Source organism: Bos indicus x Bos taurus, chromosome 19 (assembly GCF_003369695.1).
Source record: "Bos indicus x Bos taurus breed Angus x Brahman F1 hybrid chromosome 19, Bos_hybrid_MaternalHap_v2.0, whole genome shotgun sequence".
Classification (NCBI taxonomy): Eukaryota; Metazoa; Chordata; class Mammalia; order Artiodactyla; family Bovidae; genus Bos; species Bos indicus x Bos taurus.
This window is the reverse complement of record NC_040094.1, coordinates 5335681-5407769: the sequence shown is the minus strand read 5'-3', so window position 1 is coordinate 5407769 and position 72089 is coordinate 5335681.

Sequence of the window (72089 nt, the reverse complement as noted above, 5' to 3'; positions counted from 1 at the left end):
AAAAATAATTAAATTTAAATTTTTAAGAAAGGAAAAAATAAACAGAACTTAATATTTCTTTTCTTTTTTCTGATCATAATATACACAGTAAATGTGCATATCTGAAGTGCACAGATTGATGATTTTTTTTTTTTTTTGGATCCATTCATGAAACCATTTCTCAGGTCAAGATGTGCTGCATCTTCAGCACAGCAGGAGGTTTCCTCATGCCAGGCCCCCTCATTACCAATCAACCTCTACTGGCAGTGATCATTGTTCTGACAGCCATCACCTGAGGTTAATTTTGCTTCTTATTAAACTTCACATGATTGAATCAGACAAGCACTTTCACTTGCATGTCTGGCTTATTTCACTCAACATCAGGTTCTTGAGATCTACTTTTTCCATAGATCAGTAGATCTGTGAAAGTATTGTGTGTGGTAATACATCATTGCACAAAGAAGCCAAGATGTATTTGTCCATTTTCCTATTAATAGATAATTTGAGTTTTCAGTTTTGCCTGTGATTAACAAAGCTGGTATGTATAATCTTGTGCATATCTTTTGTTGGAAATATGCACTTATCTCTTTTCTGTTAGATGCATACCTAGCAGCAGAGCTATATGTCTTGAGATTGCTGTGTTTAGGTTTAGCTGTAGATATCACTGAACAATTTTCTGCAGTAGCTTCACCAATTCACCCTCTCATCAACAATGTATAAGAATGCCAATTTTCACACGTCTCTGCAAAACTTGTTATTGTCATTCTTTAAAACGTAACCATTCTTCTGGCTTTGTTCAGTTCAGTTCAGTTCAGTCACTCAGTCGTGTCCAACTCTTTGCGACCCCATGAATCGCAGCACACCAGGCCTTCCTGTTCATCACCAACTCCTGGAGTTCACCCAAACTTATGTCCATCGAGTCAGTGATGCCATCCAGCCATCTCATCCTCTGTCGTCCCCTTCTCCTCCTGCTCCCAATCCCTCCCAGCATCAGAGTCTTTTCCAATGAGTCAACTTTTCGCATGAGGTGGCCAAAGTACTGGAGTTTCAGCTTTAGCATCATTCCTTCCAAAGAAATCCCAGGGCTGATCTCCTTTATTATTATTATTTTTTAAATTTTATTTTAATTTTAAACTTTACATAATTGTATTAGTTTTGCTAAATACGAAAATGAATCTGCCACAGGTATACATGTGTTCCCCATCCTGAACCCTCCTCCCTCCTCCCTCCCCATACCATCCCTCTGGGTCGTCCCAGTGCACCAGCCCCAAGCATCCAGTATCGTGTATCGAACCTGGACTGGCAACTCTTTTCTTACATGATATTTTACATGTTTCAATATCATTCTCTCAAATCTTCCCACCCTCTCCCTCTCCCACAGAGTCCATAAGACTGTTCTATACATCAGTGTCTCTTTTGCTGTCTCGTACACCGGGTTATTGTTACCATCTTTCTAAATTCCATATATATGCGTTAGTATACTGTATTTATGTTTTTCCTTCTGGCTTACTTCACTCTGTATAATAGGCTCCAGTTTCATCCACCTCATTAGAACTGATTCAAATGTATTCTTTTTAATGGCTGAGTAATACTCCATTGTGTATATGTACCACAGCTTGCTTATCCATACATCTGCTGATGGACATCTAGGTTGCTTCCATGTCCTGGCTATTATAAACAGTGCTGCGATGAACATTGGGGTACAAGTGTCTCTTTCCCTTCTGGTTTCCTCAGTGTGTATGCCCAGCAGTGGGATTGCTGGGTCATAAGGCAGTTCTATTTCCAGTTTTTTAAGGAATCTCCACACTGTTCTCCATAGTGGTTGTACTAGTTTGCATTCCCACCAACAGTGTAAGAGGGTTCCCTTTTCTCCACACCCTCTCCAGCATTTATTATTTGTAGACTTTTGGATTGCAGCCATTCTGACTGGTGTGAAACGGTACCTCATAGTGGTTTTGATTTGCATTTCTCTGATAATGAGTGATGTTGAGCATCTTTTCATGTGTTTGTTAGCCATCTGTATGTCTTCTTTGGAGAAATGTCTATTTAGTTCTTTGGCCCATTTTTTGATTGGGTCGTTTATTTTTCTGGAATTGAGCTGTAGGAGTTGCTTGTATATTTTTGAGATTAGTTGTTTGTCAGTTGCTTCATTCGCTATTATTTTCTCCCATTCTGAAGGCTGTCTTTTCACCTTGCTAATAGTTTCCTTTGATGTGCAGAAGCTTTTAAGGTTAATTAGGTCCCATTTGTTTATTTTTGCTTTTATTTCCAATATTCTGGGAGGTGGGTCATAGAGGATCCTGCTGTGATGTATGTCAGAGAGTGTTTTGCCTATGTTCTCCTCTAGGAGTTTTATAGTTTCTGGTCTTACGTTTAGATCTTTAATCCATTTTGAGTTTATTTTTGTGTATGGTGTTAGAAACTGGTCTAGTTTCATTCTTTTACAAGTGGTTGACCAGATTTCCCAGCACCACTTGTTAAAGAGATTGTCTTTAATCCATTGTATATTCTTGCCTCCTTTGTCAAAGATAAGGTGTCCATATGTGTGTGGATTTATCTCTGGGCTTTCTATTTTATTCCATTGATCTATGTTTCTGTCTTTGTGCCAGTACCATACTGTCTTGATAACTGTGGCTTTGTAGTAGAGCCTGAAGTCAGGTAGGTTGATTCCTCCAGTTCCATTCTTCTTTCTCAAGATCGCTTTGGCTATTCGAGGTTTTTTGTATTTCCATACAAATTGTGAAATTATTTGTTCTAGCTCTGTGAAGAATACTGTTGGTAGCTTGATAGGGATTGCGTTGAATCTATAAATTGCTTTGGGTAGTATACTCATTTTCACTATATTGATTCTTCCAATCCATGAACATGGTATATTTCTCCATCTATTAGTGTCCTTTTTGATTTCTTTCACCAGTGTTTTATAGTTTTCTATATATAGGTCTTTAGTTTCTTTAGGTAGATATATTCCTAAGTATTTTATTCTTTCCGTTGCAATGGTGAATGGAATTGTTTCCTTAATTTCTCTTTCTGTTTTCTCATTATTAGTGTATAGGAATGCAAGGGATTTCTGTGTGTTGATTTTATATCCTGCAACTTTACTATAGTCATTGATTATTTCTAGTAATTTTCTGGTGGAATCTCTAGGGTTTTCTATGTAGAGGATCATGTCATCTGCAAATAGTGAGAGTTTTACTTCTTCTTTTCCAATTTGGATTCCTTTTATTTCTTTTTCTGCTCTGATTGCTGTGGCCAAAACTATGTTGAATAGTAATGGTGAAAGTGGGCACCCTTGTCTTGTTCCTGACTTTAGAGGAAATGCTTTCAATTTTTCACCATTGAGGATAATGTTTGCTGTGGGTTTATCATATATAGCTTTTATTATGTTGAGGTATGTTCCTTCTATTCCTGCTTTCTGGAGAGTTTTTATCATAAATGGATGTTGAATTTTGTCAAAGGCTTTCTCTGCATCTATTGAGATAATCATATGGTTTTTATTTTTCAATTTGTTAATGTGGTGTATTACATTGATTGATTTGTGGATATTGAAGAATCCTTGCATCCCTGGGATAAAGCCCACTTGATCATGGTGTATGATCTTTTTAATGTGTTGTTGGATTCTGATTGCTAGAATTTTGTTAAGGATTTTTGCATCTATGTTCATCAGTGATATTGGCCTGTAGTTTTCTTTTTTTGTGGCATCTTTGTCAGGTTTTGGTATTAGGGTGATGGTGGCCTCATAGAATGAGTTTGGAAGTTTACCTTCCTCTGCAATTTTTTGGAAGAGTTTGAGCAGGATAGGTGTCAGCTCTTCTTTAAATTTTTGGTAGAATTCAGCTGTGAAGCCGTCTGGACCAGGGCTTTTGTTTGCTGGAAGATTTTTGATTACAGTTTCAATTTCCATGCTTGTGATGGGTCTGTTAAGATTTTCCATTTCTTCCTGGTCGAGTTTTGGAAAGTTGTACTTTTCTAAGAATTTGTCCATTTCTTCCACGTTGTCCATTTTATTGGCATATAATTGTTGATAGTAGTCTCTTATGATCCTTTGTATTTCTGTGTTGTCTGTTGTGATCTCTCCATTTTCGTTTCTAATTTTGTTGATTTGATTTTTCTCCCTTTGTTTCTTGATGAGTCTGGCTAATGGTTTGTCAATTTTATTTATCCTTTCAAAGAACCAGCTTTTGGTTTTGTTGATTTTTGCTATGGTCTCTTTTGTTTCTTTTGCATTTATTTCTGCTCTAATTTTTAAGATTTCTTTCCTTCTACTAACCCTGGGGTTCTTCATTTCTTCCTTGTCTAGTTGCTTTAGGTGTAGAGTTAGGTTATTTATTTGACTTTTTTCTTGTTTCTTGATGTGTGCCTGTATTGCTATGAACTTTCCCCTTAGGACTGCTTTTACCGTGTCCCACAGGTTTTGGGTTGTTGTGTTTTCATTTTCATTCGTTTCTATGCAAATTTTGATTTCTTTTTTGATTTCTTCTGTGATTTGTTGGTTATTCAGCAGCGTGTTGTTCAGCCTCCATATGTTGGAATTTTTAATAGTTTTTCTCCTGTAATTGAGATCTAATCTTACTGCATTGTGGTCAGAAAAAAATGCTTGGAATGATTTCTATTTTTTTGAATTTACCAAGGCTAGCTTTATGGCCCAGGATGTGATCTATCCTGGAGAAGGTTCCATGTGCGCTTGAGAAAAAGGTGAAATTCATTGTTTTGGGATGAAATGTCCTATAGATATCAATTAGGTCTAACTGGTCTATTGTATCGTTTAAAGTTTGTGTTTCCTTGTTAATTTTCTGTTTAGTTGATCTATCCATAGGTGTAAGTGGGGTATTAAAGTCTCCCACTATTATTGTGTTATTGTTAATTTCTCCTTTCATACTTGTTAGCATTTGTCTTACGTACTGTGGTGCTCCCGTGTTGGGTGCATATATATTTATAATTGTTATATCTTCTTCTTGGATTGATCCTTTGATCATTATGTAGTGACCTTCTTTGTCTCTTTTCACAGCCTTTGTTTTAAAGTCTATTTTATCTGATATGAGTATTGCTACTCCATGGGGAAGGAAATAATCACCCAAGTCCAAGAAACCCAGAGAGTCCCAAACAGGATAAACCCAAAGAGAAACACCCCAAGACACATATTAATCAAATTAACAAAGATCAAACACAAAGAACAAATATTAAAAGCAGCAAGGGAAAAACAACAAATAACACACAAGGGAATTCCCATAAGGATAACAGCTGATCTTTCAATAGAAACTCTTCAAGCCAGGAGGGAATGGCAAGACATACTTAAAATGATGAAAGAAAATAACCTACAGCCCAGATTATTGTACCCAGCAAGGATCTCATTCAAGTATGAAGGAGAAATCAAAAGCTTTTCAGACAAGCAAAAGCTGAGAGAATTCTGCACCACCAAACCAGCTCTCCAACAAATACTAAAGGATATTCTCTAGACAGGAAACACAAAAACAGTGTATAAACTCGAACCCAAAACAATAAAGTAAATGGCAACGGGATCATACTTATCAGTAATTACCTTAAACGTAAATGGGTTGAATGCCCCAACCAAAAGACAAAGACTGGCTGAATGGATACAAAAACAAGACCCCTACATATGTTGTCTACAAGAGACCCACCTCAAAACAGGGGACACATACAGACTGAAAGTGAAGGGCTGGAAAAAGATTTTCCATGCAAATAGGGACCAAAAGAAAGCAGGAGTAGCAATACTCATATCAGATAAAATAGACTTTAAAACAAAGGCTGATCTCCTTTAGAATAGACTGGTTGGACCTTGCAGTCCAAGGGATTCTCAAGAGTCTTCTTCAACACCACAGTTCAAAAGCATCAATTCTTTGGTGCTCAGCCTTCTTCACAGTCCAACTCTCACATCCATACATGATCACTGGAAAAACCATAGCCTTGATTAGACAGACCTTTGTTGGCAAAGTAATGGCTCTGCTTTTCTGGCTTTGTAGAGGCATCAAATTATTTAAAATGCATTTTCATGTGACTAATGATGCTGCACAACTGTGCTTAAGGATTATTTAAGTGTATTAAGACAAAATTTGTCAAACTAGATTTTAAATAGATTCATTTATATTCTGTTTACAAGAAACAGACTTGAAATAAAAATATAGATAGGTTAAAGATAAAAGGACAGAAAAGATATACCAGGAAATAAAAAGTAAAAGAATGCTGGTGTGGCTACAAGACTATCAGACAAACTAAATGGACATTTCATAATAAATATAAGCAAATAAATAAACATGTGTTTTATTCAAGGAAATATATAACAACCTTAAATTTGTATATAAATAATTGCATAGCTTCAAATACATTAAAAAAAAAAATATATATATATATATATATGACAGGACCAAAGGAAGATACAGACAAATCCATGTTGTTTGAAGTTCTAATAGTCCCCTCTCAGTAACTTTTAGAGCAAGCAGCTCTATCAGCATAAAGAAGCTTTGAACAATATCATGAAATAAACTGAACTTACTGTCATCTGTAGAACAACAGAATCAAAACTGAAGAAACAAATAATTGTAAGTACTGATGGTACATCTACCAAATGTTATTATATGCTGATGGTTTTAAAAATGTTTCATAAAATTAAGGAACTTAATTTGACCAACCTCTGGGAGATAGTGAAGGACAGGGAAACCACATATGCTGCTGTCTGTAGGGTTGCGAAGAGTCAGACATGACTTAGTGTATGAACAGCAACAACAGCTAAAAGAATTCTGAAACTCTAATAGTTGAAAGGTGGTTACATATTTTTCCAAATTATTTTCTTTACACATACAAATAAAATGTGCATGAATATATTTGCATATTAATTTATATACAACACATGTATACTCAGAATGTGTCTAGAGGACTTCTTTGGTGGTCCAGGGGCTAAAGCTCCATGCTCCCAATGCAGGGGACCCAGGTTTTATCCCTCTTTGGGGATCTAGGTCCAACATGCAGCAGCTAAGAGTTCTCATGTCACAACTAAAGATCCACACTTGCCTCAACTAAGACCTAACACAGCCAAATATTTTTTTAAATGTACTTTGTTATGATATATATATACACACACATATATATATTTTCTGTAGTATTGTGAATATTCTTTTATATTACTAAATACAGATATTTGTAAAATGCCTTTCCACAGCCCTTGTCTGTGTTTCAATAACATAATGTTCTTTCTCTATATCAACAATTTTGTCACAATGTGCTGTGTGTATTTTATATTTCTTCATAGTGCCTTTTCTATACAGAGTTTCTAATTTTTATGTAATGAAATTCGTTCTCTTCTTTAAGAGTTTCTGATTTTTTCTGCTTTCCTTAAGGACTCCATTCACCAAGATTATACAAAGGGCTTTTTAATTTGCTTCTCACATTTTATCTGTCTCAGGCAAGATGAATAAGGTGATAATGTAGTGAAGAACAACTTGTAGATCTCAATAGGGCAATACAACAACTTGTTTTGCTCATGTTACATGTCAGAGTAGGTCAGGAAGGGATCTCTGCCTATCATAAGATGATGAAGGTTTCAATTTCCCAATACTATCTACCTCATTTCTATTTTGATATGGCTTGTGCATGTGTGCACTCTCAGTTGCTTCAGTAGTGTCCAACTCTTTGTGTCCCTATGGATTGTAACCCACCAGGCTCCTCTGTCCACGGGATTCTTCAGGCAAGAATACTGAAATGCCTTGCTATGCCCTCCTCCGGGGATCTTTCTGACTCAGGGATCAAACTTTCAGCTCCTGCAGCTCCTGCATTATAGGTGAATTCTTTTCTGCTTAGCCACTGGACACACACACAAGATTAGAATTTAAAACTTTGACCATGTAGAGAATTTAAGAATGAAAAGCAACACTGTCTTTCATATACTTCTTGTAGGAGTATAAATTGGTTCAAGTACTTTGGCATGCTCTAGGAGAGTGGAATATATGAACAAATTACTCCTAGGTGTACAACAAAGGGGAATGTTCTACAAATGTGCATCAAGCATTATTAAAAAAATATTCATAGCAGAACTGTTCATAAAACAAATTCAAACGATGGAGGCAATCCATATGTTTTTCAACAGCATGTGGCTAAAAAATAGTGACAAATGTATAAAGTGGATTACTATCTAGCAAGGAAAAGGAATGGCTTACAACTACACACAGACATCAACAAGTTTGAATAATAACTACATTGTTGAGTCAAAAATGAAAGTCACAGAAGAATCATATACACCATCCATTTATACTGAGCTCTAGAAGAGACAAAAGAAAATAATGTATTGTTATAGTCGTCATCATAGATAGTAAACTATTTTCTAAAAGGTAAGGAAATAAATGATGATCATCAAATTAATTTGGTGGTTTCTTTCAGTGGGGAAGAAAATGAAAATTATCAGGAGAGAAATTCTAAGGTACTGGCAATGTTTTGTTCTTAACTGGGGTGCTGAATACATGAGTATTCACTTGTAATTATTCTTAAATTGTTCATGTGTATTTTATACATTCTTTTTCTATAAAATAAATTTATTTTCATTGCCTTCCCAGCACTTTGTTCTTATTACTCCATTTTTCTCTTAACACCTCTTATTGCCAGATGCTCTGGGAGCCAAATTCAGAGTTGCAGTTTTGTAGTCCTTTAATTAAATACTTGCTGAATCCTCCCTTCTGGCTCTTACTATTTTCTGCTGCTTTTTATCTATTGTTATCCCATGATTTTATGGGTGAAAATGTACTTTTTCATTGGCCAAATCCCAGACATGCACAGATCTCAATTTCTTTATCACATCTTTTAATATTCTGGAATTTTTTTTTATATTTTTGGCATGTGAACAGGAGTCCTCAGAGTCTTTAATCCCCATTATTTCTTTTGGAGTTTGAGAAAGGATGTAATGATTATTCTCAGATATCTCAATGCAGAAGCCTTTTATTATCTTTGAGGAAAATTTTAAAACACTTTAAAATATCTTTATTTTCATTCTAAGATAATCTTTAAAAAGCAATGATTCTTAATTTTAGCTTTACATTTTTCAACTATCTCAAATAAGCCACTGAGGATTCTTATTACTAGTTAATGATATTTTAATGTGCTATGAAAATTTTACTCTGATTACACATTGTAATTACCTAGGAAAGTTTAAAAAAAATGTTAGAGTCCAAGCCAGGCCAATTAAGTCACAATTTCTGTAGGTAGAGTCCTAGATATTTATTTTTTTTTAATGAAACAAAAGTATGCAGTTTATTTAATGTACACTGGATTAGAAACCACTAATCTAGTGGATGAGATGAATGAAAATTCATACAAAAAGATAATTATAAGATAAAATGCCATTTGATGATCATTTAGGGTCTTAACAACCTAAACCAGTAGAATTGGATATTAATACTTATGCCACAGACAGTCAGGCCAACAGTTTTGTAATGAATCAGTGACTCATGTTCCCATCCTATAATTCCAGGGGAGAAAAAGTCTCTTTTATTTCCATTCATTTGGATACCTAAAATTTCTCTGTTCTTCTAAAGCACTGTGTATTTGAAGGGAATCTCTGGTATATACATTAACAACTGGATGAGATCTTTTTCTCATATATTTACCCCAAGATTCATTTTCTGGAAATTAGGTCTTACTCTTATTTGAACAAAGTTTTTATAATTATCTTGGATCGGGCTTACACACTTAAATTTTTCCATTCTAGACTTTCCAATTTATTCTTCTAATCTAAGTGGAGTGGGTCTTCTCTTCAAATTCTAACTCAGGATAAAGACAGCCTGAAAAGATTACTAATGGTCATTTCAGCTTTGCACCAACTCCTTCTATTTTTCTTTTTTTCCCATCCCCTTTGGCTTCCAGCTTCTAATACAAGCCCTATGGGCTTCTGGAGGAGCAGCTGTGATTTTCCTGTAGTCAGCCTTTAGACTCAGTTCATAATGCTTTGGGCTTGGATTCCTAGACCCATATCGAGTGACACTCCTGCCCTTTGACCTCTCATTCACCTTGGTTTTTCTGGTTTGATTCTCCACACAGAGGAGTAATTATTTGTCAGTCTCATTCCTCAAAATTTCTCTATACATTTTAGTATCTCTATACACAACTTTGGCCCTCCAAGATCCAGTCTGGGATAATGGCTAGGACTAACTAATTCCCTAACAAGACCTTCAAGATCTCCACTTATTTCAAGAAGAGTGGTCTTCTTGCTGCATTAAAGTCCCAGGAATTTCCTGTTACTCTCCATTCTTAAAGAATGGATACCTTTCATACATTTCTCCTTACCTCTGTTTCAAAAGCATCTCAGGGCTCCCAGGTGGGTACTAACAGTAAGGAACCTGCCTTCCAAAACAGGAGATGTGAGGGATGCAGGTTAAATCCCTGGGTCAAGTAGATGCCCTGGAGGGGGGTATGACAACTCACTCCAGTATTCTTGCTTGGAGAATCTCACGGACAGAGGAGCCTGGTAGGTTACAGTCTATTGGGTCACAAAGAGTCAAACACGACTGAAATGAATGAATGCTCAGCTGAAATGCTTAGCAACAGCATAAGGATCTCACATGTTAAATGTTTAGTAAGCATTTGTCAATCACACGACTGGATGAATGAATAATTTGGGGTAAGTATCAACTCATGTTGCTTCATATATCCTACTCTTCTCCAGAGGTCAACTCTCAGGCCAAAGTGATATATTTTCTCTGAAAAGCCTCTTCTAACACTCAGAATGGACAGTACTTTGTTTACATGTATTTTCCATTAGACTTTGTTGTTGTTCAGTTGCCAAATAGTGTCCAACTCTTTTGCGACTCCATGGAATAATGGAGATAAAGCCCTTATTCACTGTTATCCAGACAGTTGAAATGGAGAGGGGGGTGCAGCCCCAAGATGGAGGAATAGGACGAGGAGACCACTTTCTCCCCCACGAGTTCATCAAAAGATCATTTGAATGCTGAGTAACTTCCACAAAACAACTTTTGAATGATGGCAGAGGACACCAGGCACCCATTACCTTTCTAATTACCATTACCTACCTAAAGGCAGTCCATTACCTTCAAAAGGAAGTAGGACAAAATATAAAAGACAAAAAGAGAGACAAAAGACTTAGGGACAGAGACCTGTCCTGGGAAGGGAGTCATGAAGGAAGAAAGTTTCCAAACAGTAGGAAAGCCTCTCACAGGCAGGTCTGTGGAGAGTTTTGGAATCTCAGAGGGCAACACAACCAGGAGAAGAAAAGAAGAAAACAACAACAACAACACAGAATATGTGCCTAATGGCTGCCAGCAGAGAAGTAGCACAGATGCTCGGGTCGGCCACCAGCAAGCAGGTGCTGGACAGGGAGGCATGGGCTGCATAATCGGTGCTTAGGGTAAGGACCAGGCCTGAATGCCCTGAAGACAATCTGAGGGAGCTAATGTGAGATAGCAATCCAAACTGTGGGATCGCCAGAGAGAGAAAAAAAAGAGAACTTTCCCATGAAAGGCTTTAAGGCTCAGCCTGGTCCGCTCACAGAACAAAGGACTGAGTGAACACCAAAGGAGAGCTGACTGGCTGCATACAGGCCCCTCCCCTTCACCGGAGGCAGAGAGCCAGGTGGGCAGCAGCCAGAGCTGGAAGGCAAAGGGCTGCTACAATCTGGGCCCCAGAGACTGGCATCCTCCACCAAACTGAGCAGGATCCCAGCTGCTAGCCACGTCTTCCTGGGATCCTGGATGGTTGACATCTGCCAGGAGGGTCGCAGCCTGAGATCAGCTCCCCAGAGGAGACATACAGCACCCCTGAGGAGGTGCTCTTGCAGTGCACTCGGGAAACGAAGTGGCCAAGATGGGGGAGGCAATTAAGACACACGATCCACCTCGGACAATGTACTTGCCAAACACCTGCTTGCCTGAGCTGCTCAGACCTGGGAAGGGCACAAACGCACACCCAACCGGGTCTGTGCCCTTGCAGAGTACCCAAGAACATGAGTGGCTTAGACCTGGGAAGTGCACGAAATACAGGGCCTGCTTTGGACAGTTCCCCTACAGAGCACCCTGGAGTCTGAGCAGTGTAGACCCAGGAAGCACACGTCACCTTGATCTGGGGCAAACCTATACACAGAGCACTCCCAACACACGCCCGTGATATTTGTTTGCAGTGTTCCTCCCTCCCCACAATGCAACTGAACAAGTGAGCCTAAGTAAGTGACCACCTTTGCCTCCTAGTGTCAAGGCAGAAATTAGACAGTGAAGAGACTTGCAAACAGAGGAAGCCAAAATAAACAAAGAAGAGGGAAATTCTCTGGAAGTAACAGGGGCAACAGATTAAAACCCTTGGTTAACAATGACTAAGTATTCAGTTCAGTTCAGTTTAGTCACTCAGTCATGTCTGACTCTTTGCGACCCCATGAATCGCAGCACGCCAGGCCTCCCTATCCATCACCAACTCCCAGAGTTCACTCAGACTCACGTCTATCGAGTCAGTGATGCCATCCAGCCATCTCATCCTCTGTCGTCCCCTTCTCCTCCTGCCCCCAATCCATCCCAGAATCAGAGTCTTTTCCAATGAGTCAACTCTCCACATGAGGTGGCCAAAGTACTGGAGTTTCAGCTTCAGCATCATTCCTTCCAAAGAAATCCCAGGGCTGATCTCCTTCACAATGGACTGGTTGGATCTCCTTCCAGTCCAAGGGACTCTCAAGAGTCTTCTCCAACACCACAGTTCAAAAGCATCAATTCTTTGGCACTCAGCTTTCTTCACAGTCCAACTCTCACATCCATACATGACCACAGGAAAAACCATAGCCTTGACTAGACAGACCTTTGTTGGCAAAGTAGTGTCTCTGCTTTTGAATATGCTATCTACGTTGATCATAACTTTCTTTCCAAGGAGTAAGCGTCTTTTAATTTCATGGCTGCAGTCACCATCTGCAGTGATTTTGGAGCCCCCAAAAGTAAAGTCTGACACTGTTTCCACTGTTTCCCCATCTATTTCCCATGAAGTGATGGGACCGGATGCCATGATCTTCATTTTCTGAATGTTGAGCTTTAAGCCAACTTTTTCACTCTCCACTTTCACTTTCATCAAGAGGCTTTTGAGTTCCTCTTCACTTTCTGCCGTAAGGGTGGTGTCATCTGCATATCTGAGGTTACTAATATTTCTCCCATAAATCTTGATTCCAGCTTGTGTTTCTTCCAGTCCAGCATTTCTCATGATGTACTCTGCATAGAAGTGAAATAAGCAGGGTGACAATATACAGCCTTGACGTACTCCTTTTCCTATGTGGAACCAGTCTGTTGTTCCATGTCCAGTTCTAACTGTTGCTTCCTGACCTTCATACAGATTTCTCAAGAGGCAGATCAGGTGGTCTGGTATTCCCATCTCATTCAGAACTTCCCACAGTTGATTGTGATCCACACAGTCAAAGGCTTTGGCATAGTCAATAAAGCAGAAATAGATGCTTTTCTGGAACTCTCTTGCTTTTCCCATGATCCAGCGGATGTTGGCAATTTGATCTCTGGTTCCTCTGCCTTTTCTAAAACCAGCTTGGACGTCTGGAAGTTCACGGTTCACATATTGCTAAAGCCTGGCTTGGAGAATTTCGAGCATTACTTTACTAGCATGTGACATGAGTGCAATTGTGAGGTAGTTTGAGCATTCTTTGGCATTGCCTTTTTTTGGGATTGGAATGAAAATTGACCTTTTCCAGTCCTGTGGCCACTGCTGAGTTTTCCAAATTTGCTGGCATATTGAGTGCAGCACTTTCACAGCACCATCTTTCAGGATTTGAAATAGCTCAACTGGAATTCCCTCACCCCCACTAGCTTTGTTCGTAGTGATGCTTTCTAAGGCCCACTTGACTTCACACTCCAGGATGTCTGGCTCTAGGTCAGTGATCACACCATCGTGATTATCTGGGACGTGAAGATCTTTTTTGTACAGTTATTCTGTGTATTCTTGCCACCTCTTCTTGATGTCTTCTGCTTCTGTTAGGTCCATAGCATTTCTGTCCTTTATTGAGCCCATCTTTGCATGAAATGTTCCCTTGGTATCTCTAATTTTCTTGAAGAGATCTCTAGTCTTTCCCATTCTGTTGTTTTCCTCTATTTCTTTGCATTGATCACTGAGGAAGGCTTTCTTATCTCTTCTTGCTATTCTTTGGAACTCTGCAATATGCTACGGAGATCAGTGGAGAAATAACTCCAGAAAGAATGAAGGGATGGAGCCAAAGCAAAAAAAAAAAAAAAAAAAATACCCTGCTGTGGATGTGACTGGTGATAGAAGCAAGGTCCGATGCTGTAAAGAGCAATATTGCATAGGAACCTGGAATGTCAGGTCCATGAATCAAGGCAAATTGGAAGTGGTCAAACAAGTGATTCCAAGAGTGAATGTCGACATTCTAGCAATCAGTGAACTAAAATGGACTGGAATGGATGAATTTAACTCAGATGACCATTATATCTACTACTGCGGGCAGGAATCCCTCAGAAGAAATGGAGTGGCCATCATGGTCAACAAAAGAGTCTGAAATGCAGTACTTGGATGCAATCTCAAAAATGACAGAATGATCTCTGTTCATTTCCAAGGCAAACCATTCAATATCACAGTAATCCAAGTCTATGCCCCAATCAGTAATGCTGAAGAAGCTGAAGTTGAATGGTCCTAGAAGACCTACAAGACCTTTTAGAACTAACACCCAAAAATATGTCCTTTTCATTGTAGGGGACTGGAATGCAAAAGTAGGAAGTCAAGAAACACCTGGAGAAACAGGAAAATTTGGACTTGGAATACGGAATGAAGCAGGGCAAAGTCTAACAGAGTTTTGCCAAGAAAATGCAATAGTCATAGCAAACACCCTCTTCCAACAATACAAGAGAAGATTCTACACATGGACATCACCAGATGGTCAACACCAAAATCAGATTGATTATATTTTTTGCAGCCAAAGATGGAGAAGCTCTATACAGTCAGCAAAAACAAGACAGGAGCTGACTGTGGCTCAGATCATGAACTCCTTATTGCCAAATTTAGACTTAAATTGAAGAAAGTATAGAAAACCCCTAGACCACTGAGGTATGATCTAAATAAAATCCCTTGGTTATACAGTGGAAGTGAGGAATAGATTTAAAGGACTAGATCTGATAGATAGAGTGCCTGATGAACTATGGAATGAGGTTCGTGACATTGTACAGGAGACATAGATCAAGAAGAAAAGTGAAAAGCAAAGGAGAAAAGGAAAGATATAAGCATCTGAATGACTAAGTATTGGAAGGGGCCTATAGACCTTGAGAACAAGAACAAGCTGGAACAAGGAACTATCTGAAACTGAACTGACCCACAACAGCTCCAGAGACATTCTTAGATATATTTTTACTATTATCATTTTTTAATTTTTAAAAGTTCTTTATTGCTCTTTTAATTTTCATTTTTATAGCCTACTATTACCTTACTGAGCACCGAAGAATTGATGCTTTTGAGCTGTGGTGTTGGAGAAGACTCTTGAGAGTCCCTTGGACTGCAAGGAGATCCAACCAGTCCATTCTAAAGGAGATCAGCCCTGGGTGTTCTTTGAAGGGAATGATGCTAAAGCTGAAACTCCAGTACTTTGGCCAGATGCAAGAAATGTTTAACAAGGACTGAGAAGAAATTAAAAAGAGTCAATCAATAATGAATAATCCAATAACTGAGATCAAAAGCACTCTAGAGGGAACCAGTAGTAGAATAACTGAGGCAGAAGAGAGGATAAGTGAGGTGGAAGATAGAATGGTGGAAATAAATGAAGCAGAGAGGAAAAAAAGAAAAAGGAATTAAAAGAAATGAGGACAACCTCAGATGTCTGGGACAATGTTAAATGCCCCAAATTTCAAATCATAGGAGTCCCAGAAGAAGAAGACAAAAATAAAGAGCATGAGAAAATACTTGAGATAATAGTTGAAAACTTCCATAAAATGTAGAAGGAAATAGCCACTCAGTTCCAAAAAACCCAGAGAGTCCCAAACAGGATAAACCCAAGTCAAAACACCCCAAGACACATATTAATCAAATTAACAAAGATCAAACACAAAGAGTCAATATTAAAAGCAGCAAGGGAAAATCAACAAATAACACACAAGGGGATCCCCATAAGCATAACAGCTGATCTTTCGATAGAAACTCTTCAGGCCAGAAGGGAATGGCAGGACATACTTAAAGTGATTAAACAGAAAGACCTACAAACCAGATTACTATACTCAGCAAGGATCTCATTCATATATGAAGGAAAAATCAAAAGCTTTACAGACAAGCAAAAGCTGAGAGAATTCAGCACCGCCAAACCAGCTCTTCAACAAATGCTAAAGGATCTTCTCTAGACAGGAAATACAGAAAAGGATTATAAACTCAAACCCAAAACAACAAAGTAAATGGCAATGGGATCATACTTATCAAGAATTACCTTAAATGTAAATGGACTAAATGCTTCAACCAAAAGACAAAAATTGGCTGAATGGATACAAAAACAAGACCCCTATATATACTGTCTAAAAGAAACCCACCTCAAAACAAGGAACACATACAGACTGAAAGTGAAGGGCTGGAAAAAGATATTTCATGCAAATGGAGACCAAAAGAAAGTAGGAGTAGCAATACTCAGATCAGGTAAAATAGACTTTGAAATAAAGACTGATAAGAGACAAAGAAGGGCACTACATAATGATCAAAAAATCAATCCAAGAAGAAGATATAACAATTATAAATATGTATGCGCTCAACATAGGAGAACCTCAGCACATAAGGCAAATGCTAACAATTATGAAAGGGGAAATTAACAGTAACACAATAATAGTGGGAGACTTTAATACCCCACTCACACCTATGGCTAGATCAACCAAACAGAAAATTAGCAAGGAAACACAAACTTTAAATGATACAATGGACCAGTTAGAACTAATTGATAGCTGTAGAACATTTCACTCCAAACAATGAATTTCATCTTTTTCTCAAGTGCACATGGAACCTTCTCCAAGATAGGTCACATCCTGGGCTGTAAATCTAGCCTTGGTGAATTTTTTAAAAATTGAAATCATTAAAAAAAAAAAAAAATTGAAATCATTTTAAGCATCTTTTCTGATCACAATGCAATAAGATTAGATGTCAACTACAGAAAAAAAAACTATTAAAAATACAAACATATGGAGGCTAAACAACACATTGTATAACCAACAAGTGATGGAAGAAATAAAAAAGGAAATCAAAATATGCATAGAAATGAATGAAAATGAAAACAAGACAACCCAAACCTATGGGACACTGTAAAAGCAGTGCTAAGGGGAAGGTTCAAAGCAATACAGCCTTACCTCAAGAAACACGAGAAAAATCAGATAAATAACCTTATTTTACACCTAAAGCAACTAGAAAAAGAAGAAATTAGAGCAGAAATAAAAATTAGAGCAGAAATAATGAAAAAGAAACAAGGGAGACTGTAGCAAAACATCAACAAAACTAAAATCCAGTTATTTAAGAAAATAAATAAAATAGACAAACCATTAGCTAGACTCATCAAGAAAAAAAGGGAGAAGAATCAAATCAACAAAATTAGAAATAAAAAATGGAGAAATCACAACAGACAACACAAAAATACAAAGGATCATAAGAGACTACTATTAGCAACTATATGTTAATGGCATGGACAACTTGGAAGAAATATATAAATTCTTAGAAAAGTATAACTTTTCCAAAGCTGAACCAGGAAGTAATAGAAAATCTTAATAGACCCATTACAAGCATGGAAATCAAAACTATAATAAAAAATCTTCCAAGAAATAAAAGCCCAGGACCAGATGGCTTCATAGATGAATTCTACCAAAAATTTACAGAAGAGCTAACACCTATCCTACTCAACCTCTTCCAGAAAATTGCAGAGGAAAGTAAACTCCCAAACTCATTCTATGAGGCTACCATCACCCTAATACCAAAACAAGACAAAGATGCCACACAAAAAAGAAAACTACAGGTCAATATCACTGATGAACATAGATGCAAAAATCCACAACAAAATTCTAGCAAACAGAATGCAACAACATATGAAAAAGATCATGCATCATGACCAAGTGAGCTTTATCCCAGGGATGCAAGTATTCTTCAATATTCACTAATCAATCAATGTGATACACCACATTAACAAATTGAAAGATAAAAACCATGTGATTATCTCAATAGATTCAGAGAGAGTCTTTGACAAAATTCAGCACCCATTTACAATAAAAACCCTCCAGAAAGCAGGCATAGAAGAAACATACCTCGACACAATAAAAGCCATATAAGATAAACCCACAGCAAACATTATCTTCAATGGCAAAAAATTGAAAGCATTTCCCCTAAAGTCAGGAACAAGACAAAGGTGCCCACTCTCATCACTAGTATTCAACATAGTTTTGGAAGTTTTAGCCCCAGCAATCAGAGAAGAAAAGGAAATAAAAGGAACCCAGATTGGAAAAGAAGTAAAACTCTGACTGTTTGCAGATGACATGATCACTACATAGAAAACCCTAAAGACACCACTAGAAAATTGCTAGAGCTAATCAATAAATATAGTAAAGTTGCAGGATATAAAATCAATACACAGAAATCCCTTGCATTAACAGTGAGAAAATATAAAGAGAAATTAAGGAAACAATCTCATTCACCATTGTGATGAAAAGAATAAAATTAGGAATATATTTACCTAAAGAGTAAAAGACCTATAAATAGAAAACTATAAAACACTGATGAAAGAAATCAAAGAGGACACAAATAGATAGAGAAATATATCATGCTCATCAATCAGAAGAATCAACATAGTGAAAATGAGTATACTACCCAAAGCAATCTATAGATTCAATGCAATCCCTATCAAGCTACCAATGGTATTTTTCAGAGAACTAGAACAAATAATTTCACAATTTGTATGGAAATACAAAAAACCTCGAATAGCCAAATAAATCTTGACAAAGAAGAATAGAAATGGAGGAATCAACCTGCCTGACTTCAGCCTATACTACAAATATTGTCATCAAGACAGTATTTTATTGGCACAAAGACAGAAATATAGATCAATGGAACAAAATAGAAAGCCCAGAGATAAACCCACACACCTATGGACACCTTATCTTTGACAAAAGAGGCAAAAATATACAATGGAGAAAAGACAATCTCTTTAACAAATGGTGCTGGGAAAACTGGTCAACCACCTGTAAAAGAATGAAACTAAAACACTTTCTAACACCGTATACAAAAATAAACTCAAAATGAATTAAAAAATATAAATATAAGACCAGAACCTATAAAACTCCTAGAAAAAAGCATAGGCAAAACACTCTCTGACATAAATCACAGAAAGCTCCTCCATGACCCACCACCCAGAATAATGGAAATAAAAGCAAAAATAAACAAATGGGACCTAATTAAACTTAACAGCTTTTGCATAATAAAGGAAACTATAAGCAAGGTGAAAGGACAGCCTTCAGAATGGGAGAAAATAATAACAAATGAAACGACTGACAAAGAATTAATCTCAAAAATATACAAGCAGCTCATGCAGCTCAATACCAAAAAAATAAATGACCCAATCAAAAAATGGGCCAAAGAACTAAACAGACATTTATCTAAAGAAGACATCCAGATGGCTAACAAACACATGAAAATATGCTCAACATCACTCATTATCAGAGAAATGCAAATCAAAACCACAATGAGGTACAATCTCACTCCGGTCAGAATGGCTGCTGTAAAAAAATCTGCTGCTACTGCTGCTGCTGCTGCTAAGTTGCTTCAATTGTGTCCGACTCTGTGCGACCCTATAGACGGCAGCCCGCCAGGCTCCCCCGTCCCTGGGATTCTCCAGGCAAGAACACTGGAGTGGGTTGCCATTTCCTTCGCCAGTGCATGAAAGTGAAAAGTGAAAGTGAAGTCGTTTAGTCGTGTCCAACTCCTAGCGCCCCATGGACTGCAGCCTACCAGGCTCTCCATCCAAGGGATTTTCCAGGCAAGAGTACTGGAGTGGAGTGCCATTGCCTTCTCCAACCAAAAAGTCTACACACAATAATGCTGGAGAGGGTGTGGAGAAAACAGAACCCTCTTACACTGGGAATACAAACTAGCATAGTCACTATGGGGAATGGTGTGGAGATTCCTTATAAAACTGGAAATAGAATTGCCATATGACCCTGCAATCCCACTGCTAGGCATGCACACTGAGGAAACCAGAATTGGAAGAGACACGTGTACCCCAGTGTTCATCGCAGCACTCTTTATAATAGCACCCCAGGACATGGAAACAACCTAGATGACCATCAGCAGATGAATGGATAAGAAAGCTGTGGTACACATACACAATGGAATATTACTCAGCTATTAAAAAGAATGCATTTGAATCAGTTCTAATGAGGTGGATGAAACTGGAGCCTATTGTACAGAGTGAAGTAAGTCAGAAAAACACCAATACAGTATATTAATGCATATATATAGAATTTTAAAAGGTGGTAACGATGGCCCTATACATGAGACAGAAAAAGAGGCACAAATATAAAGAACTCTGTGGGAGAAGGTGAGGGTGGGATGATTTAAGAGAAGAGCACTGAAACATATATATTGCCATATGTGAAATAGATCACCAGTCCAAGTTCAATGCATGAAACAAGGCACTCAAAGCTGGTGCACTGAGACAACCCAGAGGGATGGGATGGGGAGGGAGGTGGGAGGAGGGTCAGGACAGGGGAACACGTGTACACCCATGGCTGATTCATTTCAATGTATGGCAAAAACCACCACAATATTGTAAAGTAACTAGTCTCCAATTAAAACAAATTAATTTTTTAAAAAAAATACTCAAAATAAGCGTATGCATTGCAATTGAGCAAAAGCTGTTTTTTTCTTTCAAAAAAAGAAAAAAATTCTTTCTTTTTCAATAAAGAATCTGTTTTTCTAAGTGATTTGTTGAAAACTGTAGTACTTTCTGAAGAGCTCTCATGACCAATGAGAGCATGTTTTGGCCTGAAGTTATTCATACTCTAGCTATTTTTTAATGAATTATTATATGACAGTGTATTCAGTGTAGGTAGAAAAGAAACCAAAATGAAGATGTGAAGAAAATGAGCTAAGTGATTTTCTCAGATGATTGTCATACTCTTGTGTAAATGGTCCCTGATATTCAGTCAGTCCTCTACATAAGAACCTTCAAGTTGCGACCTTTCAAAGATGTGAATGTGCATTCGTGTGTCCAGTCACATAAGTTAGTCCATGTGTCTGTAAGATTAAAAATGTTTTCTTTAAAAGAAAATAATGAAAGGGAGACCATCACTCTCTTTTGGTACCTACAGGGGATACAGCCACTTACATTAGTTAGTTATAAAGAAAAAAATGGGACAAGGGACATAAAAGTGAGGTGTGGACAAGGCCAAAATTAATGAATAGCTTTCAGAAGTCGATGACCTAAGAGTGAAAATATCTGAGGAAATACAGTCTGTGGGATCTATCTCAACAAAGGAAAATGAGATTAAGTAAGTCCAGAGAAATCTACTCTAAGGTTTTAGGTCCAGTGCTCATGTGCATACAGATACACATAGGCACATAACACAATGCACTTTAAGCTTGGGGCTTGCAACTCTTGGTATAGAATTGCAGAAAAGGTCTTAACCCCTTACACAGACTAATTCTGTGTTCTCATGAAGTTGCATTCTAGCGATGACTAACAGTGGAAATCTCAATACCTAGCAAGGACAGCAATATTGTGAGTCTGAGACTGTGATCCTGAAAATTTCTAAATGCTGTCATTTGTTGCACTTCTGAAAGTCTCTAATATCCTGGTCACTTCAATATGTAAAGGAAGCAACAACACTATAAGAGATACTTTTAAAAGGGCAAATGGAATTCAGACAAGAGAAACTAAATCTGCCTGGGGAGGTCAAGAAAGAATATAGAGGAATTGTAACAGTTGACTTTGATCTTAAAAGATTGAGGAGACATTTTCTGGGCAAGGAAGGGGAGAAAGGCTATTTAGGAAGAGAAAAATGACAGTATTAGATCTTTGTCTTAGAAACACAATGTGAGGAATGATTTAGAAGAGGAAGTGACAGGATATGTGAAGATAAATGATACAGCTACCAGCCCAGTCCAAGAACAAAGAGATGGGAGGCTTGAAGGAAAGCGTTAGCAATGGAGATAGAAGCAAACAGATTTGATTGACATTTCTGAGATAGATTTGACAGGTTTTAGTTTAAGAGGGTATTTGAAAAGAGAAAAGAAGCAAAGGTGGATCTGAGATGAATGTGGGAATAAAAACTAAGAAGAGAAGCATATTTGGATGTGTCAGAGGAAAGCAGTTCTGTTTACAATGCCAAGGTACTGGTGGAATCCCCAAGAAAGAGATTCAGTGTGCTATACAGCTGGGATCATGGAAGTTTAAAATTAAAGATGTGGGAGTCACTGACGTAGAGGTAGTTGATACCACATCAGAAGATGTTGCATAAAGATTACTTATTGACTGAAAGGATAAAATGAGTAAGTTGCAACTAACAATGAAAATTGAAGAGCATAAATAACAAAAAAGCAATGACAGTACAAAAGAGGTCCTTTGAACCAAGATTTGTCACATAGCTTTTCATCTCTGTGGGTTATTTTATAGAACAGAATTTGAAGATTGCATCAAAATGCACTGGTTTCTTTTGAATTTTGCAGGAGATTGGGTGAAGCCCTCTGTATTTCTAATATAGAATATATCTGTGCTTGTCAATTAGCAACATCCCATCACCATACTTGGAGCTTAATAGCCCTGCATTGATATTATTCATCTGCCTGATGATGCCGTCTTGTTTTTAAGAGGTAGCTTTAATATATACATGATTAACAGTTAACAACAGACCTAAATGTCACACCAGTGTTTATCACATTTTATAGAAAAAAAAAGAAATCTTCAAAAAATGTGGAAAGATGTAGTGGGGTCTATTAATATGAAATGAATTAAAGTGTGTTATTGAATTTATGACAGTCAGCACATCCTCATTAATGGCAAATCACCAGTTCCTATCAGAGAAGATCACACATGCTATTCAATTAATACAAAACTAAAAGAAAACTGTAGGAAATGAAGCTATGCATTAATAGAAATTTATTCACCAGCACATCTTTATGAATGCCTATAGTACTCTCTTTTTTTAACAGTTTTCCTTACTCAATATTTAAATATTTCTAGAGATGTAACATGGTGTAATAAAAATAGCAAATGAATAAATAAGCTATAGTTTTTGACAAAGAAGAAATGGAAACAAATGCAAAATTAAGCACAATGATGTTGGTAACTTCTTTCTAATCAGTGTCACAAATGCTTCACAGGTGTGCTACCACATTTTGAGCCATATTACAATTAATTCTCAGTGATCTACACATGGTGACATTTTGATCTATCAAATGAAATGTTGAGCTGAGTGGGTTTGTGATGCTTATGTAGACAGTCTGACCTCTAAGAGATAAGATGTATAAGAGAATATCCAGCCAAAACTGGAAACGACTGTGAATGATCTCACTGTAGCCAGACTGTGACTTAGGTTTTTATTCCACCTGTTTCTCATGTTTAGAATTCCCCTTTTTGTGGTGTGATGGATGAATACTGAACATGAAACAGACATGGGTTTCACTTCAGTTCAGTTCCGTTCAGTCGCTCAGTCGCTCTTTGAGACCCCATGAATTGCAGCACGCCAGGCCTCCCTGTCCATCACCAACTCCCGGAGTTCACTCAGACTCACGTCCATCGAGTCAGTGATGCCATCCAGCCATCTCATCCTCTGTCGTCCCCTTCTCCTCCTGCCCCCAATCCCTCCCAGCATCACAGTCTTTTCCAATGAGTCAACTCTTCGCATGAGGTAACCAAAGTACTGGAGTTTCAGCTTCAGCATCAGTCCTTCCAAAGAAATGCCAGGGCTGATCTCCTTCAGAATGGACTGGATCTCCTTGCAGTCCAAGGGACTCTCAAGAGTCTTCTCCAACACCACAGTTCAAAAGCATCAATTCTTCGGCGCTCAGCCTTCTTCACAGTCCAACTCTCACATCCATACATGACCACAGGACAAACCATAGCCTTGACTAGACGGACCTTTGTTGGCAAAGTAATGTCTCTGCTTTTGAATATGCTATCTAGGTTGGTCATAACTTTCCTTCCAAGGAGTAAGCATCTTTTAATTTCATGACTTCAGTCACCATCTGCAGTGATTTTGGAGCCCAAAAAAATAAAGTCTGACACTGTTTCCAATGTTTCCCCATCTATTTGTCATGAAGTGATGGGACAAGATGACATGATCTTCATTTTTGAATGTTGAGCTTTAAGCCAACTTTTTCACTCTCCACTTTCACTTTCATCAAGAGGCCTTTTAGTTCCTCTTCACTTTCTGCCATAAGGGTGGTGTCATCTGCATATCTGAGTTTACTGATATTTCTCCTGGCAATCTTGATTCCAGCTTGTGTTTCTTCCAGCCCAGCGTTTCTCATGATGTACTCTGCATATAAGTTAAATAAGCAGGGTGACAATATACAGCCTTGACGTACTCCTTTTCCTATTTGGAACCATAGACTGGCATTTACTCATTATACAATAAAAAGATCTGGGGAATAATTTAACTATTCTTTTCCTATTGTTGTTTAGTCCCTCAGTCATAACCGACTTTTTGTGACCCCAAGAACTGCAGCACACCAGGCTTCCCTGTCCTTCACTGCCTCCCAAAATTTCCTGAAACTCATGTCCATTGAGTCAGAGATGCCATCCAACCATCTCATCCTCTGTCGTACCCTTCCCCTCCCACCGTCAATCTTTCCCAGAATCAGGATCTTTTCCATTGAGTCAGTTCTTTGCATCAGGTGGCCAAAGTATTGGTGCTTCAACTTCAGCATCAGTCCTTCCAATGAATATTCAGGGTTGATTTCCATTAGGACTGACTAGTTTGATCTCCTTGCAGTCCAAAGGAGTCTCAAGAGTCTACTCTAGCACCATAGTTCAAAAGATTCAATTATTCAGTGCTCAGCCTTCTTTATGGCACAGCTATCACATACAAGACTACTAGAAAAACCACAGGTTTGACAATACAGACTTTTGTCCACAAAGTGATGTCTCTGTTTTTTAATATGCTGTCTAGGATTGTCATAGCTTTTCTTCCAAGGAGCAAGTGTTTTTTTTTTTTTTTCTTTTTTCTTTTTTTTTTTAAATTTCATGGCTTCAGTCACCATCTGCAATGATATTGGAGCCCAAGAAAATAAAGTCTGTCACTATTTACATTTTTTCCCCTATATATTTGCCATGAACTGATAGGACCAGATGACATAATATTAGTTTTTTGGATGACAGATTTTAAGCCAGCTTTTTCACTCTCCTCTTTATCATTATTAGAGACTCTTTAGTTTCTCTTAGCTTTCTGCAATTAGGGTGCTGTCATCTTCATATTTGAGGTTATTGATATTTCTCTTAGCAATCTTGATTCTAGCTTGTGCCTCATCTGGCCCAGCATTTCACATGATGTACTTTGCATGTAAGTTACATAAGCAGGATGACAGTATATAGCCTTGACATAATCCTTTTCCAATTATGAACCATTCCATTGTTCCATGTCTCATCCTAACTGTTGCTTCTTGATCAGCATACAGGTTTCTCAGAAGACAGGTAAGGTGGTCTGGTAATCCCATTTCTTTAAGAATTTTCCACAGTTTGTTGTGATCCACATAGTCAAAGTCTTTAACATAGTGAAGCAGAAGTAGATGCTTTTCTGGAATTTACTTGCTTTTTCCATGATCCAGTAGATATTGGCAATTTTATCTCTGGCTCCTCTGCCTTTTCTAAATCCAGTTTGTACATCAGGAAGCTCTCAGTTCATGTACTGTTGAAGTCTAATCTTGGATGATTTTGAGCATTACCTTGCTAACATGGGAAATGAGTGCAATTGTGTGGTAGTTTGAACATTCTTTGGCATTGCCTTTCTTTGGGATTAGAATAAAAACTGACCTTTCCAGTCCTGTGGCCATTGTTGAGTTTTCCAAATTTGCTGGCATATTGAGTGCAGCACTTTCACAGCACCATCTTTTAGAATTTGAAATAGCTCAACTGGAATTCCATTATCACTAGCTTTGTCAGTAATGTTTCCTGAGGCCCATTTGACTTCACAGTCCAGGATATATAGCTCTAGGTGAGTGATCACACTGTCATGGTTATCTGGGTCATGTAGAACTTTATTATACAGTTCTTCTATGTATTCTTGCCACCTCTTTTTAATCTCTTCTGCTTCCGTTAGGTCCTTGCCTTTTCTGTCCTTTGTTGGGTCCATTTTTGCATGAAAATATTCCCTTGGTATCTCTAATTTTCTTGAAGAGATCCCTAGTCATTCCCATTCTATCATTTTCCTCTATTTCTTCGTATTGTTCATATAAAAAGGCTTCCTTGTGATTTTGGAGCACAAAAAATAAGGTCAGCCACTGTTTCCACTGTTTCCCCATCTATTTGCCATGAAATGATGGGACTGGATGCCATGATCTTAGCTTTCTGAATGTTGAGATTTAATCCAACTTTTTTACTCTCCTCTTTCACTTTCATCAAGAGGCTCTTTAGTTCTTCTTCACTTTCTGCCATAAGGGTGGTGTCATCTGCATATCGGAGGTTACTGATATTTCTCCCGGCAAACTTAATTATAGCTTGTGCTTCATCCAGCCCAGCGTTTCTCATGATGTACTCTGCATATAAGTTAAATAAGCACGGTGACAATATACAGCCTTGATGGACTCCTTTTCCTATTTGGAACCAATCTGTGGTTCGATGCCCAGTTCTAACTGTTGATTCTTGACCTGCATACAAATTTCTCAAGAGGTAGGTAAGGTGGTTTGGTATTCCCATGTCTTTCAGAATTTTCCACAGCTTATTGTGATCCACATAGTCAAAAGCTTTGGCATAGTCAATAAAGCAGAAATAGATGTTTTTCTGCAACTCTCTTCCTTTTTCCATGATCCAGTGGATGTTGGCAATTTGATCTCTGGTTCCTCTGCCTTTTCTAAAACCAGCTCGAACATCTGGAAGTTCATAGTTCACGTATTGCTGAAGCCTGGCTTGCAGAACTTTGAGCATTACTTTGCTAGCGTGTGAGATGAATGCAATTGTGAGGTAGTTTGAGCATTTTTTGGCATTGCCTTTCTTGGAGATTGGAAAGAAAACTGATCTTTTCCAGTCCTGTGGCCACTGCTGAGTTTTCCAAATTTGATGGCATATTGAGTGCAGCACTTTCACAGCATCATCTTCCAGGATTTGAAATATTTCGACTGGAATTCCATCACCTCCACTAGCTTTGTTCATAGTGATGCTTCCTAAGGCCCGCTTGACTTCACATTCCAAGATGTCTGGCTCTAGGAGACTGATCACACCATCGTGATTATCTGGGTCATGGTCTGTTGTACAGTTTTTCTGTGTATTCTTGCTACCTTTTCTTAATATCTTATGCTTCTGTTAGGTCCCTACCATTTCTGTCCTTTATTGAGCCCATCTTTGCATGAAATGTTCCCTTGGTATCTCTAATTTTCTTGAAGAGATCTCTAGTCTTTCCCATTCTGTTGTTTTCCTCTATTTCTTTGCATTGATCACTGAGGAAGGCTTTCTTATCTCTCCTTGCTATTCTTTGGAACTCTATATTCAAATGGGTATATCTTTTCTTTTCTTCTTTCTTTTCACTTCTATTCTTTTCACAGCTATTTGTAAGGCCTCCCCAGACAGCCATTTTGCTTTTTTGCATTTCTTTTTTTGGAGGGATGGTCTTGATTCCTCTCTCCTGTACAATGCATGAACCTCCGTCCATAGTTCATCAGGTACTCTGTCTATCAGATCTAGTCCCTTAAATCTATTCTTCACTTCCACTGTATAACCAAGGGATTTTCTTTAGATCATACCTGAATGGTCTAGTGGTTTTCCCTCTTTCTTCAATTTAAGTCTGAATTTGGCAGTAAGAGTTCATGATCTGAGCCACAGTCAGCTCCTGGTCTTGTTTTTGCTGACTGTATAGAGCCTCTCCATCTTTGGCTGCAAAGAATAGAATCAATCTGATTTCAGTGTTGGCCATCTGGTGATGTCCATGTGTAGATTCTTCTCTTGTATTGTTGGAAAAGGGTGTTTGCTATGACCAGTGCGTTCTCTTTGCAAAACTCTATTAGACTTTGCCCTGCTTCATTCTGTACTCCAAGGCCAAATATGCCTGTTAGTCAAGGTGTTTCTTGAATTCCTACTTTTGCATTCCAGTCCCCTATAATGAAAAGGACATCCTTTATGGGTGTTATTTCTAAAAGGTCTTGTAGGTCTTCATAGAACCATTCAACTTCAGCTTCTTCAGCATTAGTGGTTGGGCATAGACTTGGATTACCGTGATATTGAATGATTTGCCTTGGAAACGAACAGAGATCATTCTGTCATTTTTGAGATTGCATCCAAGTACTGTATTTTGGACTCTTTTGTTGACTATGATGGCTACTCCATTTCTTCTAAGGGATTCCTGTCCACAGTAGTAGATATAATGGTCATCTGAGTTAAATTCACCCATTCTAGTCCATTTTAGTTTACTGATTCCTAGAATGTCGACATTCCCTCTTGCCATCTCCTGTTTGACCACTTCCAATTTGCCTTGATTCATGGACCTAACATTCCAAGTTCCTATGCAGTATTGGTCTTTATAGCATCAGACCTTGCTTCTATCACCAGTCACATCCACAACTGTGTGTTGTTTTTGCTTTGGCTCCATCCTTTCATTCTTTCTGGAGTTATTTCTCCACTGATCTCCAGTAGCATATTGGGCACCTACTGACCTGGGGAGTTCATCTTTCAGTGTGCTATCTTTTTTGCCTTTTCATACTGTTCATGGGGTTCTCAAGGCAGGAATACTGAAGTGGTTTGCCATTCCCTTCTCCAGTGGACCACATTTTCTCAGAACTCTCCACCATGACCCATCCGTCTTGGGTGGCCCTACATGGCATGGCTTAGTTTCACTGAGTTAGACAAGACTGTGGTCCATGTGATCAGATTGGCTAGTTTTCTGTGAATGTGGTTTCAGTCTGTCTGCCCTCTGATGCCCTCTCTCATTGCCTACCATCTTACTGGGGTTTCTCTTACCTTGTATGTGTGGTATCTCTTTACAGCTTCTCCAGCAGCCACCGCTCCTCACCTTGGAGGTAGGGTATTTCCTCACGGCCCCTGATCCTGACCTTGGACGCTGGAGTGGTGAGCCATGGCTGCATGGCACTGGAGCAGGAAGCAGCAGAGAGGAGTTACCCCACACCCAATGTATAGACATTGCTCTGACATTAATTAACAGCAACAAGGTTTAGGTCTTACTGGTTTAAAAAACAATGCATTTCAAAGGCCTAAATTGATTTTGAGTGTAATTTCAGGTGAAGCAAAGTTAATTTTAACCTGGTCTAGAATGCATAAAACATTGATGTGAACTGGGGGAAAAAAAAAAAAAAAAGATTGTTCAGTCTTACTTAAAGTTAGCTTTCTTCATTCTGCTGTAAAAAATTTAAAAAAGAAGATGGGAAAAGCAAATACAACTGCAGGCAAATGTTTCATTAAAAAATAATTGATTTTAGTAGCATACTGACATCACCAGATGTTCAACACTGAAATCAGATTGATTATATTCTTTGCAGCCAAAGATGTAGAAGCTCTATACAGTCAGCAAAAACAAGACTGGGAGCTGACTGTGGCTCAGATCATGAACTCTTACTGCGAAATTAAATTGAAGAAAGTAGGGAAAACCACTAGACCATTCAGGTATGATCCAAATCAAATTCCTTATTGTTATACAGTGGAAGTAAGAAATAGAGTCAAGGGACTAGATCTGATAGATAGAGTGACTGATGAACTATGGACGGAGGTTCATGACATTTTACAGGAGACAGGGATCAAGACCATCCCCCAAAGAAAGAAATGCAAAAAACCAAAATGACTGCCTGGGGAAGCCTTACAAATAGCTGTGAAAAGAAGAGAAGCGAAAACCAAAGGAGAAAAGAAAAGATATAAGCATCTGAGTGCAGAGTTCCAAAGAATAGCAAGGAGAGATAAGAAAGCCTTCCTCAGTGATCAATGCAAAGAAATAGAGGAAAACAACAGAATGGGAAAGACTAGAGATCTCTTCAAGAAAATTAGAGATACCAAGGGAACATTTCATGCAAAGGTGGGCTCAATAAAGGACAGAAATGGTAGGGACCTAACAGAGGCAGAAGGTATTAAGAAGAGGTGGCAAGAATACACAGAACTGTACAAAAACGATCTTCATGACCAAGATAATCATGATGGTGTGATCACTCACCTAGAGTCAGCCATCCTGGAATGTGAAGTCAAGTGGGCCTTAGAAAGCATCACTATGAACAAAGCTAGTGGAGGTGATGGAATTCCAGTTGAGCTATTTCAAACCCTGGAAGATGATGCTATGAAAGTGCTGCACTCAATATGCCATCATATTTGGAAAACTCAGCAGTGGCCACAGGACTGGAAAAGGTCAGTTTTCATTCCAACCCCAAAGAAAGGCAATGCCAAAGAATGCTCAAATTACCATTCAATTGCACTCATCTTACACGCAAGTAATGCTCACATTCAGCAATACGTGAACCGTGAACTTCCAGACATTCAAGCTGGTTTTAGGAAAAAAAAAAAAAAGAAAAGGCAGAGGAATCAGAGATCAAATTGCCAACATCCACTGGATCATGGAAAAAGGAAAAAAGGTCCAGAAAAAACATCTATTTCTGCTTTATTGACTATGCCAAAGCCTTTGACTCTGTGGATCACAATAAACTGTGGGAAATTCTGAAAGAGATGGGAATACTAGACCACCTGACCTGCCTCTTGAGAAACCTACATGCAGGTCAGGAAGCAACAGTTAGAACTGGACATGGAACAACAGACTGATTCCAAATAGGAAAAGGAGTACGTCAAGGCTGTATATTGTCACCCTGCTTATTTAACTTATATGCAGAGTGCATCATGACAAACGCTGGGCTGGAAGAAGTATAAGCTTTCCAGGAGAAATATCAGTAATCTCTGATATGCAGATGACACCACCCTTATGACAGAAAGTGAAGAGGAACTAAAAAGCCTCTTGATGAAAGTGAAAGAGGACAGTGAAAAGATTGGCTTAAAGCTCAACATTCAGAAAACAAAGATCATGGCATCTGGTCTCATCACTTCATGGGAAATAGATGGGAAAACAGTGGAAACAGTGTCAGACTTTATTTTTTTGGGCTCCAAAATGACTGCAGATGGTGATTGCAGCCATGAAATTAAAAGATGCCTGCTCCTTGGAAGGAAAGTTATGACCAACCTAGACAGCATATTGAAGAGCAGAGACATTACTTTGCCAACAAAGGTCTGTCTAGTCAAGGCTATGGTTTTCCCAGTAGTCGTGTATGGATGTGAGAGTTGGACTGTGAAGAAAGCTGAGTGCCAAAGAATTGATGCTTTTGAACTGTGGTGTTGGAGAAGACTCTTGAGAGTCCCTTGGACTGCAAGGAGATCCAACCAGTCCATTCTGAAGGAGATCAGCCCTGGGATTTCTTTGGAAGGAATGATGCTGAAGCTGAAACTCCAGTACTTTGGCCACCTCGTGTGAAGAGTTGACTCATTGGAAAAGACTCTGATGCTGGGAGGGATTGGGGGCAGGAGGAGAAGGGGACGACAGAGGATGAGATGGCTGGATGGCATCACTGACTCGATGGACGTGAGTCTGTGTGAACTCCGGGAGCTGGTGATGGACAGGGAGGCCCGGAGTACTGCAATTCATGGTGTCGCAAAGATTTGGTATGACTGAGTGACTGAACTGTACTGAACTGTGCACACTGACACAAAATGGAGGAAACAACTAATATGCATAGAATAAACTCAAACTGCCAAATTCTGTGATAAGTTCTTGCACATATTGTACAATTCAGACTTCAACAGGAAAGTGAATTATTTCATATATCAAGAAAATAGGAATTAGAGATTACATTTGGAAAGGTCACAATTTTTTATTACTGAAGGAAGATAGAAATATCTTAAAAGACAAAGAAGAGCTCTTTAGTCTACATTCACCTATTTAGTCTTCATCCAACAAATATTTCCCAAACTCTTTTAGAATTTTAAACTAGGTCTTGTGACTTTAGTTGTAAATGATGGTACAAAGAGTCTCACTTTTTAGCAGCTTGTGGACAAATGGAAGAGACAGAGAAATAAGAAGGCCATGTTTTCCTGCCATAGGGATAAAGTAGTGTGGTGAAGAATGTGTAGGATAGAGGATTTATCCTGCCTTGGGCAATGAGGAAGTTTCTCAAAGGTATAATGCCTGATTTGGAGAGAAATGAGATCAAAGGTGTCTGCCATTTCCTTCCTTTTTTTTTTTTTTTTTTTGATGAAAATTTATTTTGAGTTTGCTGAAACCTTATGACTATTGGCAGAGAGGAGATGGAGGTGCAGGGTTGTGAGTAAATCACTACATACCTTTGGGAAACTCGGATTTATCATCTGCTTCTAAGGTTCGATGCTGAAAGCTCCTTTGGAGCTGTGTCTTTTTATTGTCTCCTCTCTCTCACGCTCTGGACAAACATTTTCTTATCTTTCCCACCCCTACCGTGTGGTCTTTTCTTGTTCACCATGAGCTGATTGGGTTCCTGCTGTGTTTTCTATTGTGGATGATGGACTTCCAATTAGCTAGTCCCCTGCTGACAATAATAATGCAGCTTGTTCTTTAAATCCACTAAACTCTGTTCAAGATATTAAGCTGCTCATTTTAAAAATTAAAACTCTGGCACTTTTATGTGGTATCTTTCTCCATGAAATTTATTTAGACAATATATTCTCCAACTTTTCCCTAGAGACCTTTTGACCTATTTTGAAAGCAGCTCAATATACATAAGCCAAATCCACTTATTCAGTTTCAGTGTTTTCTTTAGTAACATGTAGAAACGGAGGAAAATACCATGTAGTGAGTTGCTTGTTTATACCACTTCACCTTGTGCTTCCCGGGTGGCTCAGACAGTAAAGAATCTACCCACAGTGCAAGAGTTCTGAGTTTGATCCTCAAGTCAGGAAGATCCCCTGGAGAAGGGAATGGTTACCTAAGCCATTATTCTTTCCTGGAGAACCCCATGGATAGAGGTGCCTAGCGGGCTACAGTCCATGGGTTGCAAAAAGCCTGACACAATGGAGCAACTAACACTATCTTTTTCTTCACCAGGTCACTTTACTTATATTTTTCATTGACTCTATGAGGTAGAGAATTTGATCAGATCATAAGCGGTTTGTTCAAGTCCACTTTTCTAAGAGTATAGAAACTGGGACTGACCCACATCTTTCTGTTCAAAATAATTGCTCTTTCCTTTGATCAATAAATTCAGGATCCAGTCAGACCTCTATTTCTGTGAATAGAATTTTATTAGGACACAGTCATGTCCATTTATTTATGGCTGTTTTGAGGCTACAGTGGCAGAGTTGAATAACTGTGACAGAGACTATATGGCTTGTCAAGCCAAAAGTATTTATTATCTGGCTCTTTATATAAAATATTTGTCAATCTCTGAATATACAAAGCTAACTTATTAACTTATAATAATCACTGATAAGTTTTTACTTGCAAAGTCTTCTTGATTTTACTATTAGTATCATTACCACGCTATTACAGCTAGGAATTTCATGATTCATTCAAGGCATTAGGACAGTGTGTTTTTAAAACCACAAGAAAAGAACTGTTTGCCATGGGTTGGCTGGGTCACTTAACAAAAGGTCTCAGGTCTAGAGACATCCCTCTGCACAAGCCCTTTCTGTGGGTCCTGGAGCCCACACCATCTCTTCACAGCTTCTATTCTAGGATTATAGGGAACTGAATTGCTACTAAACCAAGTAATGCACCATTCCTGGAGGGCCCCCAAAACTTTCCCTATGTTTAAATTTTTTCTTATTATTAAATTCCCCTGATTTAAATGTGCTATCTGCTTTCTGCTGGAATTCAGCTCAGAAACAGTTGATAATAGAAAACCAAGGCAGAACTGAACAAAAGCAGCTACACAGTTTGCTTGTATGCTTGTTTTTTATACTTTCATCTTAAATATGGTATAACTTGAAAAAATCACAGTCAGAATAAATGAATATAGAAGCATGGAAGAAAGTTTAAAAATTGGAAGCTAAGAAAGTAAAAATTTTTTGGCTTCTGTTTCATGCCACTATGATTTACTGGTAAGAATGTTCACATACTCTTCAGTTCAGTTCAGTCGCTCAGTCATGTCCAACTCTTTGTGACCCCATGGACTGCAGCAAATCAGGCCTCCTTGTTCATCACCAATTCCTGGAGTTTACTTAAACTCATGTCTATTGTGTTGGTAATGCCATCCAATCATCTCATCCTCTGATGTGTCCTTCTCCTCCCACCTTCAATCTTTCCAAGCATCAGAATCCTTTCTAATGAGTCAGTTCTTCGCATCAGGTGGCCAAAATATTGGAGTTTCAGCTTCAGCATCAGTCCTTCCTTCAGGGCTGATTTCCTTTAGGAGGGACTGGTTGGATCTCCTTGAAGTCAAAGGGACTCTCAAGAGTCTTCTCCAACACCACAGTTCAAAAGAATATATTCTTCGGCACTCCACTTTTTTATAGTCCAACTCTCATATCCATACATGACTACTGGAAAAACCATAGCTTTGACTAGATGGACCTTTGTTGGCAAAGTAATATCTCTGCTTTTTAATATGCTAACTCGGTTGGTCATAACTTTCCTTCCAAGGAGTAAGTGTTTTTTAATTTCATGGTGGCAATCACCATCTGTAGTGATTTTGGAGCCCCCCAAAATAAAGTCTGACACTGTTTCCACTGTTTCCCCATCTTTTGCAATGAAGTGGTGGGATAAGATACCATGATCTTACTTTTCTGAATGTTGAGTTTTAAGCCAACTTTTTCACTCTTTTACTTTCATCAAGAGGCTTTTTAGTTCTTCTTCACTTTCTGCCATAAGGGTGATGTCATCTGCATATCTGAGGTTATTGATATTTCTCCTGGCAATCTTGATTCCAGCTTGTGCTACCTCCAGCCCAGCGTTTCCCATGATATATTCTGCATATAAGTTAAATAAGCAGGGTAACAATATGCAGCCTTGATGTACTCCTTTTCCTATTTGGAACCGGCTTGTTGTTCTATGTCCAGTTCTAACTGTTATTTCCTGACCTGTATACAGTTTGTCAAGAGGCAGGACAGGTGGTCTAGTATTCCCATCTCTTTAAGTATTTTCCACAGTTTTTTTGTGACCCACACAGGCAAAGGCTTTGGCATAGTCAATAAAGCAGAAGCTGTTTTGCTGGGGCTTCTCTGCCCTCGGACGTGGGGTATCTCCTCACAGTCACTCCAGTGCCATGCAGCACTGATCCATGAAAGTATATGTTTGTCACACTCTCTAGGACAATCATTTTTATGACTGGAAAGATAACCCAAAGTACAAGAGGCACAGGATGATAATATTGATTAATTCATTCATTCAATAAATATTTTTATACATTTACTTTGGGTAAGAATAAGAATTTAGGCTAACAATAAATCTAGTGTCTGAATTACCGTTTTTATTAAAATATTTCTTATATTTTACCTATAGCATAAACCCTCCTTAAAGGGATCCTTAAAAGGAAAATACTTCTGGCTCTGTTGTTATGAAGAAATCAACAATTGTCCTTCTTCTCAGCTCTGTTTTCAAATGGTCATATTCATGAAGCCATCTTAAGAAACTCTATACTTCTTTACTAAGGTGAAACCCAGAACTTCTGAGGTATAGTTCAAAAAAGAAAAATGCTCTCAATCAAAGTGAGAGAATCATAAGAAAACATGAAATGCAAAGCAATGCAGGGCAATAGAGTGAGGGCCTTTCCTACTCCAGGGATATTCCTTCCAGACAGAAACTGTGAAAGTCCTGGGTTTATCTCATTGAAGAGTCATCTCACAGAGAGCAATGGCCTTTTTATATGGGGAAAATAAATTAAAAAAACAAAAACCTAATAAATAGAAGGAATCTCAAGATATTGACACCTACCAATATAAAAGCTAAAAATTAAATATATTCATGACATCTCATTAAAGTTATTCAATGGATGCACATCAGCAATAGCTTTTAGGTGCTATAGTGAAATAATGACCAAACATGGACCTTTGAACCAGGCTAACTGGCTTCACAGCCTAGTTCTACTAATTTCTTACAATGTGAATTTAGGCCAAGTACTAACTGTAGTAGGTTTGGGAGGAGTTCCACCCAGCTCCCCCTTTGAGGAAGGATTAGATGCTCAGCTGTAGAGAGTGTGGTTTAAAGGTAAACTTCAGCTCTGAGCTCTTTCAAGGGTCAGCCACAAGCTGTGGGATCCATTTTGCCTTTCCTGGTTCAGTTTGGACCTGGTGATTGGGCAGGGAACAGTTTTAAAGGGCTGGCCATTCTTGCCCAACATGGGACACTCTGATGGGCATTGTTAGCTTAAGAATTCTCTGCCAAGGTGGTAAAGGCTTTGTCAACCCTGCATCATAAGTCAAATTATTTTTCTGTTCAGTACTGCTTCTCTTTATTAGTGTTTATCTCTAACAAGTTATTGACACTCCAAACTCTCTCTCAAGCTCTGCTTCTGAAGAACCAGATCTAGGACAGTATAAGAAGTGGTCTGAGAAAGCAAGATGATAATGGAGATTTGGAAGCTTGATTGCTAGCACTTGGCTAATGATGAGGCTTTCTCCTGCCTCTACGGATCAACAGATGATCAATGTAAACAGAGGTCTCTAGCTCAAGGCAGTGGTCTACTAAAATATTCAGCAATGGTGAACTAGGAAGAGGATGGAGTGCAAATAAATAGAGGAAAATAGTAGAATGGGAATGACTAGAGACCTCTTCAAGAAAACTGTAGATATGAAGGGAAAATTTCATGCAAAGATGGGCTTGATAAAGGACAGAAATGTCAAGGGCCTAACAAAAGCAGAAGAGATTAAAAAGAGGTGACAAGAATACACAGAACTAAACAAAAAGGTCTTAAGGACCCGGATAACCAATATGGTACAGTCATTCACCTATAGCCAGACATCCTGGAGTGTGAAGTCAGGTGGGCCTTAGGAAACATTACAATGAACAAAGCTAGTGGAGGTGATGGAATTCCAGCTGTGCTATTTCAAATCCTAAAAGATGAGGCTGTGAAAGTGCTGCACTCAATATGTCAGCAAATTTGGAAAACTCAGCAGTGGTCTCAGGACTGGGAAATTTTTCATTCCAATTTTCATTCCAATCCCAAAGAAAGATAATGCCAAAGAATGTGCAAACTATGATCCAGTTGTGCTCATTTCACATGTTAGCAAGGTAATTCTCAAATCCTTCAAATTAGACTTCAGTAGTACCTCAGCTGACAACTTCCAGATGTATAAGCTGGATTTAGAAAAGGCAGAGGAACCAGAGATCAAATTGTCAGCATCTGGTGGATCATAGAAAAAGCGAGTGAATTTCACAAAAACATCTACTTCTACTTCAGTGACTATGGTAAAGCCTTTGACTGTGTGGATCGCAACAGACTGTGGAAAATTCTTAAAGAGATGGGAATACCAGACCATCTCTGTCTCCTGAGAAACCTGTATGTAGATCAAGAAGCATGGATGGAACAGAGGACAGACATGGTTGGTTGGTTCCAGGCATGGAACAAAGGACTGGTTTAAAATTGAGAAAGCAGTATGTCGAGGCTATTTAACTTCTATGTAGAGTACATCATGGAAATGCCAGACTGGATGAATCACCATCTGGAATCAAGATTGCCAGGAGAAATATCAATAGCCTCAGATATGCAGATGATCCCTCCCTAGTGGCAGAAAGTGAAGAGGAACTAAAGAGCTTCTTGATGAGTCTGAAAGAGGAGAGTGAAAAAGCTGGTTTAAAGCTCAGCATAAAAAAACACTAAGATCATAGCATCTGGTCCTATCGGTTCATGGCAAATAGATGGGGAAAAAATGGAAACGGTAACAGATTTTATTTTCTTGGGCTCCAAAATCACTGTGGATGCTGACTGCAGCCATGAAATTAAAAACAACAACAACAAACTTACTCCTTGGAAGAAAAGCTATGACAAACCTAGATGGAGTATTAAAACACAGAGATATCAGTTAGCCATCAAAGGTCCATCTAGTCAAACTATTGTTTTTCCAGTAGTCATGTACAGATGTGAGAGTTGGACCATAAAGAAGGCTGAGCACCAAATAATTGATGCTTTCAAACTGTGGTGCTGGAGAAGACTCTTGAGAATCCATTGTACAATAAGAAGATTAAACCAGTCAATCTTAAAGGATATCAACCCTGAATATTCATTTGAAGGACTGCTGCTGAAGCTGAAGCTCCAATACTTTGGCCACCTGAAGGGTAAAATGGACTCATTGAAAAGACCCCAATGCTGGGAAAGATTGACAGCAGGAGAAGAGGGTAACAGAGAATGAAAAGGTTGGATAGAATCACCAAGTCACTGGACATGAGTTTAGGCAAACTCCAGGAGATAGTGAAGGACAGGGAAGCCTCAGTTAATGGGATTTCAGAGTTGGACATAATTTATAGACTGATTGACAATAAAGGATGGAAATGCACTAGCAGGTATGATATATTATACAATGGAGATATATGGAGAAAATTTTTGGTATAAGTATAATAGGATTAGCAAGGTATTATTGCAAAGCATCATTAATGCACTTGTGCAGTAGTTCTCAAATTCTAGTATGCATCAGGATCACTAAGAGAGCTTGTTAAAACACACTGCTTTTTCCTGGAACTAGAGTTTGTGATTTGGTTGGTCTTGGTTGAAGTTCAAGAAATTGCATTTCTAGCAAGTTCCCAAGTGATGTTAATTCTGCTGGTCCACAAACACTCTTTAAGAATCTCTGCCCACAGCAAGATAATAAAGACTTATGGACAAGTTACAGGCAATTGAGAAGGCAATGGCACCCCACTCCAGTATTCTTGCCTGGAAAATCCCATGGACAGAGGGCCTGTTGGGCTGTAGTCCATGGGGCCGCTAAGAGCCGGACATGACTGAGTGACTTGACTTTCATTTTTCACTTTCATGCATTGGAGAAGGAAATGGCAACCCACTCCAGTGTTCTTGCCTGGAGAATCCCAGGGACAGGGGAGCCTGGTGGGCTGCTGTCTATGGGGTCACACAGAGTTAGACATGACTGAAGCGACTTAGCTGCATAGGCAATTGAAAGACACAAATGAAAGCCAGAGGACCTCTTTTCTTCCAAACAAAGTAGTTCTCACTTCCTCCAGCCAGAGGGCAGAGAAAGTTAAGGACTAAGTTTAGGACTTAATAGTCAGAGTAACTGGCCTTTAAAGATGGTTAAACACTCAGCAAAAGCAGGTCATTATGCCAAGGTCAGGTCCATGGTTAGGAAAACCTGAAAGCCTTACACTGGGAGCTGTCTGATGTGAGCCCTTGAAGACTTTACTCTATGAACTCTTCTGAACCTTCAGAGCCTGTGGTTGTGTCCCAGGCCTTCCCTTTAATAGTCAGCATCCCCACCCCATCATCTCTCCTGTGATAGTACAGCTGCAGAATCCTCTTGCACAGGCAACACATGGCTCCCTCAGCATCTGTCCTGCGCCTATAGAATATTCTTCCAGGTTATCAAAATCTAGCATGAGTCAATGTCATTGAGCTGTTTTGACATTCTGCAAATTGTGGATAGCTGATGATATGCAAACTCTGTCTAGTAGAGATTTAATTGACTTTCTCTACTTCCCCATCAAAACAGAACCCCATAATTTTGGTACCTACCTAATAAATGCTGTTACTTTGCTCAAATTGTCAGTCTTTTCCAAATTTTCAATTATTCCAGCTTTCTTCAGTATCTGGTTACCATTTCTCTGAATTTGTTTTTCCAATTATTCACCTTCCTGCCTAACTTGGCATCAACAAAGCTATAACCAAATAACCCAGAATCTTATTCAGAGTTTGGGTTGCCTTGCAACTGCTCTCATTCCCCCAAATCTAAAGCAGTCTGTGAGCTGAAACTCCATGACTTGATGTAAACTTTGAAGAAGTCTCCTTCCCAGCTGACCATGCATGGACCAAAATTCTCCTTGAGCAATCCATCTTCATCACTAATGAAGTCAGACAAACTGTTCAGGTCATACCTGCCCTCATCGGAGAGGTAAGCAAGGCTGTGGACTATATCACTTAGGGCATCAACATTCTAGCTTGAAGGCATCAAGAAACTCAGTGAGTGATGCTGCATGATCAGTATTCCTCCACAAATCTCCTGGAATCCGCTAGATGATTATTCTCAGAGTTCAACTCCTGGCATTTTATTTGAATACAAATTTTTATATGAATATTTTCTTTATTATTTTAGGAACATCTTTTTAAAGATGCTTGATCTCCAGGACTCTAAAACAACTGATTTTTGTCATTACTTGGTTTTTCAGAGATACCATCACCAAGAGTCCTTGAGAGACTATTTCTTAGGTCCTGCTTCACCTCATTCAAGAGCGTTATTTTTGTATCTCAGTTGTTCAGCTATTACTAATATTCATTTATCTCAAACAAAAGAAAGAACTGACAACGATGAACTTTAGCTGTGCCCCATGATCACAGAAAACAGAAGCAGTAAAGAAATGCCCCCAACTTTTTGTTTTCCAAAATCCTCCCACACTTTTGTGTTTTGAGAAATGGCTAACCTAAAAAGAAACACCCTGCTTTCCATATTCTGAGATAAGACCCACCTCCACCCTTCCTCAGTGATTATCTTGTTTTATAAAACCAAGTTTTCTACCTCTTATTTGAGACATTTCTTGTTAATTAATATTCTTCCAATTAGGATAGCCTAATAGTGGAGAGTGAAAAAGTAGGCTCAAAGCTCAACATTCAGAAAATGAAAATCATGGCATCTGGTCCCATCACTTCATGGGAAATAGATGGAGAAATAGTGGAAACAGTATCAGAATTTATTTTTTTGGGCTCCAAAATCACTGCAGATGGTGACTGCAGCCATGAAATTAAAAGACGCTTACTCCTTGGAAGGAAAGTTATGACCAACCTAGATAGCATATTGAAAAGCAGAGATATTACTTTGCCAACAAAGGTCCATCTAGTTTTCCTGTGGTCATGTATGGATGTGAGAGTTGGACTGTGAAGAAGGCTGAGCGCCAAAGAATTGATGCTTTTGAACTGTGGTGTTGGAGAAGACTCTTGAGAGTGCCTTGGACTGCAAGGAGATCCAACCAGTTCATTCTGAAGGAGATCAGCCCTGGGATTTCTTTGGAAGGAATGATGCTAAAGCTGAAACTCCAGTACTTGACCACCTCATGCGAAGAGTTGACTCATTGGAAAAGACTCTGATGCTGGGAGGGATTGGGGGCAGGAGGAGAAGGGGACAACAGAGGATGAGATGGCTGGATGGCATCACTGACTTGATGGACGTAAGTCTGAGTGAACTCCGGGAGTTGGTGATGGACAGGGAGGCCTGGCGTGCTGCAATTCATGGGGTTGCAAAGAGTCGGACACAACTGAGCGACTGAACTGAACTGAACTGAATAGCCCATTGTATTTTGTCTTTGCACTTGCTTTTTCTTTCTTCTACTTTTCACAATTTTCTCTCCAAAGCCCGTCTCGTTGTCTGTCCTTGAGGAAGCCAAGCTGTGACACTCATTTCTGTGTTTCAATTCCCTCACCTATGAATAGGGATAGTAGTAGTACCTGTCTATACTCATTGATTTTTTTTTTTCTGGTGTGTGTATGTGAAAATTTCCGCAATGGACTAATCTGTTCCACCTATATTCACATGTTCAAGTCCTAACCCTCAGTGTGACAGTTTGGAGTTTGGGTGTTTAAGGCATGATTAAGGTTAAATTAGGCCATAAGGGTGGGGCCCTAATCTAATAGGATTGGTGACTTTACAAGAAACTCGAAAGAGAGAGATAAGTCTTTCTCTTTCATCAGGCACACATGAAGAGGTCATGTGAACACACAGCAAGATGGTGGCCACCTACAAATTAAGAAAAGAGGCTTCCGAATGAAACCAACTTGCCAGCACTTTGATCTTAAACTTTACAGCATCCAGAACTGTGAGATATAAATTTCTATTGTTTAAGCCACCTAGTCTATGGAATTTTGTTTTAGCAACCTGAACAGATTAGTACAATCTGTTAATTTAATACATATAAAGTATTTAAAATTATGTCTAGCTCATCATATGTTCTAAGTACATGTTCACTACTAACATCATTGAAAAACATACAATGGCTGGAGAAGGAAATAGCAACCTACTTCAGTATTATTGCCTGGAAAATCCCATGGATAAAGGAGCCTGGTCAAAAAGAGTTGGACATGACTTAGCAAGTAAACAACAACAACAGCAACAACAAATGCTGGATTGGCCAGGAGGTTCATCCATGTTTTTTTCCTGTCAGATGGCTCTAGTAGCCCTTAGTTGTCTTTAACTTCATTTGAAACAATTTGGTTAGATTGTATGTGACACTGTTGTCATATCAGCATGTATTTTAAAAAAGCTTATCAAAATTGGTGAATTTTAATTTTGGTGTAGTCTTTTTAATGCTGAAGATGGAAGAAAAAAGGAACATTCTGGGGATATCATGCTTTATTATCTCAGGAAAGGTAATGTAAACAAAACACAGAAAAGATCTGTGCAGTGGATTAAGATGATTTCACTCTAATGACAGAAAGTGAAGAGGCGTTAAAGAGCATCTTGATGCATGTGAACGAGGAGAGTGAAAAATGTTGCTTAAAACTCAACATTCAAGAAACTAAGACCATGGCATCCAGTCCCATCACTTCATGGCAGATAGATGGGGAAACAGTGACAGAAGTGTCACTTGGATATCCAAGTGATAGATTTGGACCCCAAATCACTTTGGATGGTGACTGTAGTTATGAAATTAAAAGATGCTTGCTCCTTGGAAGGAAAGCTATGACAAACCTAGACAGTGTATTCAAAAGTAGGAACATCATGTTGCCAACAAACGTCCGTATAGTCAAAGCTATGGTTTTTCCAGTAGCCATGTATGGATGGGAGAGTTGGACGATAAAGAACTCTGAGTGCCGAAGAACTGATACGTTCAAATTGTGGTGCTGGAGAAGACTCTTGAGAGTCCCTTGGACAGCAAAGATATCAAACCAGTCAGTCTTAAAGGAAATCAACCCCGAATACTCATTGCAATGACTGATGCTGAAGCTGAAGCTCCGAATAAAGTCCACTGGGGCAGACCCAAGAAATGGATTGGAGACACAAGGTGCAGCAATTAAGTGAGACTTTAATGACAGTCTTGCAAGATCGAGTGTCTAGAGGGCAGCCACATCCAGAGTTGTTATAATGCGGTTTTTATCCTCTCGGCACACAAGCCCCTCCCCCAGTTTCTCATTGGCTGAGTACTATGGGGTTAACAATCTTCCCGAGAAGGTCACTTGGATTTATTACTTTCCCTTGCATGTATTTCCCATGCATGTATCCTAATGGCTATTACATCAGCAGGCTGTTACTCTAGGCTAGTTGTCCTTAAAAAATGGACCACTTTAAGTTTTTATTTCTTACAGATGGCATCACCGACTCAATGGGCATGGATCTGAACAAACCGCAGGAGACCGTGAAGGACAGGAAAGCCTGGCGTGCTGCAGTCCATGGGGTTGCAAAGGTCAGACATGACTTAGTGACTAAACAGCAGCAGCTACATGGAGAAGGTGCTGCAACTTATCAAATGTAGCAAAAGTGGTTTGCAAAGTTTTATAGTGGAGATTTCTCACTGGATGATGCTCCACATTTGGGTAGACCAATTGAAATTTATAGTGATCAAACTGAGACACTGAGAACAATCAATGTTATACCATGTGGGAGATAGAAGACACACTCATAATATCAAAATTGAAACTTAAAAACTATTTGTACTAGTTTGGTTATGTTAATCTCTTTGATGTTTGTATTCCACATAAATTAAGTGAAAAAGCCTTCTTGATTATATTTGCACATGCAGGTCTCTACTTAATCACAATGAAAACACTTTGTTTTTTAAAAATAAATTGCGATGAAAAGTGGGCATTGTACAATAAGGTGGAAAGGAAGAGATTGTGAGGCAAGTGAAATGAACCACCACCACCAATTCAAAAATGATGTTGTATATATAATGGGACTGGAAAGGAGTCCTCTATTATGAACTCCTTCTGGAAAATGAAATGATTAATTCCAACAAGCACTGATCCCAATTAAACCAACTTTAAGCAGTATTTGACAAAAAGCATCTGAAAGCAGTCAATAGTAAGTCTGTAATCTTCCATCAAGATAATGCAAGACTGCACATTTCTTTAAAGACCTGGTAAAAGCTATTGCAACTTGACTTGGAAATTCTGATTCATCCGCCATATTCAAAAGGCATTGCTTCTTTGGATTTCCATTTATTTCAGTCTACAAAATTCTCTTAATGGAAAAAATTTCCATTCCCTGGAAGACAGTAAAAGGCACCTGAAACAGTTCTTTGCTCAAAAAGATAAACTGTTTTAGAAACATAGAATTATGAAGTTGTCTGAAAAATGGCAGAAGGTCCTGGAACAAAAGGGTGGATACATTGTTCAGAAAAGTTCTTGGTGAAAATGGAAAAAAAAAAAAAAAAAAGTGTCTTTTATTTAAAAACTGAAAAAAAACCACTTTTTGGCCAACCCAGTGCTTAATAATACTTAAAGGAAACACTTTTGTGTGGTCCTTAGTCTTACAGGGTACACTGAATAGTTTTAAAAAGGATTTTCAGTTTGTTGCACACAGGTCAGGATCTTGGTTCATTTCTTCATGATGCTAGAAATGATTCACTGCCTACATTTCTTGAGTTCACTAAATCCTACTTTCCTTCAGATTCAATTTATAAAATCTTTGCACCCTGCTGCTTCCTAGACAAAAGCACATACACTCAGACATTCTGGGCAAAAAACTGAAGTACTTCTTTTTTGTGTTTCTACAGTATCCTAGGTACATTTCCAACATTGCACTTGCCATATTGTAAGTGATATTGAAATTTCTTATTTATGTGTATTTCTTCCTCACTACTATTAAGTTTCTAGAGAGCAGGAAGCATTTCACATTTTGGTTCTATATATACTGATGATGCCAATAAATATATTTTGAATTATTGCACTTAAATGCAGGGTGGTCTACATACTTTTAAATAGCTAAATACGGGAAGGATCTTATGATATTTTTTTATTATTTCAAAACTACTGGTGGTGAGATCAAAAACATCCATAGGTACATACATACACGTGTGGACACACATACACTTTATATTATTTATTTTCAAAAATATTTCTTACATTTTTGCTAAAAATCCAGGCATGGGAATGCTATGACTTTCTATGTTCTTTTTAGTAATATATAGTCTCTTAAAACTAAACTAAAATTTAAAAATTTTAGTAAACAGAGAATTCTAAGTGTTGAAAGAAAAATGTGTAGATAGTTTACTTTTACTAATTATATACATTAAAAATTTACCAGTGGGCTGTGGAGAAGAGAACAAAGATTTCTTCCTTTACCTTATGAGGTAGAGTGTCAGAAGCCAAATATTGCCCCCCAAATTTTAAAGCTAAGATGTTGATATTATCCTAAGAAGGGCCATACTTAAACCATATTCCACAATTTTCTGTCTTAACCTTCCTTTAAAATAAATATGATTCTTGCAGCAAACAACATCAATTTCCTTTTTTAATGTTTCATGATTGAATTTTAATCTGTGATATGTAATGCCCAAAGGGGCAGGCTATAGCTATAAATCAGGTAGGAGTTTAAAGTCTAGTGGAGAAGACAGGCAGGCAAACATTAATTAGAGTTCAGGGAGACAAGTGCTAAGAGATAATAGATAATAGTACTTAATAGATCCTAATTCACTTTCTCTTCATATATGAATATTCCAAACCTTCAATTAGTTCACAAAATTCCCAAGGTCACAAGACAAATTTCCTCTTAAATTGCTGACAGTCCAAAGCCTCTGCACAGAATGGGTGCTAAATAAATGCCACCAACCAATACCAGCCAGTAATTACCTCTTGCCCACATTTTCCCAGAGGCTTGCTACACACCTGTGGCATCAAATGTGGCATCCCACTGGCTTACACTGAGAGCTGCTTGAGGGGGCCCTAGGAGAGCCAATCTAGAGCTTCTCAACAGTACCATCATTGCTAATAAGATTTACAGAGGTAATCTGCTTGACGCAGTAGAGAAACCCTGCCATTAAAACAGAAAGGGCAGCACCTTCAGAACAGAACAAAGTCAACTGTTTTACCTTCCAAGACATTAACATGATAATGTCATTGTTCCTCTGAGGTGCCCAGATTGCTAATAAATATGCAGGTGCCATTCAGAGAGACATAAATGGGCAGACTATTAGGATGAAATGTTTATATCCTATTGCTTGAGAACAAAATAGGCTTTCTCCCTTCACCGTTTTTTTTCCAGAACTATGTTCTTATAACTATATCTAATGGTCAGGTCTCTGGAAGTTGAGTAAGGCATAGAGGCAGAAAAATCAAGGTCTAAGTGTTAGTGAGTAGTTTCCAAGAGGCCAGAAATTAGGATACCTGAAAAGAAATAATGAAGTACTGCTGGGAATGAAAGCTACGGTCAGAACTGATAAATGCTTTGCCAAAGAATTTTGATTTTCCTGTGTGTTATGTGTTTTCTGAAGGATTTTAAACAGGGGAGAGTCCTGGATGGAAATGTGTTGAACGGTTAAACTAGAGTGAATGCGTTGGAATCATTCCAGATCCTCACTGTTGTTATTATAGTTTCCTAATATGAATTTTCCCTGAAAACATCACTTATCCTACAAACTCTGACTGCAGTCCTATCATACAAATCTCCTGAGTTCTTCCTTGCTGTATGGGAGGTGTGTGGTGAGGTGGAAGTGGTGAGAAGTGAGAAGAAGTGGTGTACTTCTGCAGTAGAAGCTGACTCTGGCTATCATCAGCAGCAGCAATGTATCAAAATAAAGCTGAAGGATTAGGCCCCAGAGAGAACAAGGGTCAGTGCAGGGATAAAGATCTGAGAATCGGAACTTACCTAGAACTCTGTGTTTGAATTACTCAGCTCCAATCATAATCAGTCCCTGTAGAGTTCTCTCCAAAATGTACATTTCTAGGCCAAGGCACCTTAGTTTGAGTTGTATGACTACCACTGGGGTTAGAAGGAATGTTTTTATGGCTAAAAATCTAACAAGGCCATGACATAGGGGATGGATGTTGAGCAAACAAAACTTGTTTGAAAAACAATGAAAACCACAGAATGAAATAAATGCCAGGTCCACCAGAAGAATATCTCATCACAACCAAGTTCACACTTCTCAGCAGGACAATCAAAGTTCTCTATGAGAAATCCCTATCCTACCTTTCAAATCTTAATTTTTAGTCTTAAAATAATATGGAGCATATTTATCCCTGCTGCTGTTGCTAAGTCACTTCAGTCATGTCTGACCTGTGCGACCTCATAGACAGCAGCCCACCAAGCTCCCCTGTCCCTGGGATTCTCCAGGCAAGAACACTGGAGTGGGTTGCCATTTCCTTCTCCAATGCAGGAAAGTGATAAGTGAAAGCGAAATCATTCAGTCGTGTCTGACTCTTAGCGACCCCATGGACTGCAGCCTACCAGGCTCCTCCATCCATGGGATTTTCCAGGCAAGAGTACTGGAGTGGGTTGCCATTGCCTTTTCTGATATTTATTCCTACATAAAATAATTCAAACCCATCTGTTTACTTAATAATTAAACTTGCCACGTTTTCACATAGCCTTGGAGTTAACTGTAATACTCTCTCAATCTTTATTGCTCACCTTTCCGTTCTCTAAAACCAACATCTTACTCATCTTTATCAGCTTAACTTAAAAATTATTTTCAAAAACCATCAGCTTATATCTCTACCATGTCACTTATTTTCTTTTGCCTTATGATAATTTCTTAATAATCCATTATTATAAGCAGTTAAGAATGTAAGGGGTTTCTCTAGTGGATCAAGGGGTAAAAAATCTGCCTGCAATGCAGGAGATACAGGTTCAATCCCTGGGTCAGGAAGATCCCCTGGAGAAGTAAATGGCAACCCATTCTAGTATTCTTATGGGAAATCCCATGGACAGAAGAACTTGGAGGGGAACATTTCTTGGGGTCGCAGAAGACTTGGGCATAACTTAGCGACTAAACAACAACTGTAAAGAAGTTTACTATTCAAAAGAATCATTATATATATTATTTCATTTGAGCCTGTAGGTGTTTGGTTGTCTTCCGTCTTTTATAGTTTAAGAAATGTTAGCTAGAAAGACAGGCTAGCTCATTCATCTATTAACAGTAACTGGCAAGGCTGAATCTAAATCCAAGCTCTTGTAGTTCATGCTTCCTTAGGTTATTTGAATTTATGCTGCCTCAACTAGATTTTGAGTTCTGAAGGCAGAGGCTTTTGTCTCTGTCTGTCTGTCTTCGTGACTACTAAGGGTTGGCAAGAACAGGTGATCTTGTTGGTGTGCGTTGAATAAAAGAATGGAAGAATAAAATATTAATATTCATTATCAAATTTTAAGTAGCTCAGGATTCAGAAAAAAAGAGAGGTCAATGAAGGCTAAATAGTGAAATGAACATTCCTCTTATAGGTAAGAATTGTAGTCAAACTTCTAAAATAAGTCTTTGGAAAGACTGGGAAATGATAATAACAACCCATGGTACTGGAAGTCTGTGGGCTGAGCCTTCTTCATTATCTGGAATGGTACATTTTCTTTGGTGTTTAGCTTAGTGAGACAAAATCCTTACAAATGGGATGCTAAGCTGTTTAGGGGATGAGGGGAATATGAGGCAAGGATGCCCTAAACAGTGATTTATCATCCATTCCCCTGTCCTCTTTATCAGGCTGATTCATCAGGCAGCTGTCAGGTCTAGCTCTGATCTGTGATAGACTCTGAGCTTCAGGCTTCCACAGGCAAATTAAATTTGACATTCAATTTAAAATCTGGGATATACTTTGGCCAACTCCAGCTGTAAGGGTGATATAGCAAAAGGCATTCTGTTTAACATGGAGGTTCCTACAGCTTCCAAGGTCTTATCCACAATAAAAGAGCATTCAATTTATGTTTCACAGAATCATGCCCTTTTAGAATGGAGGTGTTGCAAATGCTTGAGGGCACAGTATCTTGCAATTCTTGTATCATTCATAGTTACTTACATCTTACCTTACTGTTGGGATCTTCTGTATAATAGCCGGAGTCCCTGATTTTGACCTGACATAGAGATTTGTTTCATCCATAACTCTGCTACTGACTTCCTAGGTGAAATTGACAGAGTACTTAACCTATTTAATGTTCAGGTTCCCTCTCTCTAAAATGAGACTAATACCTACCTCAGTTATTGTAAAGATTTGCAAAACTAGCATATAAGTTCTGCACACAGTAAGCCCTCTAAACAAGAAGGATCCACTTCATTTGTGCATAGGTACTCAATAAATACTTGGTGAATTGGATCAAAATGAGTTGCCCAATGGCATGGAAGGGTAATCCTGTACTCATCTGTGATTTGAGTCCTCCTGGAAGTGGACACTGAGATGGAGCAGAAGAATTTTATTGAGCAGAGAAAGCCTTATGATCATAAAGCAGATCTGAAACACATGAAAGGAAAGAAGAGAAGCTAGATTGGGCCTGGAGAGGCTCAGCTTCAAACAGATCTGACAGTGTCAACCAACCAACAGGATGGTTCAAGATCAAACATGGTGCATACGAGGAGGATTCCAGCTTTGGAGGAATGGCTACTCATTTACTGGCTGAATGTTGCCTGGGAACAGTGCAGGCTTGGCTTGAAAGCTGAAGCAACTCCAGAAGGTGTTAATAGCTGAATGCTGCTAGTTAACTGTTTCCTTGCAGCTGAATTACAAGTACTTTCTTGAAGGCAGATCTGAGTGGCACAACCCAGTGCTGCCATAAGTAGCATGCTGCTAAGTCACTTCAGTCGTGTCCAACTTTGTGTGACCCCATAGACGGCAGCCCACCAGGCTCCCCGGTCCCTGGGATTCTCCAGGCAAGAACACTGGAGTGGGTTGCCATTTCCTTCTCCTATGCATGAAAGTGAAAAGTGAAAGGGAAGTCATTCAGTCATGTCCAACTCTTCGCAACCCCATGGACTGCAGCCTACCAGGCTCCTCCGTCCGTGGGATTTTCCAGGCAAGAATACTGGAGTGGGGTGCCATTGCCTTCTCCAATAGTATTCAATTAAATCTAAGAGAAGCCATGACCTTTAAAGGTTCTTATAATTCAAAGTTAAAAAAGACTTGGTAACTAAAAAGATGAATTTTTAAAAAATGGAATGGAAACTTTGATGAATATGTTCAAACTGTATCCAGAAGAATATGGGACTGAAGAAGCAAAAATTCTGATATTTCAAGATTCAAACAGATCAGAAAAGCCGGAAAAAAATTTTTGGATGAATATTGATGTAATAGGGAGAAATAAATTGAGAAAAAATGAGAACATTGGAGACAAAGAGAAAAAAGTTAATTATTTCATTCTAATGGTGATATAAAGGAGATAACATGGCTTAGCGAGTCAGATAAATGTCAAGTTCATTCCCAGTTCTGTAAATGTCTAATTGCTACATGTTCTACTTTGGGCAAGTTATTCAGTGTCTCTGAGCAAGTTTAGTTATTCAGCCCATTTAGTCAGTCATATATGTCCAATATTTAATGAATGTTCACCATATTTGACATTATAGCATATAGAGTCTGCTACATTAAATAAAGCAGATATGATTCCTCATATTAAACACATAATCACACAAAGAAAATTCCAAGTGTAAAATTTGATAATTATAAAGAAAGGAAACAAATTAACACAGGATATTATGAGAGAATTGAATTGAGATAGGGCCCTGAGTTAAGGAAAAAATTCATTTGTGGGAATGGCAATTAAATTGAACTTGGAGGATGAAAATGCTCAAGTCAGATTAAAAAGGAAGAAAGACTACTTTTCCAGAGAGAGACGACAGTATGTTTGAAGATCTTAAGGCGGTAAGGAGGAAGCCAGGTTTCAGGAATTGAAAGCAGACGAGTATAGCCAGGAGGAGAGACACGTGTGATGGAGCGTGAGGCATGAGGGACAGAAAATGGTAGCCCTCCTGTCTGAGAAGTTGTGTTGTCTCTGAGAGTTTCCATCTGCAGAGACAGCCATTTAGTGATCAGAAACAGAATTAGTAACAGCAGGAAAATAAGCTTACTGAGAAGTGGAGTGAGAGTGCAGATATGTGTTTTGGGGTCATTGGAATTGACAATTACATTAATAGTGATACCAAGCTTCCCGATTCCGTGATTTTATAACACTAAGCTGCTTATTTGAAGCAGCAAGAAGCCCAGCAGTTAAATAATGAACAATAATAAGTAAGAGCTAAAACCAACATACTGTTCTTTTTCTATGTGGATCAACACTTTAAAGAATGTTTTCCCGATTCTGTGTTAAAGTAATAGTGGGGCCAAACAAACAAAAAACCCCAAAACAAAACTAACTTACCTCCATGTTTCAAGAAGTAGCTGCTCTTGGAAGACAGAACTGTGAAGCAACCAAAATAGCTTATTTATCATGACTAGCAGCTTGCTTATCAATAATTACTTCAAGATCTTCCCACACTGTGTCAGGCAATCCAAAGCTACCATGTCAAAGATTCTCCCTTTCCCAGTTATTTCCCCATACTTTAACATTTGCCTTAAAATCACCTAGTGTAAGCATACAATCCTACAAACATTCTTTCCTGACTTCTCTCTTCTAAATTATTACTGAAACCCTATGAAAATGGTATTCTTCTTACTTCAGTAATCTAAATAAGCTTAGTTTTGTTCAACCAATAGGATTTCTTCTGGCCTTCTCTGTCAGCAGCCAACACAGAATTAGGAGTTTTTCAAAGAGACGTGATGGAAGGTGATATGTGTTAAAGAATTTAGGATACTTGCAAAAGAGTGCAAATGTGCTCAACCACTGAATTTAAAATGGAAGAGGAAGAAAATGAAGACAGTAATGAACTAAAGGCAGGGTTTCTCAGCTGGTGCTGCTGACATGAGACTGTCCCATTCTTTGTCATGGGAGCTGTTCTATGTAGCATCCTCAGGAGCACCCTGGCCTCTCCCTCCACTAGATGGCTGTGTTACATCACCAGTGGTGGCAACCAAAATGTGTCCAGACATTACCATGTCTCTTGGGGAAAAAATTGCTTCCAGTTGAGGATCACTGAACTATTAATATTAATAGAAAGAAAATGGAAGAATCAATTTATTGATGACCTGCTGCTAAGTCACTTCAGTCGTGTCTGACTCTGTGCGACCCCATGGACGGCAGCCCACCAGGCTCCCCGTCCCTGGGATTCTCCAGGCAAGAACACTGGAGTGGGTTGCCATTTCCTTCTCCAACGCATGAAAGTGAAAAGTGAAAGTGAAGTCGCTCAGTCGTGTCCGACTCCTAGCGACCCCATGGACTGCAGCCCACCAGGCTCCTCCGTCCATGGGATTTTCCAGGCAAGAGTACTGGAGTGGGGTGTGATTGCCTTCTCCGATTGATGGCCTACATGATGCCAAAGAACAATCTTGGTGGGAATACTTGGGTAAATAAGTGGTGAATTTAGGTGAGTATGATGCAGGAGGAAAATGTTTGAATTATTTCAAGTTACTGCCAAGAAAGTATGATTCCAGGCTCTATTAACTCTCAGGGTATGATTGGGTGAGTAATATGCAGCAGAGTAGAACAGTACATATGAAGAGTACAGATTCAACAAGAAGGTTGAATAAAAGGAGTCATTCAGAGGTTGCCACAGGGGAATAATCAAAAACTCTACTTTTCATCCCTATTGATTTTTGATAAGAGTGGTTAAAATGTGGAAAAGTGGTTAAAACATGAAAACATGAGTAAAACACAAGGGAAGTGATATAGGTAAAATGAGTCTCCAATTAATAACAGAAACTCCTTTTAATAGCACTGACATTTCCTCTTTCTAAGATAAAATGTTTGATAGGAGTAGTTGACATCATTGCTAGGGCAGACTGAAAGAAAATAGCTCTTGTATTTACTACTTTGAGTTAATTAGAGTGAGACCATACATACAATTTAAGCATTTATTTTACTATCCACAGTGAGATTCAGGAATAGACCTAATGTGTCTCACTTATTCATCAAAGTTTATCAGTTGTCATAAATGACCTTAAATTAATAAATAATCAGGTAAAGCAAAGAGAAAAGTAGTGCAGCTGAAAAGAAGTGTATGTAGCATACAAATCTGTATGAAATGTGATTAGAATGCAACAAGCAGTGGGGGCAGATTCTGCCTTATTGAGGCTAAGATTTTATTCTTAAAGTATGCATTAACATTAAACTAGAGCAAAGAATCAAAGATGGTACCAAGTACAGGTTTGGATAATATCACCACTGAGCTCAAATCTCATATTTTTTTATACTTTCAGTGGAAGCTATTGAATCCAGTGCTCTTGGCATATGCAAAAATCTTCCTTCTTCTTATCGTGGACTCATCTCTGATTTCAGTCTTTCTTTGATTCAATCCCAGACTTAGTGTTCTAGACCATATTTTGCTGACTAGGTCACCAGGGCATTTTGGCTTTTTGAAACACTTTGGAATAAATCCCCACTATTATTTTAAAGCCACATTTCAATTACAAAGGCAGATTTGAATAGAGGCAATCTGGGATTAGGCCACAGTGATTGAAAGCAAAGCTTTTAACCCTCTACACTTACCCTAGAGGCTAGCTTCTTTATTGGAAAGGATCTATCTGGGCACTCAGTCTCTTTCACAAGACTGGCTGGTCATTGTCTTTTTGCAGCTAAAGTGGGATCTTAGTGAGGAATGTGCACTGTGCCCCAAATAGGTATTTTTCTTTAATCATAAGGGATAATTTTTTCTGAACTTGATCCTCAATAATGCTGGTAGAATTATGCCATTTGGATTGTGACATCACAGAGGTATATAAGTATTTCTCCCAAAATATTTGCATGTGTTTCAGAGAAAAAAATATTAAAGGGACTTTAATGGCATATTTCCTTTTACAGAGTCTAGAAAAAAAAAGATCTTGGAAAGAGACTTTCTTCTCTGGTTTTGTGCTGTCTAGCACAATTACCTGAAACTTTCCCTTTTTTCCTAAAATGAGCTTTCTCTTTTTCCCCCAAAAAACTACATACTTTAAAAGTGTTTTTTTTTTTTTTTAATTCCATGAAAAGGAAGCTAAGTCCTTGAAAACAGATCCAATTTACCAGACCTCAGTAAAATGTATTTAGAACCTCAATGTCAGGCTTAGAAGTTTGGAGAAAGTAGATTCTTCACAAGTTCCAACCTGAAATGAATTTCTTGATTAAAACCATAGCTTTCCCAGGATTTAAAGTAAAGATAATGGAAGAAAATAGACTCATTCCCCATGCTTGAATCCCAACTTAAAATATCCTGACTCCAAAATTTCTGGATCAATTTACTTATTGCTTTGGGTTATGTAAGGAGCATCATGTTTCATTCCGACGGTAATGCAAATCTCAGACCACATGCTCAAGTATGTATGAAATGTGACTTACGTTATTTCCTATTTCAAGCCACCATTTAACCAAATACTGGAGATGCAAGAGACGTGGGTTCCATCCCTGCGTTGGGAACATTCTCTGGAGGAGGAAATAGCAACCCATTCCAGTATTCTTGCCTTGGAAATTCCATGGACAGAGGAGCCTAGCAGGCTACAGTCCATGGGGTAGCAAAGAGTTGGACATGACTGAGCATGCTTGCCCTCTATCCACCTAAAAACTTAATCTCAATCAATTTGGGGTTATCTCAATCATTTCAGGACTCTGGTTCTTCTCTTTGAAGTTGTTTCAGTGTCTTATGGGACTTAAGGAGCTCCGAAGTATGAATATTGCCACTGGTTCTTTGTCACCATCATCCGCACTGGCACCTGTGAAGATACGTTTGTTCCCACTTGGCCTTCATAACACGTGCTGGCTACTTGGTGCCTACTTTACATATTACTGCCAGATCTCTACAGCTCAGGTTTTCTCAGCTGGTCTTATATTCTGTTACATTTTGGAGTGTAAACAAAGAATTGCAACTCTACAGCTACTTAGGTCAATCTCTCCAGAAATCCTCTGCGGGTGTTTTTAGCCTATACCTCTTATAACATATCAATGTAAGTCTAGAGAGGTTTTCCATATTTTCAGTTCTCCCAGGGAGGAGAGTTTAGGTTGACTCTGTTTTTCGATTCCCAAACTTACTCATATTTTCTGCTATTTATGCCCCTTGTCTTCTTGCAATAAACAGCTTTCGGAGGAAGTCTATGGCCATGATTGTATTGCCAGAGTTGCTCCAAGTTTTTGCTGAAAACCCTTCAACCCCACCTTTAGCAGAAGTTAACATAAATCTTTAAGTTAAAGGGTCCAGAAACATGAAAGGAAGCTATAAACAAACAAACAAAACCCCTGATGGATCCATCTGGGGCCAAGGTGACAACAAATCTGACCTCCAGCAGACCTTGAGTGTAATTATACACGGACTTTACTACATATTAGCTTTTAGATTGATCTCAGTGAGGGAGCAGAAAACAGTGGCATGAAGCCAGATCTTAATTCCCTGCCCAGGAATTGAGCCTGAGTAGCCTGGATGAAAACTAGAAATCTTAGCCACCAAACCAGCAAAGGCTAGAGGCTAGAATCTAATTTTTCCTGGATCTTTGCCCCCAGTGAAAAATGCATTTATCATAGAGACGGAAACTGTAAATGCAGGTACAAAGTTTATTATTATTGACATAGCACAAAGTAGGAGAGCACACAGAGAAACTGTTTGAGATAGAAGCAAGGCAGAGATGCACACCCAGAGAGAAAGGATGCGGGCGTCCCGCCTAGTGAGGAGGACAGCAATAAAGAGGCAGCTAAGTCATTATATAAGGCAGTTCTTTGGGGTCAGTTATCTGGTATCATTTCTCCACACCTGACCTACCCTGGGACACTGCCCTGGGGTGTGCACAAACCCCTCTACCAAGAGGGGGTCTCAGAATGAAGGCTTCTTGGGGAGCAAGCTCATTATGGCCTGGAATTATCCTCTGACTTTTGACTTCAGGGAGCTTTTCTGCACATGTTCAGTGTCTCCCTTATCTTTTACTCAGAAGGGTTTTTGCCTTGTCCTTGGCATTATTCCCTTAAGGTGTTTATAAGAGACAATGACTAGTAATTTACCCAGTTTCTGTTGTCACTTCCATCTCCAAGAGCAAATGGGGGGCTGGTTGTAAATTCCCTAACTGGAGCCCACCTATCTCTTGCCTCAGGAAATGCAAAGAGGAGGCTGAGTGATTGTAAATGTCCAACCTGGAAGCTATCCATCTCCTACCTCAAAATGACACACCTTCCAGTGGCCATGATCAGACATTAAGAGTAAAAAAGGGTGAAAAGGGAGTGACATCTCACTCCCTTGGAAAGCCCTGCCATTTCCCAGTGCATATGCCTCCCATCCTTAACCTCACTCCCTCTCCCTTTGTCTTTAAGATTAAATCCCTCTCAGCACATGGACCAGAAGTTAATCTGTGATTCATTCCTGCTTCTCCATTCTTTGGCCACTGACTAAAGTTTGTGCTGTGTCAACCTCAGCTTTGTGTGTGCTTTTTTTTTTTTTTTTAATTTTGCTACTTAATTCCAAACAGAAAAAGAATGCTTTACCAGTGAGGCAGAGAGCTTGAGCCTGGCTGGGGCCTGAGCAGGGTTCACATGAGCTAATTCAGTAACATTATAACCAACTATAGCCTCAAGAAATACAATGGAAGAGATGTCCTCCTACTCCCCACTGAGTTGAGTCTTCAGATGAGATCATGGTCCTATCCAATAGTTTTGTTAGGATACCATTGACTGAAATGGTGTCTTGGCCAGTGATAATGATACTCACCTGCATGAATTATCTCAAAGCAGGAGGTCCTGAAAAGAAACATGGTGCTACTACTATAAACCAACCAGGAAAATTTGGGAGGGACCCTGGTGGCTCAGAGGGTAAAGCGTCTGCCTGCAATGCAGGAGACCTGGGTTCAATCCCTGGGTCAGGAAGATCCCCTGGAGAAGGAAATGGCAACCCACTCCAGTACTCTTGCCTGGAAAATCGCATGGACAGAGAAGCATGGTAGACTACAGTCCATGGGATCACAAACAGTCGGACACGACTGAGTGACTTCACTTTCTAAAAGGAAGGAAGAGACACCAACTCATAATATTGTCCTACCAACATTCCAGAATCCTGCACACTGGAATCCATCTTGGCTGAGAGATGTACATGCCACCAGGAAGGACCCTGATTCAGACCAGATATAGGCCAGATGATTGGCCAGAGACAATCTGGAAACTAATGCCATTGCCATAAAACCTGAGACATGAGCCATGTGGCAGAGCAATTCTCCTGGATTCCCTTACCCTGCTGCTGTCTGACCAGGGGGCCATTCCAATCAAGTCTTTTCCTTTGTCAACACATATGTCTCCTCAGACACTTCATTTTGGAGTGTAAGACAAGAGCCCACTCTAAGGTTGAGGAGGTGTTACTGAGTCCAAACTCACTCTACTGGCTGCACGACAGCCCAGTAAATTGAGAGACAAGGTGTTGAGGCAAGGAATAGCAACTTTATTCAGAAAGCCGGCCGACCAAGAAGATGGTGGACTATTGTCCCCAAAAACTGTCTTATGGGGGTCTGGATTCCAGTTTCTATTATAGAACAGAGAGGGGAGGAGGGGAGGAAGTGAAAAGGCCATTAGTCTTTCAGAATATCTCTTGGCTCGGTCAGCATGGGGAAGAGTGTGTTCATTTCTTTTCTGCAGCGATTCTCAGGTGGGCAGGGTCAGAATGTCTCCCTGTTAGCTAAACAAAGACACTTTAGTTTACATTCAGTCAGAGGGGCAGTTCCTCAAGGCAGTCTTTAGGTATGCTTACAGTTATAGATAGCATCCTTTTAGTAATTATAATAACAAATGCAACAAAAAGCAAAAGTCAAAGGACAAGACAAAAACTGGCTAGAGCCCTCAAAAGGGACAGCAGCCCAGCTTGTGGGGTGGTTAGTTTTTGTGGGCTGGGTAATTTCTTAAGCTGATGAGTAGGAGGACCATTTTAACTATTTGGGGGAAGGGGGACAGAGATTTGCAGGAATCAGGCTTCTGCCCACTTTTTTTGGTGTTTTAACGTCATCCTTGGAACTGTCCTGGCACCGATAGGTGTGTCATTTAGCATGTTAATGTTTGCAGTGAGCACATAATGAGTCTCAAGGTCTACTGGAAGTTAAATCTTCCACCCTCTTGGACCTAGTTGTTTCTAACCAGTTTTTGTCATGTCCTGTGGCTATGTCCAGAGAAGGCGAATGGCACCCCACTCCAGTACTCTTGCCTGGAAAATCCCATGGACAGAGGAGCCTGGTGGGCTGCAGTCCATGGGGTCGCTAAGAGTTGGACACAACTCAGCAACTTCACTTTCACTTTTCATTTTCATGCATTGGAGAAAGAAAGGGCAACCCACTCCAGTGTTCTTGCCTGGAGAATCCCAGGGATGGGGGAGCCTGGTGGGCTGCCGTCTATGGGGTCGCACAGAGTTGGACACGACTGAAGCGACTTAGCAGCAGCAGCAGCAGCAGTGGCTATGTCACTGCAGGTGATGACTGAAGCCATGATATTAAAGAATACTTGCTCCCTGGAAGAAAAGCTATGACAAACCTAGACAGCATATTAAAAAGCAGAGACATTATTTTGGCAACATTATTTTTCCAGCAGTCATAGATGTGAGAGTTGGACCATGAAGAAGGCTGAACACTGAAGAACTGATGCTTTTGAACTGTGGTGTTGGAGAAGACTCTGGAGAGTCCCTTGGACAGAAAGGAGGTTAAACCAGTCAACCCCAAGGAAATCAACCCTGAATATTCATTGGAAAGACTGATGCTGAAACTGAAACTCCAATATTTTGGCCACCTGATGTAAAGAGCTGATTCATCAGAAAAGATCCTAATGCTGGGAAAGACTGAAGGCAGAAGGAGAAGGGGACGACAGAGGATGAGATGTCTGGATGGCATCACTGACTCGATGGACGTGAGTCTGAGTGAACTCTGGGAGTTGGTGATGGACAGGAAGGCCTGGTGTGCTGTGATTCATGGGGTCACAAAGAGTTGGACACGACTGAGCGGCTGAACTGAACTGAACTGAACTGAGACTAACTGACAAATAAATATAAATAAGAAACAAGTTTAAAGAAGTCAAAACAAAGTAACAAGGACACTTTGAAACCTACAATGCTTAGGTTAGTTTTGCTCTGAGCCTCAGCATGACAGAGGATTCTATTGCTGAGCACCATGCATATAATGACTAATGCGAGTTAAAGCAAAGTTTTACAAGTTTGCCCAAATGGTGATTGCAGTGTATGAAAGGTAAGTCAATTCATGTTTCCCTGAAACAGCGTTATTGTTTCTCAATCGTAGGTGCATTAGCAAGTTCCCTTTAGAGTGCAGGCTATTAAACAATTAAATAAATGTTGCCCATCTGTGCACCAGCAATTTAAATGACTTACTGTACAGTTAATCAGTAAATGCTTAATCAGCATGTCAATGGTTACCCACTTAGCTTAGGGCACAGGCGTTTTATTTGTGCTGGGAACTGCAGAAATGAAGTTGGGTGAAATAATTTCACCATGGGAACAAAGGAAGCCAGAGATTAAGGCATTTTGTCTTGTTTAATGTGAAGAATATGTAAGCTTTTATTTGCTGTTTTTTGTTTCTGTAAGAACATCTACCCCTGCCCAGACCATAGATAAGAAATGTGCATGACACACATCTGGTCATTTCCCCCCAGGGTGCTGTCAGTTTCTCTCAGCATCCCATTTGGGTCTGTCTGTAAAAACACTTTGCATTTGCATTACACCTTTATGTAGTGACATCAAGGAGGTAAAAATAAGAATTACTATGTAAATCTAGGAAGGAATACAAGTTTTTATGCACATCTGTTAAGACTAAAAGGAAAGCTTTATTAATGTTGGATAATTATCTGAAATTCCATTTTCACTGCATTAATAACTTAAGGGACTTACTGACAGTAATAGCAGCCTGTTTTTCTCAAACATGTCAAAATATTGGTGCCTAGGTACACTGTTGCTGTGCTAGCAAAGAACACAGTCTTCTTGCTTCACTCCAAGGATGCTTGGAACGATAAGTTGGGAGCTCTTTCCAAGAGCTTTTGTTTTGTTAGTCAAAACAACCATTCCCTTCATCAAAGACTTTATTATCAAAAGACTAATGTCAAGAAAATAGTTATTTAAAAGAAAGAGAGGCAATATAGAGTTTAAGAGAATAGAAAGGAAGTAAAGTGAGTGGCAGAGCTTGAATCTGCTTTGATAAAAGTAATATATGTATATTAAAATTAATGTTAAGTGCATGTGCAGGAAGCACAAAATAACATTGATTTAGAGCAGAATTAAGAGCTATTTCCCTCTCACGTAAAAGTTTGGAGCTATGCACTCTAAAGATCGTCTGCCAGCTCTGTTCTGCTTTGTTCTCAAAGGCTCTGACTACTTCCTGGGTCTGCTTTCTCTAGTCTGTGGCTTTCATTCTTACATTCCAAGGTAGCATTTAGGTTTAGAGAACAGGAAAAAGGAATACATCTAGTAAAAACAGGCAAAAAGAACATAGTAGATGCCTCCTATGATGATTTCTCAATGTTGCCACACATTACTGACTGTATCTCCTTGACTAGAATCTAGCAACAGGACTATATTTCAGTGCAAGGGAAATTGAAAAGTGTTGTCTCTTTTGGATGGCCCTGTACTTGGTCCATGGAAATATTTTTAAAATGTGGTAAACATTTTTATATATTCCATGATTCTTATTTTACTCCACAAGGATGATTCCTTTTGACCATTTCTGGTGGTTTCTTCTAGAAATTGTTTGCCTAACCAACCTATTTTTAAATTCCTTTATTTCTTGATTTATCAATTATAAACTCTTCCCTGAGTAGGAGGAATTATTGTAAACTCTACTTGTCTGTGCTAATTTAATTTCAAAAGAAGAGACAAAGAAGGCAAATAGTCTGAGTCTGTACCTAAATGCTAAGATGAGGAGGGCTGTTCCCTGAAGACCAATACCCTCAATAAGAACTCTGGGTTCAGGAGGTCCCCAAGTCCAGCCTCAGGTTCAATAATTTACTAGGAAGAACCCCAAGTTCAACAAAGTTACTATACTCACAGCTACAGTTTATTATAGTGAAAGAATATAGACTGAAATCAGCAATGGGAAAAAGCATTTAAGGCAGACTCCATGAGAGATCAGGTGTGGAGCTTATACTTGCCCAGTGGAGTCCTGTGGACAGCACATACTTCTCCCAGTAACAGTGACAATATGCATGGAATGAAACCAGGAAGTTAACATGAATCTTGGGTATGTTTTTTTTTTTTTTTTTTGTAAATTAATTTATTTTAATTGGAGGATAATTACTTTACAATATTGTAGTGGTTTTTGCCATACATTCACAAGAATCAGCCTTGGGTGTATGTGTGTCCCCCATTCTGAACCCCCCTCCCAACTCTGTGGGAGAAGGCGAGGGTGGGATGATGTGAGAGAATAGCAGTGAAACATGTATATTACCATATGTGAAATAGATGGCCAGTCCAGGTGGGAGTCTTGGGTGTTTTCATTGGGAGCTGGCCATATAGACAAAACTGACCTTCCACGTGGTCTACTTTAACCTCAAGCTGCCCAAGAGTTCAAGTTGGTACTTAGTGAATGGTGTCAGATCCATGGCCTCCAAAGGAGAGAATTTTGCTTCAGAACCAAAGACTTGGCTTCAGTCACTCAGAGCTTCCTCTGTTAAAAGTTTTAAGACAGTGAAAAAGGCATAGAGAAGGCTTATGACATGGAAAACAGAAGGGAACAGAGAGGGCCCCCTGGCCAGTCTTAGCAAGGGATTTATATACTTTTCAAAAAAGTGTCTCAAAGTTCTAAAGGTCTTACCAGACCCACTCCCACAACATACACCTTAAGATAACAGGATTAGTCAGAAGGTTCCTGTTAAGAAGAAACATGTCCTCGAGCAAGATACATTGTTATTATATAATCATTAGTAGAGAGCTTAAGGAAAAACATACCCTTGAGCAAGATGTGTTGTTTCCTTGTGTAATCATTAGCTCTGAGCTTAAAGAAAGTTAGTCTTAGATTTTTGCCATAACAACTCAGAGCTTAAAAGAATGTAGAAAAAAATGTTGGTCCCTTCCTCCTCCTTGAGGGACCTGGACTCCTTATCAACATACATAAGAATTAGCTCTCTCAATAATACATGGCCCAAGCCCCCACCACAAACCATATTATTAATATAAACTATATTTGTTGTTGTTCAGTTATTAAGATGTGACTGACTCTTTATGACCCCATGGACCATAACACGCCAGGCTCTTCTGTCCTCCACTATCCCCTGGAGATTGATCAAATTCATGTCCATTGAGTTGGTGGTGCTGCCTAAAAATCTCATCCTCTGCCACACCCTTCTCCTTTTGCCTTCAATCTTTCTCAGCATCAGTCTTTTTCAATGAGTCAGTTCTTTGCATCAGATGGTCAAATTATTGGACTTCAGCTTCAGCATCAGCCCTCTAGTGAATATTTAGGGTTGATTTCCTTTAGGATTGACTGGTTTGATCTCCTTGTTGTCTAAGGGACTCTCAAGAGTCTTCCCCAGCACCACATTTCAAAAGCATCAATTCCTTGACACTCAGCCTTCTTTATGGTCCAACTCTCTCATCCATATTTAAGTACTGGAAAAATCATAGCTTTGATTACATGGACCTTTGTTGGCAAAGTAATGTGTTTGCTTTTTAGTACACTGTCTAGATTTTTCATAGTTTTCCTTCCAAAGAACAAGTCTCTTAATTTCATGGTTGCAGTCACTGTCTGCAGGGATTGGGAGCCAAAGAAAATAAAATCTGTCACTGCTTCCACTTTTTCCCTTCTATTTGCCTTGAAGTGATGGGACCACATGCCATGATCTTAGTTTTCTTAATGTTGAGTTTCAAGTCAACTTTTTCACTCTCCTCTTTCACCCTCATTAAGAAGCTCTTTAGTTCATCTTCACTTTCTGCCATTAGAGTGGTATCATCTGCATATCTGAGGTTGTTGATATTTCTGGCAATCTTGATTCCAGCTTGTGATTCATCCAGCCCAAAATCCAGCATAATGTACTCTGCATATAAGTTAAATAAACCTGGTGACAACATACAACTTTGTTTTACTCCTTTACCAATTTTGAACCAGTCACTTTTTCCATGTCCAGTTCTAACTGTTGCTTCTTAACCGTCATACAGGATTTTCAGAAGAGAGATAAGGTGTCCTGGTGTTCCTATCACTATAAGAATTTTCCACATTTTATTGTCATCCGAACAGTCAACGGCTTTAGCACAATCAATGAAGCAGGAGTAGGTGTTTTCTATAATTCTCTTGCTTTCTCTACAATGCAAAGAATGTTGGTGATTTGATCACCAGTTCCTCTGCCTTTACTAAACTATATGGGGTGGTGCATAGTCCCCAGGTAAATAAATACACTATTTTCCTACGAGACATTTAAGGGCTTAACTATTACCTCTCTGTTTTTGTTGTTGTTTGGTCACTAAACCAAGTCCAATTCTTTGCAACCCCATGGAATGTAGCACACCAGGCTCCTCTTTCTTCCACTGTCTCCTGAAGTTTGGTCACACTTATGTCTACTGAGTCAGTGATGCCATCCAGCTGTCTCATCCTCTGTTGTCTCCTTCTCCTCCTGCCCTCAGTCTCTCCCAGCATCAGGGTCTTTTCCAACGAGTCATTTCTTTGCATCAGGCAGCCAAAGTATCGGAGCTTCAGCTTCAGCATTAGTCTTTCCAATGAATATTCAGGGTTGATTTCCTCTTGGATTGACTGGTTTGATCTCCTTGCAGTCCAAGGGATTCTCAAAAGTCTACCCCAGCACTACAATATGAAAGCAACAATTCTTTGGCACTCAGCTTTCTTTGTGGTCTTCTCAATAGCTAGAGGCAAACGGCCAAAAATTTCTTTGGGCAAGGTTAATCCTTTACTGTACAGAGTGTTAATGTTCTTAGACAGATTACTGCACTTCTTTGAAGAACGGTTCTTTTGTTCATCCTGGTCTAAAACATATACACATTCTTTCAGGAAAGAGGAGTACCATTTAGGCTCCCCTCCCCTTGTTCTTCTGACTTCTCTTTTCTTTCTGCTACATGACTTGAGGCCCTCTGCAGGGTCCATCGGCAGCATCTCTTTTGTATATTGTGCACTGATTCTATTTCTGTTTAGCTTGTCTATCAATATGATATCATGCAGTTTCCATATTTATGAAGTACATCAAATTATCTGCAACTCTAATGATTTTTTTTATCTTATCTGCACTTTTATGTATTCCCTTTTGTATTTTACTTTTATTTCAACAGGGTTTAGGAAGAATCTGGGATAAATACACTCAGAGATCAGTTCACTCTGCCCATCTGGGAGTTCAAACATGAACTGGGACAAGTTTTTTTGCCAAGCTATTCCAAAACACTTTACTTTTTGAAACCAAATTTATGCCTTTTTTTTTTGGTGCAGAAAGTGGGGAGGCTGCCAAGTAAATGAAAACCTGTGTGATCCGCAGGACTCTAGGGAGCCTGCCAGAAACAAATCTTACCCCCCACACTTGTCCTCTGCTTGCCTCTTGTTTGTAGAAAAGCTTTAGCCCCCAAGTCCCTTCCTGAGTCACAAAAGGCTAGGTCAAGACTTGATGATTGAAAGATGGTGAACGTGTAGTCACAAAAATAGTGGTTGGGCCAAGAGATCTCGCAACAGTTTGAGTGATAGCCATATAATAGTCACAGAATCTTTGGTTCCTCCCTGAAGGACATAGATAATAGCATCTGATGCACCTTCCTGAATTGTTTTGCAGATACTAAACTCCTCACCAAATGGAAGAAGTTCACTACATAATAACCTTGAGCGTGTAGTCCCTGAGACTGGTTGGAACCAGAGGCAGATGATTGAGATTCCTGGAGCACCACCCTGTTACCCCGGCACCGACGAACTAGAAGAGATTGACACACTCTGTAGCACTCCCTACAAATTTGCCTTTAAAAACTCTCTCTGAAATCCTTCAGAGTTTGAGTGTTTTGGACACAAGCTACTCATTTTCCTTGCTTGGGCCTTATGATAAGTCTTTCTCTACTCCAAAATCTGGTGTTTCAGTGTGTTTAACCTCGCTGAGCATTGGGTACGTGAACTTGGGTTCAGTAATACGTATGTGAAGTCATATCGTGGAGTTCTGTTAAGATCTTCCAGGTTCTGGTACATCGTCATCATGGATATAAGGTTCTTTAGGAGATTAAAAATGTCTACAAATTATTTGACATTCTTCTCATTGAGAAAAAAGTCTGTGTCTTTTTTCCTTGAATCTTGGCATATTTTGACCAATAAAATATAGTGGAATTTTTGCCATGCAAATTTCCTAGTCCAGGCCTTAAAATACTGGCACCATGCTGTGTCTTGGAAATGCTCGGTCTTGAAGAAGCAAGCCATTACATTAGATTACTACCATAAGGATATGATGCTGTGAGGAATCCCAAGCCAGCCAAGGCTACATGGAAAAAAAGAAAGAAATGCCTTCCCAATTCCAGCTTTTCAGCTATGCTAGTTAAGATATAAGGCACGTGAGTGAGGAAGCCACTTAGACATTCCATCCCCAGAAAATACATTATGGAGAGGAACCAAAGAAGCTAGTTGATAGCCAGAATTGAAGCTCCAGAAAGAGACCCTAATCCAGCTCTTTCAGCAACCTTCAGACATTTAAGTCATGACAGCTGAGGTCCTCGTTATCTTGGAAAAGAGATGAACTATCTTCTCTATGCTGTTCCCAAATTCCTGACACACACAATTATGAGTGTAGCAAAAGTTCTGTCTTTTTAGTTAAAACAGATTTAGAGAGGTTTGTTATGAACCAATAGATAACTAAAACAGGTTCTATGAGCCAGGGATTTTCTTTTTTGACTTTGCTATTAGTGATATAAAGCTAACTGTGTTCATTACCCGCCCCCCAACCCCCGCTCTAGAGAAGAATACTAGAGATCAGAGGTAAAGAAAGCATTTTCCAAATACAGGATTTTATTCCTTTTCATTCACTGAAGCTTATTATATTTGTAATCCAATAGATAGTTTATGTTATAAGATTTGTATTTAGTTTATCAATCAATGAATTAGGATATTGCTTCATTTATAACATGTTAAATGATGCATAAATGTAATGTAATACAAGTGAGACATGATAAACTGTAGAAATGTATATACAAATTTGATTCAATATATTCACAGTTTTTTTTGCCCTCTGTCAGTGTGACTGCCTTTGAATAATCCATGTCTCTAATTATCTTTTCCTCTGCTTTGCATATAAATAGCTAATTAGGTAGTGTCCCTGTCAACTGTGAAGTATATAATATCCAAAGACATACTCCTTTGGAAATTTAATTTGGGATAACAGATTGTGCTAACCAATTGAAACACCACAAATTCAAGTTTGGTAAATCATTTGATGATTTAATTTGAAGTCAGAAATGTCACATGTGAATCAAAATATTGGTCAAAGAAATGTACTTATTTTGAAAAATTCTACATTGGCCTTAAGATTTTCCTTCTTGCTTTACATCAATCCAATACGTGGTAACAAAAAGAAATATTAAATTTCTTTTCCTTAAAAGAATGGAATTTAAGAAAACTACCAAGTGGATGAAAATGACAAGAACTAAGTCCTATTCCTCAGGTGTAAGGACCACCAGTCCTGTTTATTAGTAGTGTCATAAGCACTTATAATATGTGGAGGTTTTACTGAACTCAGTTTTTTATAGACACAGTATATCCGAGAAATAGTACTTTTAAGAAATAACTGCCAAACATGAATGTTGTACCCAGTGTTAGTGGCAGAAGACAATGTCAAACTCTAAGTAAACTCTGTCAGGAACGCTGTGACGGGACATCTCCAAGATCTCCAAAAATAAGAATTGCATTGTCTTTCCTTATAGCAAGGACCAGAGTGAGATTCTTCAATAAAAATACTTAGTTTGGAAGCCAATTAGATCTTGTTCATCTCCAGGGGTACTAGTTATCTCCTTGGCGGAAAATATCAGAAACTTAATTTGGCTTATTTAAGCCGATAGGGGATTTATAAGAAGAGTTTGTGGAAAGTGCTCATATTGGAAGTTTCATGGATGCAGCTTCAGTAGGAACCAAAAGAGATTAAACACAGCCAAATCTGCACTGGAAAAATGGCTCCAGAGACTGTCACCGCGGGTCACACATGGCCCCCTATTAAAACTGACTGCCCTAGACACTCATTACCATACTCTTGATTTTGTGGATGAATTCCACTTGACCTTAAGCCTTTATATCACTATTCCACTATTCAAAGCCCCTGGTGAGAGTATCTGAAAGACTGTACATGTCCAGACCAAACTCTAGGTATCAGGCAGGAAAAGAATCTGCTTCTCTTCAGAGTTCTTAGTGAGGAAGGAGGAAATTCTCCAGTTAATTAGAAGGCCTCAACACTATAAACAGAGCTCCAGTCTGGGTACTGGGTACTCAGGTTTAATGAGCCCTATACTGGGCTGTGGAGAAGGCAATGGCACCCCACTCCAGTACTCTTGCCTGGAAAATCCTATGGACGGAGGAGCCTGGTAGGCTGCAGTCCATGGGGTCGAGAAGAGTCGGATACGACTGAGTGACTTCCCTTTCACTTTTCACTTTCATGCATTGGAGAAGGAAATGGCAACCCACTCCAGTGTTCTTGCCTGGAGAATCCAGGGATGGGGTGGCACAGAGTCGGACACAACTGAAGTGACTTAGCAGCAGCAGCAATCTACGATAGTCCGTTGTGGATAATACATCCTTAAATAAATATTATTTCAATAAATAAATGACAATAAATATTCAAGCGATTGGGTTCAAAGGGGAAAGATAGGGAGAGGAGAAGAAGGAGAATAATTGAATAAAAAGTATTTTAAATTAAAAAAAATAAAACTCTGTGTTAGTTTCAGGTATGCAACTAAGTCATTCAGTTATACATATACATATATCCATTCTTTTGCAGTTCTTTTCTATATAGGTTGTTATAGAATATTGAATAGAAATCCTGTGCTCTAGGTCTTTGTTGATTATTGTGTATGGAGCAGTGTGTATATTCTTCTATTACTCCAATTTCCACAATTCTTTTACTCAAATGAGACTGCAATCTATTTTTCTTGCCAGTTTTCCTCTAATCTCCAATTGTTTCCTAATATCCTTTATTCTCTTCTTATCCAACTCCAATTCTGTGGTCAATCATTTTATTCACTTATTTAAATCTTTACTCTATTGCCCTTTCTTTCAATTTTAAAATTAACTCAACAAAATCACGGCTCTGGTAAATTCAACTCTCTGCCAACTCTGTACCCACATCAATGCAAATAAACATGGCTACTTGAAAGTGAAAGTGAATGAAAAGCCGTTTTGGAAAGTTCAGTGAAACTGACAGACCTCTAGTTAGGGTAACCAAGAAACAGCAATGTGTTCCTCTCTCAGTTGTGTCTGACTCTTGTGGCCCCATGGGCTGTAGCCCCCCAGGTTCCTCTGTCCATTGAATTCTCCAGGCAAGAGTATTGGAGTGGGTAGCCGTTCCTTTCTCTGGGGGATCTTCCTGACCTTGGGCCTTCTGTAACCAAGAAAAAAAGCAGAGAAGACACAAATTACTAATATCAGAAATGAAAGAAGACATCACTACTGGTCCCAGCAACATTGAAAGGATAGTAAATAAATATTATGAATATCTCTGTGCCTCTAGATTAGATTAAATAAACTCCTTGAAAGACATAAAAAAGAAAAAAAAAAAAGAAAGTGAAAGTGAAAGTCAACCAGTCATGTCCAACTCTTTGTGACCCCGTGGACTACACAGTCCATAGAATTCTCCAGGCCAGAATACTGGAGTGGGTAGCCTTTCCCTTCTCCGGGGGATCTTCCCAACCCAGGGATTGAACCCAGGTCTCCCGCACTGCAGGTGGATTCTCCCCAGCTGAGCCACAAGGGAAGCCCTATCATGTTAGAAGATCGCATTTTAAATGAGAGCACACATAATGCCAAGTGTGCTCTTGAAGTTGCTACATAATCATAAGGTATCTCCTTTAGTCCATTTACTTCCCAGTCCTTTAGAAGCTTATTCATGGCTTGATTTTCCTCCTCAAACCACCAATACCTATTTCACCAGCCATATTCTCTAGCACTTGCTTTTTCTTAGACTGATGTTGCTATTTTTAATAGTTAATATAGCAATAGGTTGTGCTAATTAAAAAACATATTTTCTACTTGATTATTTCTGGCAATATCTATGTGATAGTTTATTTTGCTTTTTTTCCCTTTAACTCAAATGGTTTACTATATAGGAAAAGTAAAAAGTAAAAGTAGGGAAAGAGCAAATTAGCCAAGATGGCATGGTCAGGCTCTCCCACCCCATGGCCTCTCGCTCTTGCCCCACATTTTGTAAACAAGGATTATGCACCAGCTGAAATCACTTAGCACTGCACATGCACATCATGAGGTTATCGCTTGGTCACTGGCTACTCTGAACCATGAGCTTCACCATGAGAGCCCTGGCTGCTGCTGCATCGGGGCTACACTGGAGTGGCATCATGGTTATGTTACACGAGATTATCTTGTGGCCACATTATGGTTATGTTGTGGCTGCTGCTCTGACTGCTGTGTCAGCCAGGAGAAAGGCTGTGTGATGGCTTCTGTGCCAGCCAGGAGAGAATAAATGTGTTTGTAGTTCCTACAGCTCCTCGCATCTTCTTCCAGCCTCTTAGCTCATGCCTTTCCTACCCTGGGTTCAGCAAGCAGTACAGACACTGAATAGCAAGACAATTGGTGCTGTGAACAGGAGCAACAATACATTATATCATCTATATTTTGAATAACTATTTTGCTATTTGGAAATTTACAGAAAAACCATAATATGATATGCAAATGTGAGTTAAATCTTTTTCTTTTCAATATTATATAATATTGAATATATAATTGAATAATATAATTCCTATTTCATTTTTAGTGGTTTGGCTGCAGTGTTTCAAAAGTTCTTGCTATTTGTTCTAAGTTCTGCTTAGTCAAGGAATTTTCCATCTATTTCTAGATTAATAACTGTTTTTTTAACAGAAAAAAAAGGCATATCTCAGGGCACACATTTATAAAGCTAATTGGAAGTGCAATGCTCATGACTGGAATTTTTCTGCTTGTGGGCTCAGCTTTAGAGTGTTGAGACTGAAAATTGTTCATTGTCTACAGAATCACCAAATGCCTTTATGCTGAGCTGTATTTTTCATAAGGCTATTCAAATAGGGTGGGGGAAAATCAATCATTAATCTGCATCTGTGATGTCAGTGCATATAGTTGCTGGCATTTTGTATGTGATGAAGTTGAAATCTAACTGTATGTTGTATATACTTGTACTTAATCTCCAAATTCCAAGTTTTCTTTGAGTCCTGAGTTTCTTTAATAGTCAATTGCTCCTAAGAAGAAAACTCTGATTTTGTACCTAAAAAAAGAGACAGGATATAATAGCTGACTGGTGTGGGAGAGTTAGACTGTGTTGTATACTGACTTCTGAACGAGCTCCTGTGTTTCAGCCTGTCACTTTTCAGCCTTCTTCTATATAGAATTTCTGAATTCTAAACTGTGGGATTGTTTTTCAAAGTTACTGCTGCAAAGTCTTTTCTTTGCATATCCTCTGCATGCACTCTAGTCTGTGAATTCTTCTGCCATTGTAAATCAGCTTCTATTCCTTTATTCTCTTTTAGCCTTTTAAATTTTTGTTAAAATCTCTGATACGTAGATGCCTCTATTTCCATTCTCTTTTCCTTGTGAACTGATGATGACTTTTATTTTTTTATTTATTTTATTTATTATAGTTTTACTGAGTTGTTTGGAGAAAAGAGAGACAGAATGTTTGGTCAGTCTGCCATTTTAAACTGAAGTAACTTTTATACATTTCATAACTGAATTGTCTATATGGTTTAGAGTTAGTTATATATTATGCATTTTACTATTTTATTATTAATATATTCTTTTGTTCTCTTCTCTCTTGGATTCATATATTTTTTTTCTGGGGAATATATTTTAATAATTAATCAAGAAGAAGGAATTAATTTCAAGCTTCCTGATTTCTTGAATGTCTGAAAATGTGTTTCTTGTGTTTTTTCATTTGAATATAATTTAGAGGAGTTCAAATTTTTCATAAAGTAGGCAACTTTGAATGTTTTCTAGAATAGTGGAAATTTTTATTTTTCTCTTTCTGTTAGCTTATAAAAATTTCCATTTGTTCTTGAATGCTAAGTCACTTCAGTCGTGTTTGACCCTTTGAAACCCTATGGACTGCAGGCTCCCAGTCTGCTCTGTCCATCAGATTCTCCAAGAAAGAACACTGGAGTGGGTTGCCATGTCCTCCTCCAGGAGATCTTCCAGACCCAGGGATTGAACTTACATCTAATTATGTTTCCCGCATTAGAATGCTGTTTTTTTTTTTTTTCTTTACCACTAGCACCACCTGGAAAGTCCCCATTTGTTCTTAAGAAGTAACAAATGTCACCACGATGTTATTGTTTTTGTCAATAACAATAAGCTTTCACTGATTCCATATGAGAACTCAAAACTTTCCTTAGATTAAGGATTTTAAGAAATTATTATTTCTTTGACTATTTCCTATCCATTCATTTCTTATATCTATTCTCTACACCTCTTAACTTATACAATTTCCTATTTTTTTGTCTTAGGTTTTGAGAGAATTCCTGTCTTGACCTTTATGATATTGATTTTTTTTCAGCAGGAGCAATTCTACTATTTGGCCTTCATATAAGTTCTTAACTGCATCCCCCCACCCCCACCCCCTTGCCCCAGCAGCCACTATGACCTGTCAATTGCTTCATAAAAGAATTCTCCAAAACCTACTGGCTTAAGAAAGTTTCTTATAGCTTCTCTGTGTCTGGAGTCCAACTAAGGCTTAATTGTATTTCTCTGTTTCAAGGTTTTTCACAAAATGGCAGTCATGGTTTGGTTCAGACTGTAAAGAGTCTGCCCTCAATGCG